Source organism: Prionailurus viverrinus, chromosome A1 (genome assembly GCF_022837055.1).
Source record: "Prionailurus viverrinus isolate Anna chromosome A1, UM_Priviv_1.0, whole genome shotgun sequence".
In the NCBI taxonomy this organism is placed as follows: Eukaryota; Metazoa; Chordata; class Mammalia; order Carnivora; family Felidae; genus Prionailurus; species Prionailurus viverrinus.
The window spans coordinates 32,632,425-32,704,513 of NC_062561.1; the positions used below are offsets into that span (position 1 = coordinate 32,632,425).

The following is a 72,089-nucleotide window of genomic DNA, read 5'->3' on the forward strand; positions in this document are numbered from 1 at the left end:
AATGTTGAAGGCACAAAGTTATGAGACCTACAAAGTTATGAGACCTTACATAATAAAATGTTTCTAAAAAGTCAAGCTTAAGTGTGGTGTAAAAATTAGAAATAGCTTAGTATTGGACTAGGGAGGCAGTCACATAATAAAAGTGGGTTTCAAGAGGATCTTTACAGATACTGGAAACATCTGATACAGTGATTTTCAGTCAGCTAAGGAACAGTAGGATTACAAAGTCAGAGAAGAGAAAAGCTTATATTAACTACCATGTAGGCTTTCTGACACAGGTGAAATAGTTTCAGGGACAAAATTTACCCCTACTTCTATAGATGATGTGATGCTCGTCTAACACCCTGAGGATTGGAGGTCCAAATAATATTGTCTTCTGGGGAAAAAAAAAGTCTAAGGAATTTATGAGCATAAACTATGTTCTAACCCTTTTCCAGTGGGTTCACTTAGATTATATATATATACATGTATATATATAATATATAAAATATATAATATTATATATTATATATAATATATATAAATATTATATATAATACATATAAATATATATAATATATATATTTTGTACAGTGAGAAGTTAGAAGCTCATTGTAAACAGCACTGAATGTGTCTAGAACTATACTTCAAAGTTTCAAAAGCTCATGTGTGCAAATTAGATGCTATAACTATTATACCAATTTTTAGAACACAAAGAAAAGGGAACAATGACTTTTCTCAAAGTCATAAGATTATAAGAAAGATAGGATGTAAAATTCAAATCTTATTATTACAATATGCATTCTCTCTAACCTCAATTTTGGCATCATGTAAGTATAACAGAACTTGGTAAAAGTGTGTTGGGTTTGAATGACTAACTTTGGCTTCAGAATTTATTGCACCCGAATGATATTTTACCTGTAATATAACAAAGGCTTTTATCGAGCAACAGCTCAGAAGTTTTTACTGGCTGACAGTTATGTCTAGGTATTCTTGTTATCGAAAATATGAAGGTAATTAAGAAAAAAAGTGTTTTTTCTGAGATTCTTATAATCTAAAAAGACCATAAACAGGTAAATGAATAAGTTCATATATACATATATTAGTGCTGTGATAAAGTATACTCGGGGTACAGTGCCAGCATGGCAAAGGTACCAGATCCACCTGGTTGTTTAAGCAAAGCTTCTACTGGGAGAGCACATCAACATGAGATTGAGAAGTTGAGATGATAAAAAGCTAAGAAGAATTATACAGTGAGTGATGGTAACTTAAATACAGAGTACAAATAGCTTGATGTTATGATAGAATGAAATTCAAGGAAGAGAATGTCAGGAAATGACTGAATAAATATAGTCATGCAGGCCCTTGAAAGCATAATAAGTTCTTAATACGCAATTTAATTTTTCCCCAGGTGATGGGTAGAAAATGAACGAGTATTGAAAGCCTTCCAAAGCACTGTCTGCTATTTCTAATTATAAAACCTTCCCAAAAATGATGGCTGAGGCATCTAGAATGCTTCTGCTCTGCATGTACAGAAGCATTGGATAGAAAAGCCACTGTTCTAAGGGACCAGTGAAGAGGAATGGATGGCTGCTCACTGCCTACTCCAGTAGGATTACAAAGTGGGCATTCCTTGGGTTCTCACCAAACAAGAAATCTGCCAGTACCTTTGATCTTGGACCTTCTAGCCTCCAGGACTGTGAGAAATAAATTTCTGTTTGTAAGTTTCCCTGTTTATGCTATTATGTTATAGCAGCTGTTAAAAAGAAACAACAAGCCCCAAATGGAGTAATTTCGCATGCTTAGCAAAAATTACTTAATACCTAAATTACCATTTCAGCCTCTCTTGGAAGTGGCATTTTGAACCAGTCTGGAATTTTCTCATCAGCGCTTGTGAGGTAACCTGCCTGGTTAAGACCCCCTTGTCCCTAAGAGAAGGTCAACCTGCCCGAAATAACCCATTCTTTTAATTTCCTTGTCCCTCTCTCATTCTGCCTATAAAACCTCCCATTTTATACAACTCCTGGAACTACTTTCTATTTTGCAGACGGGACGCTGCCCAATTCATTAATCTTTGAATAAAGTCTATCATCAGATCGTCAAATTTATTCAACCCCACTGCCTTAGGCCAACTGACTAAGACAGCAATTGGCACTGATAACAGTTTGGCGCTGCTGTAACAAATACCAAAAATTGTGGGAGCTGCTTTGGAATTGGGTAATAACAGAGTCCAGAAGAGTTTGGAGTTCGCATGCTTTAAGCCTACATTGCTGCAAAGGGCCTTTAAAGGTGATTCTGGTGAGAGCTCGGAAAGAAAAAAGGAGAGACAGTTGTAGAGAAAGCCTCAATCTTTTTAGAAAACAAAACAAAACAAAACAAAACAAAACAAAACAAAACAAAACAAAACAAAACAAAACAAAACAAAACAAAACAAAACAAAACAACGAAGTAACCATGAACGGATTGCTGACAGACCTGCAGAAGACCTGGGAGGTACCTAGAGAAACAGGCTGTACCCTTGCTGTGGGGTCCGGGTTGGCGCGGCAGGTGGCGCCCTAGGGCGGCTGCGGCGCAAAGCAGCGCGCAGGCTCAGGAGAGCACCTGAGGCTTGTGTTCTCCCAGGCGATGCCAGCTGGAGCCAGTGAGTGAGGAAATCGGATATTCAGCTGAATAGATGATCTAAGCACGCTATTAAAGGTATGGCTTGACTCCTCCTGACTGCTTAATAGTTAAACGATACAAGAGAGGAACGACTTAGATATGGAGTTGTTAAGCAAAAAGGAAGCAAAAGTTAGAGATTTGGAAAATTCTCAGCCGGATCATATTGCGAAAAAAGAGGTGTGGCCCAGTGGCTCTTTGATACGGAAGTTAGTATGGGTGTGAGCCCTGGACTTAATCACCGCAGGAAGTAAACTGCCAGTTTTCACTAAGCAGGAAGCAGATGGGAGGAAATGAAGGCTGTGGGATTTCTTGGATTTTATTGGAAGGGACCATAACTATATGGCTGCAAATGCTATACTTTAAGACAAGGAAAGAGTGGCTCTGGAGGCGATTCAGTGATCATCAGGTCTGGACCTTCAGTTTCAAATGGGTACGCCACTGCCTTGCTTTCACCTGCTCAGACAGTCACCAACCAAAGACACAGGGGCAGGACTACCCAAAGTCATGAGAGTACCCAAAAGTGTCAGTGCAGAACTTCCTCATTATTGAGCCGAAGAGGATTGGTCTCAATCCCTAAATTCTAATGTGGATTTCCCTGATAGGTTTTGGACTTGCTTGGGAGGTCCTGTACTCCTTCCTTCTTTGCGATTTCTTCCTTTTGGAATAGGTGTGGCTTTGTATGCTTGCTTAGCCTGTCATTTTGCTTTGGAAGCACATCTCCTATTTCGTTTCACAGCTGCATAGCTGGAGAGCAATCTTCCTCGGGATAAATCTTACTTTTAGTCCTCTGGTATTGCATTTGTAAAGATGTGGTAAAAGTCCCACTTTTTAAAAAATGTTTTTTGATGTTTATTTATTTTTGAGAGACAGAGAGGGAGAGAGAGACAGAGAGTGAGCAGGGGAAGGGGCACAGAGAGGAAGACATAGAAATAAAGCAGGTTCCAGACTCTGAGCTGTTAGTACAAAGCCCGACTTGGGGCTCAAACTCACAAACCGTGAGATCATGACCTAAGCAGAAGTCGGATTCTCAACCGACTGAGCCACCCAGGCGTCCCAAAGTCCCACTTTTAATCTGATATTAGTGAAGGGAAAAATAATTAATGTATTATTATTTATTTTATTTTTTAATTTAAAGTTTATTTATTGAGAGAGACAGAGACAGAGAGCGAGGGATGGGCAGAGAGAGAGAAGAGAGTGAATGCAAAGCAGGCTCGAGCTGTCAGTGCAGACCCCAATGTGGGGCTTGATCTCACAAACCATGAGATCATGACCTGAGCCAAAACTGAGAGTCAGATACTTAAACGACTGAGCCACCCAGGCACCCCTAATGTAATATCTTTTAAAAAATTGGTGAGTGGGTAGTTAGGAAAAGAAGATATCACTAGGTTAAATATTACCATGATTCATGAAGAACATGTCAAGAAAAGAAAAAGGACATTGCCTTTTTGTGACAAGGTCAATAGATTGAAGAACAAGGAACAATTAGAGAAAAAACTGTTTTTTTGGCTAGAGAAAATAGTTTTCTCATGATTAATAAATCAATATGAACCTGGAGGAAACTCCCCAGTTGTATGCCATTTGATCTGTTCTTTGTTTCTAGTTTCCTGTTCAATAGGTTTATCAATAAGTTAAATTAAATATACTTGTGACTTTTGCTAGATATATAGATTTGAGAAGGATAGCTGTGTTCAAAGGATTACAAAATAAAAAGAGGTTATCAAACAGAACTGCCTGAAAACCATAAAATAGATTTTAAAAGAAATATATGCAGGAGCGCCTAGGTGGCTCAGTCAGTTAAGCATCTGACTTTGGCCCAGATCATGATCTAGTGGGCTGGGGGTTCAAGATCCCCATTGGGCTCTGTGCTGACAGCTCAGAGCCTGGAGCCTGCTTCAGATTCTGTCTCCCTCTCTCTCTGCCCCTTCCCCACTTGTGCTCTGTCTCTCTCTCTCTGTGTCAAAAATAAACAAAGATTAAAACATCGAAAAAAATTAAAAAAATAAAAGAAATATATGCAAAAATTATCTTGAAGAAAAAAATCAATCATAGAAGAATAAGATCTTTCATTGAAGTAAAGACACTCATTACTTTAGATTCTGGGATACACTGTTTTAAAGGGAATGACAACAAATATTTAAAAGAAGAAAACCATTTTGTATTTTAATACATTTGAGAAATCCTGGGATACACAAAATTAAAGAAGTTTACTTATTAAATAAAGTCTTTTTTTTTTTAATTTTTTTTTTTCAACGTTTATTTATTTTTGGGACAGAGAGAGACAGAGCATGAACGGGGGAGGGGCAGAGAGAGAGGGACACACAAAATCGGAAACAGGCTCCAGGCTCTGAGCCATCAGCCCAGAGCCCGACGCGGGGCTCGAACTCCCCGACCGGGAGATCGTGACCTGGCTGAAGTCGGACGCTTAACCGACTGCGCCACCCAGGTGCCCCTAAATAAAGTCTTAGACTTTGCTGTGCTTATATTAATTTTGAAAGTCTATACAGGAATAATTTAGTAAAATTTTAAATTCATTTGAAGTGTGAAATCTCCTTTTTCAACAAAGTTTCTCTTGTATTCAGTATTCCTTAGAACAAAGTTTAAACATTTCTAGAGGAGGGGCACCTGGGTGGCTCAGGTTAGGTGTCTGACTTGGGCTCAGGTCATGATCTTATGGTTTGTGAATTCAAGCCCCGTGTAGGGCTCTGTGCTGACAGCCTGGAGCCTGCTTCAGATTCTGTGTCTCCCTCTCTCTCTGCTCCTCCCCCACTCATGCCCTGTCTCTCTCTGTCTCTCAAAAATAAACATTAAAAAAAAAAAAAACATTTCTAGAGGAGCAGAAAGTAATAGAAATTTATAGTCTAAGAGATCCTACTGGGGTAAGTGTATACAAATTAACTAAATCAGAGTGAGTTTCTTACTAATGTTTCTACTAATGTATAAATAATCATTACAATAAGGTAGAGACTATTCTCTTTCTTCAGGGATTTACATTCTTGTAGGTGAATAAAGATATTAAATGATCTTGATAATTTTGGATTATGGTAAATACTTTTAATGAAATACTTGGAATAAAATAGTACCAAATAACCAGATTATTGTTTTAGGGAGTACAGTTTGGTTAAGTATCCTTGAACAGACACAATTTGAGATAAGTAAAAAACTACTTAATGCATTACTTGATGGATATGTGTAGAATAAAAAAAATAGGCTTAGTAAGGAAGTAAGAATGTAGGTCACTCAAAAATTCCCATGGCCACACCATTATTTTTGTCTCAGTGAGGAAGGAGAGAATGGAGAAACTATTTTATAGACGTGGTTTATTTTAGACAATCATTTGAATACAAAATTTTTTAAAAAGTTTCATTTTCAACTCCCGTCCAATGTCTTAATACTTAATGGAGATTAATCTTGTAATTTTACATTGTAAAAATGTCTTTTCTATTTTTCAAATTTATTTATGACTTTTCACACCACTTAGGTTTTAGCAGGATTTTTTTTTTCAGTTTAACTGGAAATTGGTAGAAGCTGAACTACCAAGTGCTAAGGAAACACTACTTAAACTAGCAGTCTCTTTTACTGTTTGATTAATATTACACATTAATCATAATAATTTAACAACCAAGACTCTTACAGAATCTAGCATAGTTGTTATACATTCTAGGGAGCCACATTGGGAACATAAGGACTAGTTCTAATGGTCTTATCATGATGCATTTGTGTGTAAGAGAATAACAGCTTCTTCTAAAACACTGTTGGAAATAGAAGGAACAATTTCCTACAGCTTCTCATTGTCATATAAGCTCATTGAATTAAGGCATGATTTCTTCAACTGCATGCATACAGCAGTATCTATGAAATATTTAATCAATGTGGTTTTATGGATTCAAATTTTTCAAACAGAAAAACTCATTTATAATGCCAAAAATATTAACATTTGGATATTAACAAATACTCAAAACCGTCACAGAGTGAAAGAACACAATCCCCAGAGGCAAAATAAATTAACTCCTTTAAAAGGTTATTTTATTAAAAAATAAAATTATTCGCTGTGAACAGGTCTCAGTTTCTAATATCATTCTTCAATAAAAGGAACAAGTGTTACTTGGAGAAGTACATGATCATAGGTCTGGAGTAGAATAGGTACAAGAGGAGTCTGAAAAGAATCCTGGAAAGATTCTGAAAAGAATCTGAAAAGCATCTGGAAAGAAAAGAAGTGCTAAAATAAACACTAAACTAAAGCCTCAGTGATGGGGGGATATGTCAGAGGGAAGCAGGAACCAACAGAAAGTATTCACAAAGCTGGGTTATTTTGAGAAAATAAATGAAGAGGTACTGAATTATAATCTAACATATAAAATGATATCCGTGAGACCATGTTGATATAAATAAATGATTGAATAAATAATGAGGAAGAAGAGACAAATCTTTGCAGAGGAAGTCCAAATAACTTATGTAGCTAAACCATCCTGTACATGAAGCATAACTACCACTCTTATGTGTGGTTTGGACATAGTGTCTTCTTTGTAAGCAATACAACATAGAAAGGGGGGAAATGTTTCCAGTGGGGATATCTGACACATGTGATAACTCATATTGATTGTATGTATACTTGATATGATATGATGTGATGAAAATGGTATTTTATCTCTGTCGTCTTCCTTCCAAAAATCTATACCTCAGGCTAATTATGAGGATAAAAAAAATCCAAATTTATGGACATTCCTTGGAATACTGACCAATACCCCTCACCACTGTCAAGATCATCAATTCAGTGTCAGTCTGAGAAACTGTTATGGCCAAAAGAAGCCTATGGAGACATGCCATCTAATTGTAATGTGGTATCCCTGAGGGGATTCTGAAACATAAAAAGTATATTACATAAAGATTAAGGGAATCTGAGTGAAGTATGGACTTGAGTCAATAATAATGTGTCAGTTGAGTTCATTTATTGTGATAAATATACCAAATCAATGCAATATATTTCTAATAGGGGAAAGAGGAGGTGCAGTACATGGAAAGTCTCTGTACTATATTCATAACTTTTCCCTAAGTATAACCATTCCAAAAGTTTATTAAATTATTTAAAATAACTTAATCTGCTTTCAGGAAAGTAGCAATTAAAAATATATTTATATGATACATAACACAAAAAATTGTGAGCATTTTATCTTCAAAAGAAAGCTGCTTTTTAAAAGGGTAAAGCAAATTAGAATTTCAGAGGAAATCATTTTTTTAAATGCTAAAGTCAAGAATGTTTAGAGTTTTAAACTCAAAGAAGCAGATTTTCTCATTACGAATTCAATGCCTTCAAAAAGATTAAGCACAAAATTACAAGATGTTAAAAACTTGTAAATAGTTTTGGAAAACTTAGCCATAAAATGTATTCATTGCTTAGGGAGAAAGACAAAATTATTGGATAATTTGTCATAAGACAACAAAATGATAGCTTTTATTTATTTTATCTTTAATCTTTCAAAATTGGTGAGATAATATTGGTAAGAACAAGTTGTGTTAAACTATTTAAAATTTGATAGTTTACTTGGAATTCTTTTAAAACAAATTTTTTAACATTTATTCACTTTTGAGAGACAGAGAAAGACAGAGCGTGACTGGGGAAGGGACAGAGAGAGAGAGAGAGAGACGCAGAATCCGAAGCAGGCTTCAGGCTCTGAGCTGTCAGCACAGAGCCCGATATGGGCCTGAACCCATGAACCATGAGATCAGGACCTGAGTGGAAGTTGGATGCTTAACTGACTGAGCCAACCAGGTGCCCCTACTTGAAATTCTAATCACCACTGAATTCATATCTTTCTTCATTCTCTAAATTCCTTGGAACTAAGTCTGAATTCTGGACTTCGTATGATATAGGTGCTAAGGGTGAGGAAAGGAAAAACAAAAGGAAAAAGAAAAGAAGAAATTTAAAAACTGGGGCTGTAATTCCAAAGAATGAATTTGTAATGCTCATAATAGAATGAGCATTCTGGAAACCTCAATGCCAAGGTACAACCATAACATGGGGAAACAGGATGGATAATACATAGTGTGATGAGTCTTAAAAAAATTAAATTTGGGGCGCCTGGATGGCTTAGTCAGTTAATTACCCAACTCGATTTCGGCTCAGGTCCTGATCTCATGGTCATGAGATTGAGCCCTTTGTCTCTGCACTAGGTGTGGAGACTGCTGAAGATTTTCTCCCTTGCCCTCTGTCCCTCCCTGGTGTGTGCTCTCAATCTCTGTCTCTCTCTGTCTCTTTCTCTCTCTCAAAAGAATAAAATAAAATAAGGTCAAACAAATTATAATAACCAGTAACCTCAAACTTTCACAAAGGAATTATTCCTTCAAAAGCATTTGCTCATGTAATATTTTGCCTTCTGTCTGTCAGTGCTAAAGTAAAAGACAAAAGAATAGAATTCATGCAGTCACAAAGAAGTTAAGTAAACTTTCCAAGGTCTTATAGGTACTTGGTTAGGTGTCTTAGATAATCTATTTAAAAGCTTTTCATGTTCACATCAAATTGCCTTTCATGAATTTATTGGGTCAAAACTAGGTACCGAATGCATTAAATACTATGTACCTCCATATAAATACAAATACAAAAAAGAAAAATAAAACACTTTTTTTTATTTGCATAATAAGGTTTCTAGTGAGTGTCATCTTCCTTTACACTCATTCTAATTCCTAGTAAAATTTTACTGATCTTCTAGTTGTCTTTAATTCCCATGGGTTATACATTATTCTATTTTATATCTTTTATATTTACTTTTCAGCAAATTCACATTATCCAATATGAAAGTTACATATTTTTGCTAAGCTTGTTAACTAAAGAGCCAGGTTTAGATAGAAGCTATTCTCTGGCATATTAGAAATCTAATCAACTACTTGGTAATTGACTGACCTAATTTGATTAAAAATGATTATTAAAAAATTAATAATCTTTATTTTTCTATATTGGATTAGCTCTGCCAAAAATAATTGAGGGTTGCTGATTCTAGATAAGTGAAAAGTTATCACTTTTATTCATTCAGTCATAGTTATGACTTTGTTAAATTAACATTTGCTAAGTGGAGTACGGGGTACCAGTTGGTGAGCCTGTTTCAATAGAGACTAGAAAAACTGAAACAAAGAATGTTACTCACAGGTCCTGGATGAAGTGCATGGCATGCCTTCAGTGGCCACGTAGGGAAGTCAAGACAGAGTAAAGAAAGAGAGGCAGGACATGTGACACATGATTTTATTAGGATTCATGAGGGGGAGTTTTGGAGTTCCTGCGCTGGGGCCAGATTGGTCAATTCAAACCACAAAAAGCAAGATTTTGGTAAGCTTCACACGGGTCTTATCTATGGGGCCCATAAGGCATCGAGGTGCTGGAAGGCAGGTGAGACTACTAATCACAAGGGGACATTGGGGAAGTCATGTTAGGAACTTACATTCTCTTGTGATTCTGTGGGCTGTTATCAGGGAATGTCATTGCATGAAAGGCTAGTGATGAAAGTCCCTGCAGGCCACTTGGCTGAACAAAATAGATGCCAAGGCAGCAATACCATGCAGTAAATTAGCTAAATTTTTTACAATTATTTAGACATCAGTGACAATAAATATAAACAGTGTACCTATTTATATGTAAAGTAACCTGAGACATTTTGTATAAGTTTAAAAGAAAAAAAACACAACTATTCTCTCTTCTTAAGGCACTTGCTACCTAGTTAAAAGTTATACATGTGTAAAAATATAGTATTAGTGAGAAATACTGTTACAAAAATTCATGTAGTTATTGGCCAACTGAGTACTTACATTTTTACTATGTTTTTTAACTACGATGAGCTCACTAGTATTACAAAATACAATTTTGTAATAGAATAAAAATTTGTAGTATATTAAAATTTAAATACTATAAATTCAGCTTTATTGATATTTTTGTGATTTACATTTTAATAATTTCAGAGATTTGGACAAACTAAAGTGTGTGGTAGTATATGGCCAACTGCCAGCTATCAATATGTTTCTTGATAAATTGTATTGCACTGAAATGATCATACTCCAAATCCTGTTAACTAGGCTTTCAAGCATATCATAGTTATAATTCTTTAATTTAATTTAATTTAATTTAATTTAATTGTTTTACATCAAAATTCAAAGGAGTTTTACATATGTCTTAAGAAAAAAAAAATAGAATAGGTAGCATACTTTGGTCCCTAACATTTTTTTTGACAACACAGATTGTATCCCTTTGTTCTCTTAACGCATAATTATGATGTCATATATTTGTAGTAAAATATATATTACTTAGAGAAAGAGAGCTATTCTGTTGGGGGGGAAGGCAGAATGGAAAGTTTTGTACCACAGTTTCTATAATAGATCTTATAATTTTTCTTGATTATTCTAGACAGGGGTTATGAATTTATCAGTTTCATTACTATTTTATGAAGAAACATCAGTTATCACTATTGATCTTCATCTTATATGTTTGCTTTAATTTTTTTTTAATTTTATTATTTTCTCTCCTGCTGTTTATTCTTTAGTTTCTTTTATTTTCTTCAGCATAAAATCTTAAACTTCTTGACATATATGTGTATATCATTAATTTTCATCTCTCTTCTTTTCTAATAAGTTCATTCCAAGCTGTAATTTTCTATCTTAACACAGTCTACCTTGTATACCACTAGAAAAAATTATAAATATAGCATAAGGCTTAAAATATTTACTTTTCTCTAGAAAGAATTTACATGTGGCAGTAAACTAGGAATATTAGTAGTCTTTATTTACCTTAATCCCATGTATGGGGTTGAGATCATTCAAGGTTGTACTTGAATAATGGACAAAGTATTTCTAGTTTTTTCTACCATTAGGGTATAGTGGCTTATGGTCCCACTTTGACAGGCCTGAGATTCCAGCTCATGGCTCCATAGGGTATGGAAAGATTTGCTTAGCCTCTTTTTTTTTTTTAATTATTTTTTTTTTATTTAAGTGTAGTTGACACACAATGTTACATAGTTTCAGATGTACAAGATAAGTGATTCCACAGGTTTAGACATTATGCTATGCTCACCACAACCGTAGCCACTATCTATCACTCTACAACATTACTATAATACCATTGACTATATTCTTTATGCTGTGCCCTTTTATTCTTGTGACTTATTCCTTCCATAATCTTGACTGACTCTTTAATTTTTAATAAGCAATCCTTTTAAGGAAAAATCACTCTCAAGTTCTGGAGACTTTACACGGGGTTTCCATTTTTATTCTGAAGATTGACTCATAATTCTTTACCATGAGAATTCTGTGTCTTAACCTACTCTGTTACCATGAGAGGAATTCCCTTGTGTGTTATTTTAAAGGACTTTAACTGTAAATAAAATAATGAGAGAAAAATAGATCTTCTATGTTTTATCTAACTTTCTTTGCAAATTCTAACATGCTTCCAGTTACATCTTGAAAAAAAAAAGTGTGGTAAACTCCTTGCTGTAATGCTTTGCTATGACAGTTTTCAATGGCAATCTTTAAATCTGCTACTGATTATGTATTAGTTGCTGATTTTATTTACATGTATTCATTTAAAATATTTATTATAAAATGCTATCAAGGAAACATAACATTGCACTAGGCAAATTAAATTACTGAATTCATGTTAAATTTAAAAGACTTAAAAATATTATGCAAGATTCATATTTAATTTGCAATGTATCTCTTTATTACAAGCACAATTTTTAAATTTACAAACTCAGTTCATGGTAATATGTTTTTGAAACTAAGTTGTTCAATAAATTACCTTATTTCACAAAGTCTGAGAAGAAATAAAGTTTCAATCTGTAGTATAATTAATTTATACAGGAACTTTCTTTGTGAAGAATTTTCAGCGTGCATGAATTTACTATATGCCAAAAATTCCAAAATATTTTTGATATTCAATGTTTAAACAGAAAAAATTCTTCTTATTAAATATATTTTTCTACTTGTTGCATTCTGATCACATGCAAGTAATTTGTTAAATTTATTTCCCTTACATAGTGCATTTGTTCATGAAGCCTTAACACATTGTCTGTGTTATTCACCACAAAGAATTTAGTTTCTCAGTCTAATCAAAAGTTGGAGGGTCCTAGGATACCTGCTTTATTATGTTGCTTTTTACATCTCATTAACTTCTTTTAATTGACACTGGTACTCAATGTATACTTTTTGTGCTGCTGTTGCCAAGGAGCAAATTATTCTACCCCTCATGACTGCTCTGGCAGCTTCCCACAAAACACCCAGGCTAGTTTCTTGGTTTTTATTGATATTAATTTATTCTGAAATAGTCTTCATCTGTTGCACAAATGCTGCAGTTTTAATTAGAGAGTTGTTAAATCTCCATACTTCAGATCTCCTATAATTTAGTATATCACCAGAGACATTGACACCAGGAAATTACCAAGCAAAGTTAGATTTTCAATAGCAGATGGTTACATTCTTCAACATATCTCATATTTTTTTAATATCCAGAAGTCAGTCTTCAATAAAACATAAAAAAAATAAATCAGATTCTATATCTATTTTTCAATAGTTCATTTCTCAATTAGTATGAAATTGAATATAAAATTACTGACGCAAAACCTTATTCTGCAGCTTGCTTTGTCTTTTGTTTCGTTTGAAACCTTTCAGTATATTGTGAAGATCATTACAAAGTAGCATGTGAGGAGGTGTTTCCCCCATTTGGGGACAGGGAGCTGCACAGTATTATGTCATTTAGATATGTTAGAGTTATTCAACCAGTTCCTATAAAAAGGCTTCAAGGTGGTTTTAATGCATCAGAGAATATATTGGAACGGGTTAGGAGGGGATCTCAAATTAATTTTTGAAATCAAGGATTTTTTTGGATCTTTGACATTATTACTTCATGTCTAGGCATTTATGCTCTCAATATCATATTTAGTTCATTAATTGATTTTATTTTATGTTTTTCTTACTTTTATTTTAAAAGAACAGTACACAAGATAATACGCAAGGAATATAGCAATCTGAAGAATGTGTGCAATTATATCTATTTTTTCAGATTGTGAAATATATCAACTATGTAGAAACCTCAAAAGAGATGTAACAGACCAATGTATATGCTCTCTTTCTCAATTATATCTGAACAGTTATGGTCAGTTATGAACAGCCTACCAACCCCTCTTTCCCTTTTCCAATACAAGCAACTATTTTTCTGAAGGGCATGTTTCTCCTGATTAACATTTTTGTGCTCTTTTTATTTTGAAAATATCTGTCCATAGTACATACTACTGTTACTGTGTTTTAAATTTATAAAATTTCTATCATACTCTATGGTGTTTCATAGCCTTTTTACAAATGTCAATCACTATTCAATGCTATTACTATGAAATGCAACTGATATTGACATACATAAATATATTTCACTGATTCAAAAAGTAAGAACAATTTTTCCCATGCTTTTCTTTTACCAGTACAAACCTCACTGTTGTGAATATCTTATGTACATGTGAGAGAGTTTCTTCAGTGTGGATAATTAGAGGTAAAATTAATAGATGTTGTAGGATGAGTATGGTCAACCTTCCAGATATTGCCAAATTGCTCCCTAATTACACACAACAGTTGACATTCTCAACAGTAGTCACCAACAATTAATGTCATAACTCATTAATTTTTGCCAGTCTCAATGGCATAAAACTTAAAATTAATTTTAAAAAATTATTGAAGCATAGTTGACATATAATTTTATATTAGTTTCAGGTGTACAACAAAATTCATTTTTTAAAAATTTGCATTTCCCCAGTAATTGTGATTTTATGCTTGATTTCATATATACATTAGCAATTTGGAAGTCTACTTTTGTAAATTGCTTGTTCCAATTCAGTGTCCATATTTCAGTTTGAATGTGTGTGGTGTTCCTTGACTGGAACTGAAACTTTATAATCTGCACCATAATTGAATTTGAACTTTTACAAACATGTTGACTCAGTCTGAGATTTATCTTGACTTTGTCATAATATCGCTGTATAGAATGTATTCAGATGTGTATTTTGTTGAACTGTGTGATATTCATATGTAATTCAAGAATTATTTATTTTGAATTAAAGAAGTATGTATTCTCTATTTCTATTAAAATTATTTTCTTTTTTTGTATTTACAGTTTAATAAATTCAGGATTTTTTTATGCTTATCTGTCATATGGTCCATATATATGTGTGTGTGTATGTGTGTGTGTGTGTGTGTGTGTGTGTGTATATATATATATACATATATATATATATATATATATACACTGTGTGTGTGATTTTGTGTGTGTGTGTGTGTGTGTGTGTGTGTGTGTGTGTGATTTATAAATGCTGATAGATTGATCAAGCCCAATACTCAGGCCAAGTGTACATATATTTTCATTAGGAAAACTATTTTTCCTGGAACCATTTATTAAAAAGTTAACCTTTCTCCACTGTTATATATCTTATATTCTTATATCAGGCTCATACAAGTTTATTTCCTGTCTCTGTGTTTTATTTCTTTGGTCTATTTTCTATTACTAGGCCCATAGAACACAACAAATTAGTGCATAATTATAGTATCTGAATTACACATTTACTGCTTTTATTCTTCAAAAAAATATTGGATTCTTTGGTAAATCTACTCAGGTGGATTTGAAGAATATCTTGTCAAGTAACCAATTGGGTTTATAAAGAATTGCATTGTTATTCTAAATAAATGTGAATGAAGCTGCCATCTTTAAAATGTTTCCTCTTAAAACTATAGAATAGTCTGTACTTGTTCATTCAATGTGCATTGTTGCATGCTATTGTGAATAGGATCACATAAAATTTGATTATTTTTTATGTATAAAACTGATATGAAATTGTGTTCATTTATATAGTATTTAGAAGCCCTACTAAAATCTCTTATAAATTCTGATTCTGAAATCTAGGTTGATTTTGATAGTCAATGTACATGATAATAAATTTGCAAGTAATATCAATTTTCTTTACTCCATGTTACTCTGTTTAAAATTTTTACTTTTCCCTAAATATACTGCTATTTAAGAAATACAGTGCAATTGAAAGAGAGAATAATGACAAATATTTTTGGGTTCTGTTTTAAAAAGAAAATTTTCAGGGGCGCCTTGGTGGCTCAGTCAGTTGGGTGTCCGACTTTGGCTCAGGTCATGATCTCACGGTTTGTGAGTTCAAGCCCCACGTCAGGCTCTGTGCTGACAGCTCAGAGCCTGGAGCCTGCTTTGGATTCTGTGTCTCTCTCTCTCTCTCTCTTCCCCTCCCCTGCTAAAGCTCTGTCTCTCTCCTTCTGTCAAAAATTAATAAACATTAAAAAAAACAGAAAAATTTCAGAACTTACCATTAATATTAGCACATTTTATAGGGTTTTTAGGAAATTCACTTAATATTCTTCTTTTTTTAATACAATTTATTGTCAAGTTGGCTAACATACAGTGTATACAATGTGCTCTTGGTTTTGGGGATAGATTCCCATGATTCACTGCTTACATACAACACCCAGTGCTCATTCTAACAAGTGCCCTCTTTTATGCCCATCACCCATTTTCCCCTCTCTCTTGCCCCCCATCAACCCTCAGTTCTCAGTAGTTGAGAGTTTCTTACAATTTGCCTCCCTCCCTCTCTGTTTGCAATTAATTTTCCCCCTTCCCTTCCCTCATGGTCTTCTGTTATGTTTCTCAAGTTCCACATATGAGTGAAAACATATGGTATCTGTCTTTCTCTGACTGACTTATTTCATTTAGCATAATACCCTCCATTTCCATTGACATTGCTGCAAATGGCAGGATTTCCTTCTTTTCATTGCCAAGTAGTATTCCATTGTATATATAAACCACATCTTCTTTATCCATTCATCAGTTGATGGACATTTAGGCTCTTTCCATAATTTGGCTATTGTTGAAAGCACTGATATAAACATTGGGATACAGGTGCCCCTATGAATCAGTACTCCTGTATCCTTTGGATAAATTCCCAGTAGTGCTGTTGCTGAGTCATAGGCTAATTCTATTTTTAATTTTTTGAGGAACCTCCACACTGTTTTCCAAAGCAGCTTCACCAATTTGCATTCCCACCAAGTGCAAGAGGGTTCTCATTTCTCCACATCCTAACCAGCATCTGTTGTTTCCTGAGTTGTTAATTTTAGCCACTCTGACTGGGGTGAGGTGGCATCTCAGTGTGGTTTTGATTTGTATTTCCCTGATGATGAGTGATGTTGAGCACCTTTTTCATGTGTCTGTTGGCCATCTGGATGTCTTAATATTCTTAATTGAATGAAAAGTATAATAAATTGGTATAGAATATTATGAAATGCTTTTCATACATTGAAGTATTTCATGACCTCTCTTTTCTTAATCTATTACATTAATAATTATGTTAATAATTATTCTGAAGTTAATAATTTTTGCATTTCCTAAATAAGCCCAAATTGTTCATATTGTTTTCTCACACTAAGAACCTTAATATTTTAATTTTTATTTGTTCTATGAATATTGTGTTATCAAAATGGGATTTTGAACATTTTTCTGATTTCTTAACATTTTTAAAAATATTATCAAAAATAAACTTGTTTTTTCTTGAACCAAGAGCATTTACCTCTTTAAAAATGTTTACTTAGGCGTACACCTATGTTCATCAGCTGAGTTGCCCAGAACTGTTCTTATATTTCACTGGTTTTTTTTCCCAGATTATATTATTTTTATTCCTGGAGGATATCCCATACTTACAGTAGTTCTTTCAGCAGCCATATAATATTGGTTATTACATGTTTATGTTGGTTTTCTTAGTTTAGTGGTTACACTCTCAGGGCAACTGGGTGGCTCAGTTGGTTGAGCATCTGACATCAGCTCAGGTTATGATCTCACGGTTGATGGGTTCGAGCCCACATTGGGCCTCTGCTGAAGGCTCAGAGCCTGAAGCCTGCTTCACATTCTGTGTTTCCCCCTTCCCTGCCCCTCTCCTGCTCATGCTCTGTCTCTCTCTCTCTCTCTCAAAAACAAATAAACATTTTCTGTGGAGAAGTCTGATATCAATTGCAGTTTAACACTTAAAGATACTCTGCCTTTTCACTGTGGTTATTTTTGAGATCTTTTGACCTTCAGTGCAGATTCTTTACAGAATGTTGTTATTTTTATTTATTCCATCCTGAACTTGTTGAATTTTATTCATTTTAGCAACATCTTCTGACATTTCTAGAGAGTTCTTGGCCAATTTCTGCTTAGTTGTAACATCTTTCTCGTTATCTCAAGACTTTATTCGTGACTTATTTTAGATGTGCAATCTATCTTCTCTTTCACATTTCATGTTTGTTTTCTTTTTCTGTATGGAATTCTGTGTACATTCTTTAGATCTTTCTTACAATATATGGGTGTCCTTTTAAATATCTTATTCATCTACTCTACATTTTTATGTCTACAAGTTACATTTGAAATGCTTTTCTATAGTGATTTTGCCTTTTACTATGCATCCTGGGCCTGTGATTTAAAATGAAGTATATAGATTAATAGGGCTGCAAAATCTTATGATTTTGATTTCCTTATACATTCAATGTTCTTTAGTATTTCATTAATATTTTTACTTATTTTATAAGATTCAGTATGCATTGAAGACTACTCATTTTTTTATCCAGCATTTCTAAGTAGGTTACTCATGAGAAAAATTTTTTCATATTTCCAGAATCTTAACTGCTTATTGTCATTTATGTAATGTGACTAAATTGATTTAAATTTGAATCAATGGGAATTAAATATGTTCAACTTAAACCTGGAAATACACACAATCATCTTTCAACATCTCAGTTAAATAGATACACGAGTAGATTTGAAACATGTACAGAAGCCTTATATATAAATAACTTAAAATGGATAATTTAAAAAATGATCAGTGAGGTAAGAAGGGATTACACAATTTGATTAAAGATAGACTCAACCTTGTAGCTATTGTTTATTAATTTCCAGTTTTGTCTTCTCTTCATATTTATACTTAACACTATATCTGAAATTATATGTTTGTGTTTTCCTATCATAACAGATGATGTATTATTGATGTTATGAAATATATATAATCACTAATGGAGTAAAAAATATGCTTCTGGGCTTCATTAGTACATTAGAAATGTTTTTTTTTTATTTTAAGGGGATTAGTGCTTAGTAAAATGTTATTAATACAAAATGTTGTCTTCAGGAATGAAACCACTTTTTGGAGTAGAAGAACAGATTGGAAGCTATTGTGAACACCTAAGGTTAGTATACAGTAGCTAATAATAAATTTAAGAAAGTGGGTTTTAGATTTACTTTGAGAAAATTTAAAACAAAGGTATTCAGGAGAAAATTAGAAAAGGTCAAATAATGAAATGGTAATTTGTGGATTATAGGAGAAGAAAATAATGCAAATGAAATTTGAAAACCTCTAAATCAAACCTAATACTCAAGCCATTTACAATACATCATGGGACCCTATTACAGATAAAAGGAATAATTGAATAGAGAAATGATTAATTTTTGTCTTGTAAATGTACTCTTGCTTTCCACAACTTGTATAAATGTAAGATTTAAACATTCTTACATACAAATAAGCTATAAGCTATCTTCCAACTGGTAGCATTTGAGCTTCCTTTGGGATTTCTCCCACATACTCATACAATCTTTAATGTGCAATATTCCTTTACCTTCATTGACTTATTCTTCTGTTCTTCCAAGGTATCTTTCTTAATTTTTGGCATATTTAAGGTAAACCTGGTATTATATACATTTGAAAATGGAGTTCCATAATACAGTTCTACTACTTTTGTGAATGTATCTGTCATACCAATAATAGAATGCTTAAAATTGCATTATGGAATACAAAGTTTCATCTATATCAGTGAGCTTATTTTTCTTCTTTTAGTTCTATTTTTTACTAAGAAATAATGAATAATTTGTTTGATTTTATAGAAAAATACTCATTTTTTGATTTCCTGTTTTTGTTGGCCAGAAATTGGAGTATTTACAAAATATCTTATTCCAATAAATATGTGAATATCATTTTCATGGTTACTGGAAGAATTAGCACTAAAAATAGAATTTCTGGGAATAATGTCAAAATTTTGATTAATCACTGTAAGCTGATACAATGATATCATTACTTAGAACATCACTCTTCCAAATAGGACAATTTTTAAAGATAATAAATTAGTAAAGGTTCAGCATGCATACATTTATTATATCTATCAAAATGTGATCAACAAAATGAGCAAGATTAAACATTGGTATTTCTTAAAAGATTCTAATTAGAAATATGTAGTTGGTATTTATTTCCCCCTATTTCTGATATTTTTTTATTTTTTAATCAAATACATGCACTATTAAGGTTCCCATTATATTTTTCTATGGATGGTCAATTCAGTATATGTCTGACATTTCACCACGTAAGTGTAACACCATATGTTCTCATTTAACATATTTTCCTAGATGTTTAACTGTGAACAATGAATGTTTTCTTCCAAAGCTTGAAAGAGTAGTAAGTTTCAGTGACATCTCTTTCTGGAAATTATAGAAGAGGGCATTTTAAATTAAAAAAAAATTAGAAGTAAAGGTGAACATTGGGAATTAAGACGATATTTTTCATAAAATCATTTTATTACAGATATATGCTGAACAATTTACATAAAGAGCAAATGAATCACTATGTGTCATGTTTCTAATGCTTTCCCTTTCCATGCATCTTATATACATAGGCTTGATGTACCTTTTAGTTTTTGTTTAATCACATCTCTGGTCTTCAGTGAGAAGTCTGGATTCAACCTTAATCCAAAGAGTTTGTATTCCTGGGAGCTTTACATAGATTTTCTGTCAGGAGGAAGTGAACCACTGGCCACACAAGGCAAGTCTAAATTAGTACGTATCCTCAAGGCAAACCTCCTGTTCTCTGACTTGCCTGCAGCCAGTGTAATTCTAGTGTCTCACTTAGTAGAACAAAATGACTACATTTCATTTGCAGGTGTCTGAACCACTTCAGGAGGGAGATGACTTCCTTGAATGCTTACAACAGAGGGAAGTTCAGATCAAGATAACTATTTGTTTTAAAGCAAAAACAAACTAGTAAACAAAATCAGCCTAATAATTTTGGCATAGTAAATGATTTTTCTCATTCAGGAATCTTACAAGGCTGATTTTCAGAAAATCCTTTAAAAAAACAGAGGACTGACCAATATATGTAATGAGAATTATCCAAAAATACTCATAATATAACCTAGCCAAAAATGAAAAATTAAAACAAAGAGTGTAATTAAGGTCTTAGGGATTCGTTTGTTTTTTTTAATTTTTTTTAATGTTTATTTATTTTTGAGACAGAGAGAGACAGACCATGAATGGGGGATGGTCAGAGAGAGAGGGAGACACAGAATCTGAAACAGGCTCCAGGCTCTGAGCTGTCATCACAGAGCCCGGCACGGGGCTCGAACTCACGGACCGTGAGATCATGACCTGAGCCAAAGTTGGTCACTTAACCGACTGAGCCACCCAGGCGCCCCTTTAGGGATTTGTTTTGATGCATGACCTCCAAACAAATTTGGTTAAAATACCAAACAAATTTGTTTGCTTCTAAATTTCTGTGTTTATGTCTTATGCATACATTAAACCTATGTGGGAGATATGAATTATAAAAATAAATTATCAGATGACTTCATCATTTTATTACTAAAGTCCAGGAAAAGGAAAATATTAAGTGCAATTTAGGGTTAAAAGCCAGTGATAATTTTCCTTTGTTTTATAAAATTACAAAGTTTTAAAGATTTATTTATCTCTTCTTACATAATCTATTCCATTATTTTTAGATTTGAATAGCAAGTATAATTTTTTTTACTTGAATAACAAGTATAAAATGTTTTTACTGGTCAATTTGGAATAATGAATCGTTTAGGTGTCTATGTTGAGTAAGATATCAAAAAGTTTTGCAGGTGGATCAAGAAAGGTGCAAAATTTGAAAAATACTTCAGCAACACTAGAAAGAAATCAAGGTCCACAGCCTCAGCATTGATGATGAGACTAGGCTCTTTCATTCTCCCTCCAATTTCAGCCCCACCATTCAAACAGATATTGCCTTTATAAAAGCAGTAATAATCTGGGAAGTTTTCCAGATTCATTTATAAGAAAGCAAAGAGCTCAATTCGAGCTACATTTTGTAGGGCTCTTCATTCTTTCATTATGACCTGAATCTCTTACAAAGGACTCTCTCTACTCTTTGTGTGGGGAGCAAAGGAGCCTTTATTGTGTGCATCCCTTTTTCACTTTAAATGCATTATTCTGTATTGGGTATGCAGGAAACAATCCAAACCCTTCACTGAAGATTTACTCTGTGGAAATGCAAGATAGTAACTCAATTTGAGAACAATGTGTTTTGCTTTCTTTCAGATGGAACTGGTCAATGTGTACTTGCTAGTTTCCAAACTTAGAAGGTTTCCCTGACATTTCTAAAATTTACATTGTGAAATATACAACAGACAGAGTAGGAAATTGTAGAATGTTTATATGTTCATTTGGGATCACAAATGTCACCACAGCTCAATTTAATTACACTTCTAGGAGATAATTTTGGTTACTACCACAGCTACTACATTTTCATAACCATGTTTGTGTTCCAAGGTTTTTTTTTTCTTTCTTTAATTGTTTTCTTTACTCTTTCACTGTAACTGTGTTGTGATTGTCAACTTAGATATTTAGCTTAACATTTGTGCCTTGAAAGTAACCTACCCTAACGTATCCTCTCACTATAGTTTTCCAATTATTTAATATTTTATCATTCCTTATATGTAAGACCAGAGGAAGGAGAACTATAGTAACTGCTAGGTATGTTTCTCAGTGACTCTTGTTATGCCCATAAATCCTTAATAAATACTGGTCCAAATAGATAACAGCAAAAGACTGTTATTTGCAAGCAAACATCATTATTTTACCTTTCATTCATTGTCTTTCAAAAAAATTTTTTTTGTTTATTTATTTTTGAGACAGAGAGAGACAGAGCATGAACGGGGGAGGGGCAGAGAGAGAGGGAGACACAGAATCGGAAGCGGGCTCCGGGCTCTGAGCCATCAGCACAGAGCCAGATGTGGGGCTTGAACTCACGGACCGTGAGATCGTGACCTGAGCTGAAGTCGGACGCCAACCGACTGAGCCACCCAGGCGCCCCCCATTCATTGTCTTTCAAATCAGTTGTTTCATCCGGTTGTATTAAGTACTGTGCTAATTGTTCTCATTATCTCATTGAATTGTCACAAAAACTAATTCTACAGATGAATATAAAAATATAAATATATCTTTAAAACATTTGAAACCACATTTGAATTCGATACTGTACAACACACATTTCCAAAATTACTATGTGTATCACTTAAAAGCGAGTAATTTTATGTAGTATCTATTTACTCAATGGGCAATGTCACAAGGATTCCATCCTCGGTTTCCTGTTTATTGGACTGAAGATTTATTCAAATAAGTTGGATCCACACAATATTCTTTAATAACATATATTAATTATTTGAATAAAAATCTAATATATATAATAATCTAATTCAGTTCTAATGATTAGCAATCTTTTGGCAATTCTGCATATGCCATGTTGATGCTCCAGAATGCTTTTTATGATAGTTTTGAGACAGGGAAACGGAAGGGCTCCATAAAAACCTTCTTTTTGCTCCTTTTCTTGCTTCTATTCTTGCTATGACCTGCACCCAACCCCACTTTACAAATGCCTCAGACTGAAGGAGTACCTGGGTGGCTTAGTTAAGTGTCCAGCTTTGGCTCAGATCATGATCTCGCGGTTTGTGAGTTCGAGCCCTGGGCCAGGCTCTTTGCTGACAGCTCAGAGCCTGGAGCCTGCTTCCGATTCTGTGCCTCCCTCTCTCTCTCTCTACCCCTCCTCCACTCTCGTTCTGTCTCTCTCCTTCTCAAAAATAAATAAACATAAAAAAATGCCTCAGAATGCAGATAGTCTATGTTCTCTTTGTAAGGGTCAAGGATCTAATGATTTCTATAGAATAGATAACATCTAAGGAAGGATCAGGTGAGAATGATCAGTTGAAGCCATCATATGCATATCGTTGACCACCAGAGCTAGACATCTCCATGCCAAGACCCCCTGGTTTCAAGAAAGAACACCTGGGCCCTCATCCTTGTTCTAACCAGTTCCTGGATGCCTGAGAGGACATGCACACCAGACCATGATCCTCAATAAAAGCCTTTAGACCTCAAGCTAAGACTCGTGTTCCTTTCCTTTCTGAGTCACCCAGATGCCCCATCTATATCTGCTCTCTCTATATCTTCTATAAACTCTGCTCTCACTTCCTGCTACCTCATGTTTGACTTCCATTGTAGGCAAAGCCAAGGACCCTCTTGGCTGGTCCTGCCAGTCCACCTCTGGGTCCTTGGATCCAGCCTGTCTGCATCCATTTCAGGTGATAAGCCAGCTTCCAATAAAAAAAAATATATAAGGTAAAAATGCATCCTTATGGAGAAGTGTTCCCTTTATTATTTTTTAATGCTTCTCTCTATACATGTTAATTTTTTTTTATTCAGAAGTCTGCTCTGTCTGAAATTAATATAGCTACTTCAGCATCTTTTGATTAGTATTAGTGTAGTATATCTATTACAATAATACCAAAAAGTATGTAGGTATATGTTTAACGAAATGTGGGCAGGATTTGTATGGGGACATTTTTTTAAACCGATAAAGATATCTAACAGCATCTAAATACATGAAGCATCATTCCATGTTCATAGAAACACTCAATATTTTAAAGATGGTAATTATTGCTCAATTTATTTATAGACCAAAAGTAATCCAAATGAAAATTCTCTCTGTGGTTCCCTCTGCCCTTGTCCCCTGCTTACACTGTGCCAAAAAAAAAAACAACCCAAAAAACACAAAAAACAGTGATTACCAGTGATTATCAGAGGGTTGGGGAATAAAAGGAGAGTTGACTAAAAGAGGCACAGGGATTATTATGGCTATGAAAATATACTGTGTACATATACTGTGTACATATACAAATATACTGTGCATGTATACATGCTGTTATGTATATGACAAACCCATACAACTTTATATCACAAAATGTAAACTTTAATGTGTGCAAATTAGAAAAAAATGATTTAAAGGACTGGAGATCACAGGAAGAAAGGCAAACTGTGAAAAAAGAACCTAACTGTATTACAATTGTATGAAGCAACTTTAGCGAAGGGGTTGGGAGAATAACTCGTGGACCTAAGTAACTTGGAAATGAGTGGGAGCTGTAAGACCACATGCCACAGGAGCTGCGTACAGCACAGTTCTACAGTTGAAAAAATTGTTACCCACGGAGACACAAGTTAACCATTCTGATACTGATACATATTTATATATATCAATTGGAATTGAACAATTAAGTACATGAATGACAGATAGTGGAAAACTTGTTTTTCACTAATGGTATCTGAGTTTACAGAGTAACAAGAGGAGGGAGTTAGAATGATCTATAATGGCAATAGATTAGAATTGAAGACATCAGAAAGAACTCATATTTAGCTCTATATGTATATTTTCGCATATAAATACTTATAGCTATGTCTATATACATGTGTTAGTGCACACACACACACACACACACATTTCCTTGCTCTCTCAAATGAGAGAGGCTAAAAAAAAATGATATCCCAGGAAAAACAACACAACTAGCCCTGGGATCTTGGTTTCAACTGCTGTTCTCCAATAAAAAGAGCCAGTGCTGCTTAGAGAAATTGCTGCTTCTGGGTCTAGGACAGGATATGTACAATATAAACCTGGTGCATCTTTAAATGCTACAAAAGAGGATAAATAAAAACAAAAACAAAACTCCAAACCCACACACATTGATTGATGAGATTGTCAAAAGAGCACAGGAGCCAACTGAAAGAGTTCTCAGTGGCCAAAACTGTAAAAGTTTGGGCAATAAAGTAAATAAAATAGTATTGTAATGTTATCCAAATTTAAAATAAATATTTGTTAGTACACACTGATATAAATAAATGATAGGCTAAATTAATGAACCTGAGATGAGAGCCAAATCTCCCATGCAGAATTGCAAGTAATTGATGTAGATACTTTGCTCTTCAGGAATAGAATCATAATTTCTCGGTCCTTAAGTGCAAACTATACACAGCAACTCCATTTCAAAGAGCTCTGAATAGAAATTGGGTGGGGGGGGGGTGTTGAAGACAATTACTTTCTAGCAGAGAAAACTGACAAACACTATCAGCTAGGTGATGAAGGTTGACATCAATGTTGATAAATCATATCGATAGTGTAGACATTTGATATCATGTGATGAGATTGACACCTTATGTCTTCGTCCCCAAAATTGATAACCCCAATCTAATGCAATCCTGAAAACAATTAGGAAAGCATAATTGGAAGGACATTCTACAAAATACTTGTCCAATACTCCTCACAACTGTAAATGTCATCAAAGAAAGGAAAGTCTGACAGACCATCATAGTCAAGAGGAGCCTAAGGAGACATGATGAATAAATGTAATGTGGTGTCCTGAAAGCAATCCTGGAACACAGAAAGGACTTTAGGCAAAAACTATAGTATGTGGCCTTTAGTTAATAATAATACACTAATATTAGCTTGTTAATTATGACACATGTACCGTAGTCATGTAACTTATGAATAATATAGATAACTGGGTGTGGATATTTGGGACCTCTTTGTACTGTCTTGTCAATTTTTCTATAAATCTAAAACTGTTCTGTTACAAAGTCTACATAATAAAAACTCATGTAAAATTATTTTGATAGTTTGAAAGGATAAAATGCATCTATCTAACTCGTTTTTTTTTCCACCTAAGTCCTATGAAAACTAAAAAGAACATTATCAATAGGTAAACTCCCTTACCATCCTTTTTCTTTTTTGCAAAAGCAATTGCAGAAATTGAAATTGCAAGTTCAAAATTGAACTTTCCTTTATATTTTTGCACAGAGATATAATTTAGTACTGACCTAAACTCTTCATTATTAAATTGTCCTATTTAACTAGTTTATCAGCCTGGGAAAGCTCTCCAAAAGTTGTGACACCCAAAACGTTTAGCATCTAAAAAGCTGTTTTGGATGCTAAGTTTATATAATAGTATTATTTTAAGCTCTTCATTCTTGCATATACTAAGTCCATTTCTAGTCACCAGGCAATGGGAAAAGTCAAATCACTAAAGTGGCTGATATTCAAGGGTGAAGAAGGAAACTATCTGGCCTTTAAACTTCCACAACAGCCAGCAAAACTTGAGTTACTTGGTAATATAATAAAATGATGACAATATTTGCCCACTTCACTGTTTCAGGTGAGAATGTTCTGAGATATAAATTATACAAGAACAAAGAATGAATGCTGCTTAAGTAAATATTTTAATTGCTTATGCATTATTTTTTTGCAGTAAATTGAGTGGGGATCATTTTTTTTCTTTAAACGGAGGCCTATTATTGAAACACAAAATAAAACATTTAAAATTTGTTTTGTGAGGCTCCTGTACTGAATGGAAAGGCAAAGAAACTATGCATAATCAGATGTGGAATGCCTGGAGAAAAAATTAAAACATCTAAATCTTTGAAGATCTCAGATGTTGATTAACCACTCAAAGCAAATGTAATTGTTTAGACCCCTGCTCTTCACTAATAATTAAAATACACAGACACACACACACACACACACACACACAACAAATATATGCTCACCATAAATAGAAAGTAAATTAATTTGCAAGTAACTGAGAACAAGTGAATTTGAAAATGCAGGGTCTGATTAGTTTCATAATAATGCTGTGATAAATGTATTTATGTAGCACTGTTTAATTCATCCAGTCCATCTTCTGGTAAGAGGGTAAAATAATATATGGGCACATTATTTTTGGTATTTTGAAGCCTCTGGTGAATGCATGGAAAGATCACCAATTTTATCATGCTAAACCATAGGTGCTTTATTAAGAATTACAGTAATCACAGCTCCTACTTAAGTTTGTAGTATCTTAACTGTAAATAAATGGAAATACTCTAACTATTATTGGTCGAAAAGAGATTCTGTCATTGTGGATATAATTAAACTTCAAAAATAAACAGGATGGTTGAGAAATGTGTTAGCCTAAACCATCTTATCTTAAACAGAAGACCCATTATTTCATAAAATATCTTCATTCAACTAAGTAGTAGAATACTATGACATATAAGTAAATAGCAAAGAGCTTCTTAGAAGCTAAAATACTATTCCCAAATTGGCAATTTCTTTTATGAATTACCCTAAATAGAAATGTGTCAAGAAACAGTGCTATAAATTTTATGATGGGTTTGCTGGCTAACAATAATTAGCATTAATTATGCATTTTAGTTTTTTTCAGTTTTTCAATCTAATGAAAAACTTCACATAACATTTTCATGAGCACATTTGCATGAGCAGAATTAGTGTCCTTATTTCTGGAATGTATGTTTTGGAAGTTCACTTTTTTTATTAAAATTTTTTTTAATGTTTATTTTTGAAGGAGAGAGAGAAACAGAGTGCAAGCTGGGGAGGGGCAGAGAGAAAGGGAGACACAGAATCTGAAGCAGGCTCCAGGCTCTGAGCTGTCAGCACAGAGCCCTACGCGGAGCTTGAAGTCACAAATGGGGAGATCATGACCTGAGCCGAAGTTGGATGCTTAACTGACTAAGCCACCCAGGTGCCTCTGTATGTTCTGGAAGTTCACTTTTTTTTTTTTTTTTATAAGTCTTTTTTTTTTTTTTTAATTTTTTTTTCAACATTTATTTATTTTTGGGACAGAGAGAGACAGAGCATGAACGGGGGAGGGGCAGAGAGAGAGGGAGACACAGAATCGGAAGCAGGCTCCAGGCTCCGGGCCATCAGCCCAGAGCCTGACGCGGGGCTCGAACTCACGGACCGCGAGATCGTGACCTGGCTGAAGTCGGACGCTTAACCGACTGCGCCACCCAGGCGCCCCTGGAAGTTCACTTTTGACAAGAAACTAATTTGATTATCCTCATTCATTTTCTTATACTTATTTAGTTCATGAGACTTGGAAAACATGGTGGAATTTCACACAAATATATGCTAAATATGAAATATTTTGAAAATTTGATACAATAAATGCATTAGGATAGTATGTATAAATAATAGATAACAAAGATGAAAAATCCTTATTTGACAGGCAAGTTTGAGATGTTGCATTACTGAGAGGAAAAAGAGAGAGAGAGGAAGAGCTAAAAGAGGAAAAAACAGTGAGATAAAGATAGAAAGAAACTTTGTGTGGAGGAGGGAGCCACTCTGAATTTCCCAGATAAAAACCTACATTTCTGCGAAGTCTTTAAAACTCTATCAAAATATTTATTACAGATAGGAGATGCCATTTGTGAGAAACAAACGTGATTATCATTATCGTTATCATTGATTTAATCCAACCTAACTGTTTCAAGCAATTTTGGATTTTACACTTCCATGAAAAGATATTAAAATAAAAATGAAGTTAATTAAATACATCAGAATTAAAGTATAACAAATGATTCTTCAAAAAACATGATGAAAAAATAAAGGTTATTCCCTTAACAGTTTTAAAAGTTTTAAAACTTGGGATCTTAATAAACACAAGTGATTAATGAAAGACCTAAGGTACTGATAAACCAGAGAGGAGAGTTGGTCATTTATAAAACTACTTCTAGGCACTTAGTTCAACATCTAAATTACCAAAATTGTTAATCTGGCTAAAGATGGAATTACAGGGAAGAGATTCAGTAACTTGACAAAAACCCAACATTCAAAATAAACAACTATATATATATATATATATATATATATACACATATATATGTGTATATATAAATATGTGTATATATATGTGTGTATATATGTGTGTGTGTATATATATATACACACATATACATATATTCATATAAATATTTATAAACTCTTACAAACATTTGTAAAGCTCAATTAAACTCATATAAACACTTGTAAAGTTCAATTAAACTCTGTGATTCTTTGTATCACTAGGAATTCTTAGGCACGAATGGAGTGCTCTTATAGGTTGGAATAAAACTTCTCATGAAAATACAGTTATTATGTAACAGAAGTCTAGATGTGGGTAAATCTAAAATAATCAGAAAGTTAAAATAGTAAATTTTATCATCCATGAGAATTTCTGGTTATTATTGGATTTTCTGTGAACATAAATACTTGTTTGCTCATCCAAATTTAGTATATAGTTCTTAGTATAACTGAAGAGCTTTGGCATATATTCCAAAGAAGATCTTTGTAAACTTCATTTTGAATATTGTTTTAGAGGTTTTTTTTGTTTTGTTTTGTTTGTTTGTTTTTATAGACAGTGCAAGAAGGGGTGGGACACAGAGAGAGGGGGACAGAGGATCTGAAGCAGGCTCTGCACTGACAGCTGTGAGCCTGACATGGGGCTTGAACTCACAAGTTGTGAGATCATGACCTGAGCTGAAGTTGGATGCTCAACCGATTGAGCCATCCAGGTACCCCTTTTTTGAATATTGTTTTAAAGATTTCCTGCTTGTTCACTTCTTTTTTCTGTTATGTTTAAAATGTCGCTATCTCCTCTAAAGCTGGAATGTTGTATTACAAGATTACAGAAACCAGGGCCATCCTATAGATGCCAGAACTGTGGCAAGGGCTACCCTGCTGAAGGAGTGGTTTGGTGGAAGATGGAATAATGGAGAAGTAGGAACTAAGGCCAAGTGATCCATTAGGTTCAGTAGGCACAGTGTCTTGGGCTCATGATCTTTTAGGGACCCATGAAAATAGAATGTATATTACCTTACATATATTTAATACAGGTATTATTTTATGTTTTGTCATTATTATATTACATATAGCATAATGCATGTATTGATTTATCTAAATAAGTTCAGGTAGATTTAGGAATCTAATATTCTTTGATTCATGCAAATGCAAGCCCACATAAATGTTTCAATCCAAGACGTTTTGTTTTGTTTTGTTTTGTTTTGTTTTGTTTTTGGTTTTGTTTCTGTTTTTGGAGAGAGAGAGAGAGGGAGAGGAAGAGGGAGAGAGAGAGAACAAGGGAGAGGAGCAGAGAGGGCGAGAGAGAGAATCTCAAAGTGACTCCACACTTAGCACAGAACTGGATGCCGGGCTTGATCTCACAACCTGGAGATCATGATCTGAGCCAAAATCAAGAGTTGGAAGCTTAACTGATTGCACCACGCATTTAGCAAATTACTACTGTCTATATGCTGGTGAGCCTAGAGAAACTTGGAATTATAAAATGTATATATGTGTGGGCTTTCTTACTGCTATATTAATATATTTCAAAGTAATATGTAAAGAAATGTTATTTTGTTGGAAATCTTTCACAGCAAAAAATATTGTGTGATTTATAATTAAATAAACAGAACAGTTTTATGAAAATTTTTCCCACTGAATAGCAGACTTATTTTAACACATTTTATACGTTTCTAGTTTACTAAAATAACATGAAACTACACTTAAACAGACAATCTAAACAGGAGAAATATTAGTTTATGTTTTGGTGCATTACAAAAATGCAGATACGCTGCTTCAAGGGAGCATAATGGTCAGCTCTACCTTAATATGTAAATACTAATGAAGTACCCATTTGCTTCTAAGACAAAGTTGCTAGGGATAAACATATACACATTCACTTGCATACTCCATATGGTGCACTGTAGCCTTAGTTAATATGTGGTACTATATATGCAAAAGTTAAAGTAAGTTCATGCTTTTTTGGTCACTGGAAGAGGTTTTACTTATTTTTATCTCAGATAATTATGATTTCTCAAAGTTGAACAGTTACTGGTGGGAAAATGCCTTATATGCATGAAGGTCTTGGTCCTTGGATTCCCACAAGAAGATTTATGTGGCGATCCAAGCTGGAATAAAGACAGCCAGAAGGAAAGTAGCAAGCCCGAAAAGGTTTATTAAAGTGAAAGAACACTCAAGGTAGGAGAGGTTCCTGGAGGTGGAACCGGCCCTAGGTTCTTTTAGGATTGGATATTTGCTCCCTCTCTCTGGGCTGGGAGGAGCTGTGATGTACAGTGGGGTGGTCTGTTATCGAGGCTCCTTCCAATCCTTTGGGGGACTCCTCCAGCAGGTAGGGAAGGGAAGTTTTTGACTCTCCAAGATTTGTACCAGAACCATCATAGCAGCCTTTCTTCATGGTGGGGTGGGAATTATAATTGCAAGTTGATGCATTATAATGAGTCTAGGGGTTATCCTGGGGCAGAGGTGGAAAGGAGATCACAGGCTCCACACCTGTGGCTCCTGGTCTGTCAGCTCCAAGGTCTTGGAAGCCACAACGTCAGGATGTTGTGCCTCCTGGCTCCTAATGCATAACCTATTTATCACCTGTCCTTGCTCACAGCTCATGTCTCTATCATTCCCCTTCAAGGACCTGGGACAGTGCCTCTGGGCCTTCCTTCCACTGCCCAAGTCTAGCTTCTTCCTAAGGGATCCAAGCTTCAGTCCACCATTGAAATTCCAATGTTAATAGCTCTTTCCATCTTCTGAAAGCTGTTATGTGATATTTTTCTTACAAAGTATTGCAGTATTTCTTATTGGAATAAATAAAACATACTTTTGACTTAAAAAATCAAAATGTTCTAAAATGTAGCCAATTATCTGTGTACTTTTCCCATTTCAGTATCTAATTCGGTTGTTCTAAAAGGGTGGTTTATAGAAACGTGATGATCCATAAGAACCTTGCAGGAGGTTCATGGTGTCAAATATATTTATACTAATAGTATAAACTTTTTCAATGTGCTGGGAACCACAGGTAAAATTACAGGCAACTTAGCACAAATAAAAGCAGTGGACATTAGCTATACCTAGTCATACTTATTGTATTCTGTATCACTATGTACTTGCCTTAATACAAATGTGTCACTTAAGACGTCCTTGAAGAATAAGTAAAAAATTTTAATTTTATCAAGTATTGACCCTTCATATTCATATTTTTAATGTCCTGTAGTGTAAAATGAGATGTAGTGTCAAATGTAGTGCACTTCTATTGCACTTTTAAATGGGATTGTTTTGTTAGGAAAGGTATTTGTAGCTTAATTACAAATTGAGCTAAGCAATTTTTTCGCAAGAATACGATTTTTATCTAAAAATTTGAACTGTCTTAAATTTTTTTTGGTGAGGGAGGGAAATTAATGTCTGCCAATGTGAGCTTTCCAGGTTCTCATGGAAATTCTATGGTGGGATTGGAGATGATATTAAAAAGTAGAATTTTTAAATATTATATAATGAAATGTGTCAAAATTTGAAAGATTTGTATCACTCATTGAATCAATAATTTCCAAATGAACAATGCATGTGTGAAAAAGATATCATAAGTAAGACAGCCATTCAAAGTATAATTCAATTGATGTTAAGAATTTTGCACATTATGGCGCGCCTGGGTGGCGCAGTCGGTTAAGCGTCCGACTTCAGCCAGGTCACGATCTCACGGTCCGTGAGTTCGAGCCCCGCGTCAGGCTCTGGGCTGATGGCTGGGAGCCTGGAGCCTGTTTCCGATTCTGTGTCTCCCTCTCTCTCTGCCCCTCCCCCATTCATGCTCTGTCTCTCTCTGTCCCAAAAATAAATAAAAAACGTTGAAAAAAAAATTAAAAAAAAGAATTTTGCACATATTTCATGAGGGATATTGATTTTTAGTTTTCTTTTTAATTTACTTAGCAGGGTTTTTGTTATATGCAGATATATTGGCCTTATAGAATTAATTGGGAAGTATGCCATTCTCTTCAATTTTCTAAAATACATTTATGTAGAATTAGTATTATTTTTCCTTAATTGTTTCAAGGAATTATACTGATTTTTTTAGAAAAATGGATTTGATTCTACTGATGTTCTCTATTTTTTGTTTTGTTTTAATAATTCCTGCTTTTATACTTACTGTTATTTTCTTCTCCTCACTTTGGTTTTAATTTTGTCTTCTTTTTCTGGTTTTTATGATAGATATCAGGCAATTGAGAACTTTCTTCTTTTTTACTATTGTAGTTAGTGCTATAAATTTCCCTCCATGTACTGTACTAGCTTTATCCCAAGATTTAAACATGTTATGTTTTCATTTTCATTTTCATAATTTTTTCTGATTTCTTTTTTAATTTATTTTTTAACTTATGGATTGTTTAAAAGTGTGTTTTCATTTGTGATATTTTAGGGTCTGTTTCTGTTGACTGATTTCTCTCCTCATTAGCATATTTCTTTCTTGTTTTGCATATCTTCTGAGTTTTGATAGGGTATCAGACATTATAATTTATAACTTGGTAGGTGCTGGTTATTTTTATATACCTTTAAGTATTTTTGATAAGTATGTTTAAATATTTGTTAGAATATTTATAGAATATTTATAGAAACTTTTTGTTCTTTTCAGGATTTGCTTTTTTTTGTTAGACTGCATCAGAATACCTTTTATTCTAGAGCCAGTTTTCCCTCATTACTGAGGCAATAGTATACTGAATACTTTAACCAATGTCCCATGCATTAGAAGGTTTTTCCACTGGCTGATAGGCACACAAACTATTCTGGGCCTCATGTGTGCTTCTCGGATTTTTCTGCGTGCCTATTTTTGATGAGTCATTTGCTGGCTCAGTAATTATCCTCACAGGAATTTTCTGATCAATATTCAGTAAAGTGTCAAGGGAACCGTGCAAATTTCTGGGACTCTTTCCCTGTGTAGCTTTTTCTTCTTTGGTACCCTGCTTTATGAATTCTAGCTACTGTGGTTTCCACCAATTCTTAAGTTTGTCTCCTTAACTGAGCAGGACTGGTAGGCTCTATTTTGATTTCCCCTTCCCTTTGGGGACCTGGAAAGTGTGCACAGACTAAGCTTGTACAAACATGGGGTTTCCTTATGTGTTTCAGTCACTCAGTGATTACTGTTTTCTATTACCTCTTCAAATGCTTGAAACTTGCTTCATATTGAACACTTGTTTTTATTTATTTATTTTTTTAATTTTTTTTTTAACGTTTATTTATTTTTGGGACAGAGAGAGACAGAGCATGAATGGGGGAGGGGCAGAGAGAGAGGGAGACACAGAATCGGAAGCAGGCTCCAGGCTCTGAGCCATCAGCACAGAGCCTGACGCGGGGCTCGAACTCACGGACCGCGAGATAGTGACCTGGCTGAAGTCGGACGCTTAACCGACTGCGCCACCCAGGCGCCCCTGAACACTTGTTTTTAAAGAAACAGACTACAAAGAGTTTATTGACATGATATATTGCACTTTGCAACTAATCTTCAAAAAATAAAAAGGGGAACACCTGAGTGGCTTAGTTGTTTAAGTATCAGACTCACGATCTCTGCTCAGGTCATGATCGCAGGGTTCATGGGATCGAGGCTCGCTTTGGACTCCGTGCTGACAGCACAGAGTCTGCTTGGGATTCTCTCTCTCCCTCTCTCTCAGCCCTTCCCCAGCTTACATGCTCTCTCTCTCTCAAAATAAATAAATAAATAAATAAATAAATAAATAAATAAATAAACAAACAAACACATAAATAAATAAATAAGCTGCTTGCCTAATTTTTATTTATTAACAGGGAAAAATACCACCCCATTGCAGTGGGTGTATTAACAAAGAATATCCATAATTGGCTGAAAAGCCTATTGGAATACTGTTGTCCTTTCTGTAAAGGGCCACTTTTCCTCCCAAACTTCAGCCAAAACTTGATATTTCAACAGACTGAATACAGAGGCAGAAAGAAGAGTTTAGATCTCTTCTATCAAGCCAGACATAAAAAAAAAAAAAAAAAGGAAAAATATAAAACAATTCTATTCATCACTATTCTGGGGGAAATTATATTTTTAAGATTTCAGATTTGTCAGTATAATGGGCTTATTTTTTAGTGAGTTCATTAAAAATATTTTAAAATATATTTTAATTCTAATATGGTAGATAGTAATACCTATAAACCAAATAGAATGCCTTTAAGTTTCACAGTACTTAAATAAGTTAAATATTACTATCATTAAGATATTGAGAATTGCTGATCTACTTCTTTTTTAAAAAATTGTTTATAATGTTTATTATTTATTTGTGAGAGGGAAAGAAACAGAGCACAAGGGGGGAGGGTGAAAGAGAGAGGGAGACACAGAATCTGAAGCAGGCTCCAGGCTCCGTGCTGTCAGCACAGAGCCTGACACAGGGCTTAAACTCACAAGCCATGAGACCATGACCTGAGCCGAAGTTGGATGTCCAACCGGCTGAGCTACCCAGGCACCCCTGCTGATTTATTTAATTTCCTTATACTTATTATAATTTTTACTCATTTGAAGCAAGCAGATGACAATTTTATGTATGCTACTTTTGTTGTTAATGTAAATGTATTAAATAGGTTAAATTAGGGGCGCCTGGGTGGCGCAGTCGGTTGAGCGTCCGACTTCAGCCAGGTCAGGATCTCGCGGTCCCTGAGTTCGAGCCCCGCGTCAGGCTCTGTGCTGATGGCTCAGAGCCTGGAGCCTGCTTCCGATTCTGTGTCTCCCTCTCTCTCTGCCCCTCCCCCGTTCATGCTCTGTCTCTCTCTGTCCCAAAAATAAATAAAATGTTGAAAAAAAAATAGGTTAAATTAATTTTTTTTGTGTAAAAACTGTGTGGACCCCAATATTTGAAGATATTTGCCCCCATTTTTAAAGTCAGTGATTCAACACAAAGGCTGAAAATTATGTGAGACAGAAATGTTTATGTAATTTCTCCTTTGAGCTGCTCTAGTGGCTTCTTGTCATTTAGGATGAATGCATGAGATAAAGGGTGCGGTGAGAGGGTTGTATAAAGGATAATATCCATTCATACCTACCCTGAAAAACTCAAGATTCTGCATGGATTTGAGCTGTTACTTACAGAGATCTCTACATGACATCCAACTATGCCACTGTCTGTTTCTGAGATTTATGTTAAAGCATCATATAGGGAAATCCACTCACAGAAAAATGCTTAGGGGCCTGCCCAAATCCCTATACCTCTTAAAAGATCTGGCAGTAGAATATGGAACCAGGATTCTATTTGCATTCCCAGGAGCATTGCAATTTATCACTCTGCTAGCTGTACTTCTTCAGCAAAGAAATATATAAATTTCACCTTGGAGGAATTAGCTGAGCTGCTTTTTGTGCATTTGTAATATGTGCATGTATTCTGACTCTACTATTTTATTGGTGTGAATCTTGAATCAGTTCTTTACTTTATTTCTTACATCTTCCACTCAAAAAAGACCTTTAAAAGTCACCTAAGAAAAGACTGTGAGTCCCTTGAGACTAGTAAATCTCTACTCCTTATTTGATTTGTTACAATGTTAAAAATCTTTTCCTGACAAGCCTAAAGCTCTATATAGGAAATTTTTGTCCTTTTTTAAAGGTCTTCCTTCAGGATGAGGATTTAGGTTGTATTTAATTTAAACTCTAGCAGAATTTGACACCATCTAAGATTAAAAGAAAAATTAATTAGCTTCACATTAACTTCTATAATGTAATTGCATATGATAAAATCATTTGTATTTTTGTATCTTTGGTAAAAACTATCCTAATTTATTACCTTCCCAAAAAATAATTGCAGTCATTAATTATTCTTTTCCTTTCTATTACAATCTCAAAAAGTTACACCAAGCTGCCATGTCATAAACGTTTGTTAAATGAATTTAAAAATATTTCTTGCAATGGAAATATAAATATTTTACTGTAAAATTTAAATCAACTTAGGCATAATAATATTTAATCCTCTAAATATAAGTTAACATGTCTATGGTAGATAATATAGAAGAAAGTATTAAATAATTGATTACTTAATATATTTTATCTTTATTTTTTAGGTATGACATACACATTTATCTTTGTGTGTATATATGTTTGTGGGTGGGGGTGGGGAGCTGGTAGGTAAATATTTGTTCACCTCAACTCCCCTAATCATAAGCTTCCTGAGAAAATGACAAGGATTAAGTATTAAAACAGTTGCATCCTTTATGTCACTAACTAAAGTATACTGTAAATAATAGATACATTTTTTGATTGATTGTAAAGTGATAAACTTAATACACGTTAACTTTTTTTAAATTCTCTAATTATAAGATTGAAGATTTCATATACAGGGAGACCAGAACAACTGCTCACTTCTGAAGTTTCAAAATGTTTATACATTTAGAATGTTTTGATTAGATTGATATTATTTTATATTTCCTAGAGAAGGACAACAACATATAACAAAAAACATTTAAAAGTAATAAACTACTTGTCTCTTAAGAAAAAATCTATTATTTTCTCAATCAAAAATTTACCTGAACATCATAATGTTTTGAATAGTATCTCTGCCAAAATGGTAATCTAGATGACATAAAAATTATCCAAGACCAGTGACTTAAAAAATACAATAAACATCTGTTTCAATGCACAGAAGTGAAATAATAAATTTCCAGTTAGCATTCACAAGAAAAGAAGTGAAAACTAAAGCAGTGAACATAGGTACAAATTGCATCTCTTATGATTTCCCTTAAAAAAAGATGAGTGAGACAATGTACAAAAGTCAATGACTACAGATTTCTCAGAACTGATGAAAAACAAAAATCCTTACATACCAAAGTACAATGCACCTAAGCCAGGTAAATAAAATGTAACTCACATGCGAACACAAAATGATATGCATATAAGAAAAAAACAAAGACCCAAAAGAGTCTTAAATTACATATTAATGACCCAGTTTCCAACGAAGAAAATTAGACTAGCAGATTATTTCATATGAGCAAAAATAGAAATCACAAAAATATGAAATATCTATCATCAAATATTGAGAAAAAATTATTTGTCCACCTGAAGTTACCATTATATTTATAATTAAATCCAGACCTATTTTAAAGCTATGATGTCATTAAACTATCTACCCCATGGCTATAGTTTTAGCCTTGTGGAACAACCTATTTGAGGATAAAACCAATCATAAAAGGAAGCAGAAATGAAAAATGGAACAAAATCTTGAGGGGATTCAAGTTCCTGATTCCAGCCATTTCTAAGGCTAACCTTATCCCAGTTCTTCCTGCAGTTGATGTTTATGAACCAATACATTTCTTATTTGCCTCTTAGTTAGATTTATATTTATGTCACTTGCAACCAAAACGACTATGAATATAATAAGTGAAAATAAGGTCTCTGAGACTAGCTAAAATCACTCTTGATATTCTTTAATGAATTTCACATAGTCTATGACTTATAGACATATTATTTTGTCTGTCTATTCTGAATAGCAATGATACAAATGTAATTCTATTACGAAGCACATAATTTTTAATTAGTTCAAAAGATAGCCTCATGATTTCTGTCATTTATAATAATAATAGCACTCTAATTATTCTCTTTCCACTAACCTCTTTTCCTTTCCATCCATCCTTCACACTGCAACTAGGAATACCTACAAAAACTTCAGTCCAATCGCACAATCTCTCAAATGGCTTTCCTCTATGAAAATAACTATAAGAAAAGAAAAAAAAGAAAGCAAGTCAAATTACCTATCACATTTAAAATATCAAAAATATGTAATTAGCTAGCATATTTGACATTATTTGCCATTTATATTGGACATGATCTTTGGATCATGTTATTTTCGTGGTTAACATGGTATTCTTCTACTCCTTCATCTATTAAAATTCTGTGCACCCTTCATGTTCTAACTCAAATACTTTTTCTTTTTTGTAATTTTTTTAACATTTATTTATTTCGAGAGAGAGAGAGAGAGTGCACAAGCAGGGGAGGGGCAGAAAGAGAGGGAGAGAGGGAGAGAATCCCAAGCAGGCATCAGCTCTCTGCTGATAGTGCAGAGCCTGTTGTGGGGCTCGAACTCACTAATTGTGAGATCATGACCTGAGCCAAATTCAAGAGTTGGACTCTTAACCAACTGAGTCACCCAGGCGCCCCATAATGCTTTTTCTTCTGTGATGTTTTTTCAAAGCTGATACTAAAATCTGTCTCATTTCCTTGGCCCTATATCTATTTGATTTTATGTTATTGGACTCATGCCAACATTACCAATCTTTTTGTTAATCATTTACATTCCCACATTTCTATATAGATCATGAGCTTTTTAAGGGCTAGAACATTGTCAACTACATTTTTACAAGTACCAAATATTTATAAATGTTTTTGGATGGGATTAATATTCAGTTATTTTACTGCTTTATGCCAGTACTGTATCCAATTCAAGTTGTCTTTTATAATATGCATTATAATTCCAGCTTGACTTCCCTTTAGCTCTGATTTTAGGAAACATTTTACTTATTACACCATGCAAACTAAAATGAAACCTATAGAAAAATTTGGAAGTTCACGAGACAATCTTTTTTTCAACGTTTATTTATTTTTGGGACAGAGAGAGACAGAGCATGGACGGGGGAGGGGCAGAGAGAGAGGGAGACACAGAATCGGAAACAAGCTCCAGGCTCGAGCCATCAGCCCAGAGCCTGACGCGGGGCTCGAACTCCCGGACCACGAGATCATGACCTGGCTGAAGTCGGACGCTTAACCGACTGCGCCACCCAGGTGCCCACAAGACAATTTTTAAAATTTCACTTAATAACATAATATAAGCATAACAGTTTACAGTTCAAAATGCCATCCCTTTAGAAGAATATATGAGATATAAGAATACTCAGGCTTCAAAAAAACCCTACTTTGCTTGCAGAGGAGCAAAAGAAAGGTAGATAGCCATTAGAATAAATTAAAATGCTATGCATGAACAAAATAAAGCATTTTAGCTTTAAAAATTAAAATTCAGGCTTACAGTTAAACGGGGAAATTTTAGAAGTACTTTTAATGTGTGACTCTACGTGAAAGAGTACACTCAGTTTTGTATCATCCATTTTACTGAATCAGAAGCTTCAGGTTAGGTTAGAAAGAAACAGTCTGGGGGCTCCTGGGCGCCCAGTTCAGCGACTGACTCTTGATTTTAGCTCAGGTCATGATCTCACTGTTTGTGGGTTTGAGCCCGGAGTCAGGCTCTGTGCTGACAGCTCGGAGCCTGCTTCTGATTCTCTGTCTCCTTCTCTCCCTTCCCCTCCCCCCTCCTTGTGGTCTTTCTCTCTCAAAATAAATAAATAAACATTGACACTCACACACACACACACACACACACACACACACGCACACACACACACACAATCTATTAGGCACTGTTTAGCCAACAAAGCAAAAAAGAGTGAGTTCTGGGGGGAAGGGGCATTCCCCCATACTGAATGCTCAATCTAAATCACAGGGTAGTCTTGAAATTGCGGTAGCTGCTGTATGAAACACTAAAGAAAAACAGACATGTAAAAACTCACCATTGGAAACTAATATGTCAACTACACCACAATAAAATTAATTCACTAATTAATAAAATAAAATACAGTTGGGACTATCAGAGAGGCGCATGTGTGTATATGTGTTTGGGTATGTTTGTGACTAAATTTTTCACAATATTAGGAATAAAATTTTTAAGTGGATAAAATTGAGTATACAGAATATTGCTAGATGACATTTTCCTAAATATTTTTTAGTTAAACACATAGAAAGCAGCTCCATTATTTTATTTATAATAGCTTTTGGTCCTCTTTTATAGGACACTGGGGACTGTGTTTTGCTCATATAACTTCATTAAAGACTACAGATTAGACTATTCTACATACATTAAACTAAAACTTTAGAGTTAAGTACACTCACTTTTGTAATACATGGTACCTACGTAAATAATCAATAATCCACATCATGTTTATTAGTGTTTTAGTAGGATGCTTCAAACTGTCAGAAATTATACATAAATCTTTGTCCTTTAACTCTCAGAGGTCGTATTTTATTGAGTATTATGGAAATTTGCTGGGCAAAAATGGGTAACATTATGAATTGAATACCATAGAGTCACCTGCCAATTGCCAATTTATATTTCAAAGGATTATTTTAATATGATTTTTCAAAACTTGGGTGTAATGTATTTTTACCTGCTGCTAGAAATTTTAAAATGGAATGACTCCTATATATACAATCTAATGATCTTATATAATCTACCTATTAAATAGTGATTATCTAATTTAATTTTCAAACCTAATGTAAAATATCATCTAATCTTCACTAAAGATACATTTTGTGTTTAAATAGAAGAATGCAAATTTAATCCCAGGGATAACTTCAAGGAAGTAGGAACACAATTCCATCCTGTCATGTCTTCAGCCAATTGCTTTTACTGAGTTCTTTCTATCTCCCAGTGTGCTACCTCTCCCTACACGTCTTCTATCCACCATTTATTCATTCATTCAGGATATTTATAAATTACATAGTATGTGCTAGGATGAGTGCACATGACACAGAAGCAAAAAGGCTGGAGATGATGCTACATTCTTGTGCAGAGCATAAAAAAGTGTATAAGTATAGAAGATATGGAAATACCTAAATAAATATATTCAGACCTTGATAAAATCTGTGATGATAGTAAAATTGGATATTTGTATCTAGAGTGACTTATATTGGCTTTTCAGACAATCAGGATAATGAATTTGTATTTTAATCTGAGTGCAGAGGAAACCATTGGAGGTTTTAAAGCAGAGGAATACATGATGTAATTTATGTTGTTAGAAGACCACTCTGATTACTAAGTGCAGGGTACATTTTAGGGTCAACATAAATAGGCAGATCATGTAGGTGGCTGTTGCAGTAGGACCAGCATGGTAGCAGTAAAGGTGGATCAAATTGTAGGAATCTGCCTGAAGTATCCTTCTCGCCAGAAACTTTTCTCCTGCCTGATGATTGGCATTCAGAAAAATCCCCTAAAAGAAAGAGAGGGGATTTGGTGGCATCAGGTACCCTAAACGAGAAGAGATACTGTTAGATAGGATTTCTGTTTGTAAGAAAGCTTTACTTTTCCTCAGAATTCACTATTTAGGGAAAATAGTAATATGATTTTTATTTATTTATTTATTTATTTATTTATTTATTTATTTATTTGCAGGGAGAGACAGAGAATCCCAAGCAGGCTCCACACTGTCAGCAAGGAGCCTGATGTGGAGCTCAGACTCATGAACTGGAGATAATGACCTTAGCTGAAGTCAAGAGTCAGAAGCTTAACTGACTGAGCCACTCAGGTGCCCCTAATATTATTTCTTTATGGATGGGAATAATGAATTTGAATTGGAGGAATGATGAAAATATATAACGTTATTTCCATAGACCATTTTGAGAGGAAAGGCTTTAACTTAATTAATAAAGATTATGGCATAAGATGAAGCCTTTCAACTCTCCTATAAGTTTCCATTATGTGGATCAGATAATTACAGAGGGATGTAAAAATTATGCAATTCAAAATGATCAGCCCTTGAATTCAAGTCAAAAATTTTAATTTGCGTACTTGAATATATTAGGCAATAAAACATATCCACTAAATTTAAAACTATTCTAGTTGTATACAAAGTCTGTTCACTGACCACAATCATACTAAATTAGAAATTAATAATAGAGATATATCTTTAAAAATTCCTGAAATGTTTGGAAACTAAATAATATGTTGTCTGGTTTGCAGAGACCTCTATTTGAGGTCATAGACTGCCTGCCTTCTGAGGTTTGAGGGTACTACCTTATATGGCTGAGACATCCTTCATGAGTTCTAACCTGAGCTGAAATACAACACGTTGCATTCCAAGCTGCTCCTTAAAGAGAGTAGCCATTGGCAACTCTCTTTTTCTTCAATCACCTAGACTTAGAGAAAGAGAACTCTCTCATTATGTTTTGCGCAAAAGGACATTCTACAGAACTTCTGTGGTGCCTTGGTTAGCTCCATTCTGGTTTTCCTTTTCCACTTAATAGTACCCATCTCTGTTCTGTTTTGGCTTAATTCATTATATTATTAATATCCACAAAGCAGTATCTGCTCATTTTTGGTACTTAATCACTAAGAATCTGAAATCTGAATCCCCTTTACTGAATACAGTTTCATACTTATCTAAGTGCTGTTATACAATTCACCTACTCTGGTAACATATGGTAACATACTCTGATAAACTTGAAATTATAAACTATTGATGACTTTTAGAAGAGGGACTCAGAGACTTCATAACAGTACACTTTACTTCTCTGCACCTGACTTCTTTCAACTTTTTTTTTTGCATCTCTTTGTGGTAAGACATCTACATTTTAAATCTTCAATTCCAATTCAGTTTCTGGTACTTCTTGAAGATATCCTTAGCAATTATATTCAGTATAGGCTCTACTGCAGAAATGCCTTAACATATGAGACTTCCCTATTTCAGAGTCAGTTTCAGCTAAGACAAGATTTAGACCTCTAACACACCCATTCATATATATATATATATATATATATATATATGCATATATATATGCATATATATATATATATATGCATATATATATTGGTTTACATAATACCTCATAGACCATTCCGTTGGCTGTTACATTAAGAAGAAAATCCTGGAACATGCATATTCCTAAAGGTTTATAGACTATCAATGATGCTTGATTTCTCCCTAAAATGTAAAACTTGAAAATGCAATCTGAATCTCAAAATGATTTTCAGTAGTTACCTTTGAGTATGAGGTGATGTTAAGAAATTAGTCTTATATTGATATCCTGTATTGTTTCTTTGAAAAACAGGCACAGTAAAGATACATATAGGATTATTGCCTTAATTGTCTAGGTAATTATTGGGTTCAAGATACAGACTGTGCTGCACATAAACTCATAACCACTTCGACTCTACACCAAATGCAATTCGAATGGTATTTTGGGTGATTCTCATTTTTGATGAGAAAAATATCTAGACTCCCTTATTATACTTTTCTGTGAAGCCTGGTGCTTCTTCTAGGATCACTTCATATTCAAAGGAGACAAAAGATTGGGGACAAAGCATAATATCTTTCATTCCAATGTAGGAATAAGAGACATGAATATGGAGCAATTTACATAATCTGTCTCTCTAGTGTCCCTTTCTCCATGCCTCTTGCCATATGACTGTGGTTTTTCCTAAGGAGGAGACATTTTCCTGCCCATTGAATCTTCACTTAGGCATTTTATTTCCTTTGACCAGTAAAATAATGAAGAGATGGAAGTGATGGTGTTCAAGTTTCATCCTTATACCTCAAGAATTAGTGCATGTTTTGTGTTTCTTCTCTTGTGTGTTTGTTATCCTATCAAAAAGATATGTCCAAACTAACTTTCACTGATTCAGGAGAAGGTTGAGAAATACTTGGAAAACAATCATGGAAGTCTGGATCTGCTAACTACCACTTATACTAAGATTGCTTATTTGCTTAAGTGAGAAGCAAATATTTATTTCTGTGTGTCACTGAGATTCTTTATCTGTTTTTTAACCAGCAATTTTGTGGTAATAGTTAATTGAATGGATTGAACCAACTACTCAAAACCAGTCAAAGAATATAGCCTCTTTAATTGAATTTTCTCATACAACACTCACAAAAAGCATTTATGTGTATGTATCAGATTTTACTGAAAGTTTGAGGGCAATATACTGGATATGTACATGGATTCCTTAATTCTGAAAATATTATGTCGTCCTTCAGCCATCTTGCCACTGGGAAGTTCTCTTTATTCATTTCCCTAGATTTTTACTTCCTAACATGGCTCTATCAAACAAGGATTAATCTGACTTTACATTCTCTAACCCTCTGTGGCTTCCAGCTTTTCTCTTTATTTCATCATATAGATGAATTAATTCTCCCCTCCTACTCCTCAGCTCTGGGTTTACTTTTGCATATAGAAAGGATCTTTAATGGGATTTGCTGAGCAGAATCACTTAATCAGTGTCTCATCACTTCATATCTAAAAGAACTGGCAAAGTTTAGAAATGCAAATCTTTCCTCTATCCTTCCTAGGTTCTTGTGGATGAAAGTGAGAAAAAGCCACATTTGTTTTCCCACTGATATAAAACTATGTATCGTCCTTATAAGGTAGAAACATCTATAATCATATTTTATCATAACTATGAATTGTTCATTGTACAGCTTTAATTTGTATAATACTGATGTTTATGTGAATATTGTACATATACACACTCACACAACTGATCCATATTTAACAACTTACTATTCAGAAGTTGCAATCAGCACAGATCTACCTAAATGAATTAAGTAATTGGCATTATATTATTTGAGAGATTAGGAAAATTATACATGTAATTATTATAAACTAAAATTATTGTAAAAGAAAGTTTTCTGCTAAAAATCATGTTTTATTGTTAATTAATGTTAACAAAAAAATGCCAAAAGTGATATGTGAAGGTAGAGAAACATTAGAAGAGTATATACATCTGGGGCTCAGAAAACAACTATGATTATATTACTAATTTGGTCTTGATTAGTAGATGGTGTAATTGGTTAAATTTGATTTTTTAAAAAATCATTTAGTAGCAACATGAAAACCAATTTAGAAAGGATATAGGAAGACTCATTAGACGTCTTAAATATTTATCCAAAAAAAAAATAAGGATGGTTGTTGCAAAGAAAATTGAAAAACATAGTAATTAGGAAGCAAAATTTATGGGACTTGGATATAGATTGGGTGTTACTTGTGAGGAAGAGAGACTAGAATAAGAGAGCTCTGTAGTTCACGCTTAAGTTTGAACTAATGAACAGATTGTGATTTCTGCCTTTCCAATAGATTCAAACTATATTCAGTGCTTTTTGATCCAACTGCAGCTGGTAAGAAATATCAGTTACTACAACCCAACCTGTGTTTTTTTGTAACCTGTATTTTTAACGAAGTATCTCTAGTTTTTCAAGAAGAACCCAGAGGCATTATTTTTCTTTCTCTGTCAGAGATGCTCTTAATAATGACTTCTGAAACTATAAATTCATGTGTGGACGTGGGCAATATGGTTAGCATGTTAGATCACTTATTCTTGAGAGGGTAAATACCATAGTGCCTCTCATCAAAATGGGCGCTATTATACTTGACATCAGTGGGACTCTCTAGAGATGCTAAATAGCATGTCCTGAAGCATCAAAAAATATAAGATGGGTAGAACCAGGGGCCGGGTGACTCATACATTTTATCTATGATGTGCTGACTCCCATTAGCTACCAGGGTTACTTTTTAGGAATTTTTCATTAAACTCGAGCTGAGAGAAAAAAATATTTTATCTATCTCTGCTGAATTGTTAGATTTACGCCTCAAGAGTTTTCAGTGGTCAAAACCAAAATCTGACTGAGATTGAAACCAACGTTCAGGAAAAATCAGTAAAAGAGAAAGGAGAGAGTGATTTCTGATGTCATTCCTGTGCATGGTTGGACTCAAATCTTGATATAATACATGATTTGGGGGTCAGTGAATTCCCTTTAACTCCCCAAACTAATTTCAGTTGGGTTTCTGAGCTCAAAACCAATAGTCATATTGAATGCTATATTGTACAAATGATTGACAATTTTTAAAAGAGGGCTCATTTATATAAAAGGCATAATATACTTCATTATTTGCTGGGCATACCTTGAATTTCCTAATCAAATTGCAATCATAATTTTGAATTTTTACTAAAATGGTTAACTAGTAGATTTTACTACTATCCAGTCTATGCTGATGCTTAAAGAGGAATACCTTCTACTTACAGAATTAAAGATTTTGCAGTATGTCTCAAATATATAAACCTTTGCCAAATCAATATATGCTAATACCTCAAGTATTTAAAAATGCTTTAAGGTTCTTCTATGGTATCATTACCCTATGTTCCATATGTCTAAAAGCACTTGGATATCGAATTTTAAGTGTCACTACTCGTGTTTGGTATTTATGTAGCTATATTTTAGGAAACTTGATAAAAATTAGGATAAAATGTAGGATTTATAGCTACTCTACAGAGCAAAATTCCAGTCAATATAATCATTTCTCATTGTAAGCCTGGGAATAAAGACAAGACTTGCAGTGAACAATGGGTTTAGAATCAAGCTACTGAGTCAATAGAAAAAAATTCGAAGTATTTTATTTGTGTGATCTAAAAGAACTGTTGGAATTATAAAGTAATATACAGATAACGATTACTCCATTATGATCTCAGTCTAAACATAATGCTCTTTTAGAGTGAAGCTTAAGCTCTGGCTACATCAAAGCAACAATTGAGGATCAAAAGAGTCTGAAATACTTAAAAGGACATTTTTACATTTTAAAGATTACACTCTCCAAATAATTATAAATAAATATATTTATTGTGATAATTATAAACAAGTATATCTATTACATAAATAAATATATTAGTGTTTCGTTTTGTGACTACAAATGCCAATAGTAATCTTTCAGTGATATTTCCATCACTTTTGTAAAATGAACTTAAACACACACACACACACACACACACACACACACACACACACACAGAGGGAGGGACGGAAAGAGGGGGACAGAAAGAGAGAATATTATGCATTAAGCATGAAAAAATATTTGTGTAGTGTTTTTGAATATTTTTAAAAACATTTTACACTATCGTGCTCATAAATAAAAAAAAAAAAGAAAATCTTCTAAGTTACAAAAGTATTTATCAGTTTGAATTTTCCTTTAAGAAACATTAATTTTTTTTAACTTCAAATCCCCCAATTCAGGACGACTAAAAGATTACTAGAATGCTTGAAGGAATCCAACTGAGTCAAGCCTCATGACTGTATTTATAGCTCTGTACCATAATTAAATCTCTACCATTATATAGTGAGATCGTTAACAGAAGCATCCTATCTTATTGAGATAACACTGTAATTCCTATCATTCTGTTTAAAATTATTAGATAACGATCTTATCACTTGGCAGATGGTTGTAATGTCTTTACCATACTTTTAGTACTGACCAAGAGTAGAATAAACATCCGCACTTGTTTCCAACAGTCTGAAGTTTAGTTGGCAGGGAATGGAACTGAGCTGATACTCCACCCCTACTCTATTTGGCACTTTGTTCTTTTAAAATGTAAATTAATTAACAACACTAAAAATCGAGCTATGTGGCATAACGACACGCATTTCTGTTTCTCTCCAAAAGTCAGAATATTTGGGGAGGAGGGGGAAAAGGACTCCCATTTCCAGAGAGAAACGATGCCCTTGAGCAGAGTGGCAGTTACCTGTCTCACAACGCTTCACAGTGTCCTATTTTCATTTTTTTTTCTTTCCTTATACCTTTTCCGTTGTTAATTTGTATGATGGAATGTCTTCTACAGCTCTTTGAGTATGTGATCTCTATCCCATAATAACTCATACAAGCCATACTAAACACCTTCTTAAATACAATAATAAAAATGTGATATATTATGGAAAAGTAACAGACTAGCTCTTTGAGCCACAACAGTAAAGTTGACACCTACATGTTATGAGTCTCAAATTAGGCAAACAAATTTGGAGGACAGACTGTTTTCATGGGGAACAGAAGATTATCATGCAATAAACAATATTCATAAACTTAAATGATCAAAAGTGGAAAATTGATGGAGTCAGCCATGGCTACTTCTGTGAATAGAAAGAATTGTAGTTTTCCTTTCTAATACAAGGTATTATACATATGAAACCTTGGTTCTTAGCTATGAAATGCTATTGAAACTCTCATTGGTGGAATTCAAAGAATACTTGAATTTCAGTCAGAATATGTGTATTATACAATGAAGTTGCAGTACAATTTTGTATAAGTTTTACTTATCATTTTAGAGTCTTATTTGGCAACTACAAGAAAGCATATAATCCTATTACTGTACTGTTACACCATATGATAGTTGATTTTGAAAGGCCTTTGTAATTGATAAAATGTGTGGAAAATAATTTCTTTTTTTATTACCTTCAATTACTCTTGCACTCAAGGATATTGGTGTATATATGAAATGGAAACATTATATAAGAAAACAACAATAGGGATGCTTGGATGCCTCAGTCAGTAGAGTATGCAACTCTTTAGTAAAAGAAGAAAGATTTATATGATCTGAAGAGAAACCAGAGTATAGAGCATGCAACTCTTGATCTCGAGGTCATGAGTTCGAGCTCCATATTGAGTATAGAGCTTAAAAAAAAGAAGAAGAAATAAAACAACAATAACTTGAGAGCTTCTGTCAATTAGTAGAATAAACACTTTACAAAAGCACTACCAATTTATGTTTTACATTTTTGTAATTCTTATTAGATCATGTTAATGAGAATCAATCTTAAGATATAAAATCTCTATCCACATATTTTATTATGTTTCCATTTAATAATTGTTTCCTGACTATCCTATTAGTAATCCAATATTTTTCATACCAAAATTTAAAATAATTTTGCATAATGTGTAGATTTTTAAAAATCTAAGGTGCCAAAGTGTGGAACCTTAAAAAGGTCAACCACGTAGATATTCTTATGAGTATGTACTCTCATCAGATTGCTGATGGTCTACAATCATTGGATTGCTTCTGAGTATAAATTAGTCCAGTTCTTCTGAAAAGTGATATATCATAATTGAATTCCTTATAGATATCCACACATTTGAAAAAAAATTCCATTTTTAGGAAACTATAGATTTTTGGCCATAGCTAAACAAATTATGCATATCATTTTGTAATCAAAAACAATTGGAAAAGTAATAATAAACAATTGCTGAGAAATGAAATATATATATATATATATATATATATATATATATATATACGCACACACACATACACATCTAGGGTAAAAATAAAAGAGATTGGCTTATATTGAAAGATGGATAAATTAAATCTGGAAGATTTGGGGAGAGTGCCTTATTGTTGGACCCATGAAATCCTATTCATGAATCAAAATCACACACACACACAAATCAGCTCTTGGGGCTCCTGGGTGGCTCAGTCGGTTGAGCATCCAACCCTTGATTTCAGCTCAGGTCATGATCTCATTGTTTGTGAGTTCACGCCCCGCATCAGGCTCTGCGCTGACAGTGTGGAGCCTGCTTGGGATTTTCTGTCTGTCTGTCTGTCTGTCTCTCTCCCCGCTTTCTCCCACCTGCACTCTCTCTTTCTCTCAAATAAGGCAAATGAACTTAAAAAAAAATTGTTCTTAACCTATCTGTCGCCAGATATAGTCTTCATCCTTCCACTGATTGGCTCCATATTTATAGATGAAAGACTCAGAACTCAGAGAAACATTTTTCTTACTGATTACTAGTTTATGATAAGAGAATGGAACTCAGATGGAAAATGTAAATAGGGCTAGGCATGGGGAAAGAGTGCACAGCTTCCATCCCCTCTCTGAGCAGGCCACTGGTAAATATCAGGAAAAAGACTAAAACAAAATCACTCAAGGAAATATAGTGGCCACATAATTTTTCTGCTATAGTACCAAACATGAAAGCAGAAAAAAATTTCGACCTGTTTTCTTAATATAAAACCAGTAATCCTGAATTCCTTTCCTTTGTCAGCACTTTGGCTTTATTAGCCATACAAATATTGCTTTATTTCAGAGTTTACTAATAAATATGGACTGGAGACTAAGGCTGTACATCTCTAATTAGCAGTCATCCCAGAAAACATTTCTTTACTCAGGAAATTTTATTTACTCAGATGTTTTATGCAGTGTGGTGATTAAAATCTTTTATGATAAAACTGAAGACAATGAAAATGACTTACGTCACAGGACTAGAAAATAAACATAAGGGCAGATTTATGAAGGGACCTTGTCAGAGTTACATTTGTATTTCATCTTATAAAAATTCTCTTCTTTTTTTGTGATAAATTACCTCAATGTTATTGTGAGGAAATTTTATAGATACTCAAACTCTAAAAGTTTAATGGTATCTCCTATGCATTGTAGCCATCATTCTTCCATCAGTTCTAATAATTGTCATATAAAACTCCTTTCAATTTTCTGTATGTGAGTCATTTACATGTTTCTAAATTTCTTTATTTGCCCAAATATTGCTTCATTCATCTGTCTTTCTCTTTTTTTTAGATAGAGGGTTATTAATAAACTCACGGACTCTCGCTAAATATGTTTTTAAATTAGTGTTAGAAGGGTGTGTTTTCTATATCAAATAGTGGCAAAATCATCCCAGATTAAATGACTGCATACCCTGTTGGCACACATATTTTATTCAGCTCCTCTTCACACACAGAAAAGTCACTGAGTATTTCTGGCAGAAATTATCAAACTAAGAAGGAAGACAAATGAAGAATCGTAGAACTGGACTCAGTTTTGAGACCTACTGCTATTTCCTTGATAGTCATTTATCTTTGAGGTTTCTTTCCTTCTCTGTAATCTGAGTATTTTAACTTCAGAGTCAAATTGTAAACTCTAATTCTAGCAACCAATTTATGAAAAAGCTTGGAGATAGTTGAAGGCAAGGTAGAAGTTTGCGAATAACTAAAAATATCACAGAAGATAATGACAAAATATCTCCTGGAGGTTTAATAGGAAGCATTGAAGAGGTTATAATATTGTTTAATTGAATTATGTAGTTTTCATTTCTAACCTTAAGTTCATCATTTCTTTAGAAATTTGGCTGTAAAACCTGTATGATTATGAGCATGCTTTAAAGGTTCTGGCACTATCAAAAGTTCTAAGAAAAAAAGAAAGGCATTGCATTTTTTTTTTCAGAAAGAAGACACATGTGTATTTACTAAAAAAATGAGACTAAAAGATTTTTCTTTAATTTTTTGTTTGTTAACATTTATTTATTGTTAAGAGACAGAGAGAGGCAGAGTACAAACAAGGGAGGTGCAGACAGGGAGACACAGGATCTGAAGCAGGCTCCAGGCTCTGAGCTGTCAGCACAGAACCTGTAGCAACCTGAACCCACCAACCATGAGATCATGACCCGAGCTGAAATGAAGAATCCGGTGCTTAACCCACTGAGCCACCCAGGTGCCCCAACACTTTTCTTTTTCCAGTTTCAGAACTCTGACAAGGCTCAGTGGGTATACATTTGGAAGATGCCCCAAACTTGTCTCTGACTGCCCCTCCATGAGGAGACCGGCTCTCAGCTACCTGCTCCTTCTGGTGCGCAGGCCTAAGGCCAGAGAGGTGTTGGCTTCCCAATCTCGGGCTGTGGAGTCATCACGTCGGTGCAGGGAAGGCTAAAGAGAGGACTGAAGGGAGGCAGATCAGGGCCTGGTAGCCCAGGCTGGGGCATCGCTTGGTTCTGTGTGCTCCCTCGCCTCTGCGCCAGGTTTTTCCTATCAGAGAGCAGCTCTGGGTCTCCCTGGTGGTACTAGCAGCACCTGGGGGCTTCCCGGTGGAGCCCCGGGTGGGTAGGGGATGTAAACCTTTGACCTTTTTGCGACTCTGTGTGTGGGTGTGTGTGCGTGTGTGCACGCGCACAGTGATGCCTATGCCTTAAAGGAGGATAGCGGCTGGGATAACAGGGGTCTCTGGACTTCCTGAGTCCAAAAAGGCTCTGGTGGGCTTCTCCCAGGATGATGCCTCCTCCTTTGGGACTGGGGCCCTGCCACTTGCTCGGATGGCGGAAATCGCTGCAGCTGGGGCGAGAGGCCCAGGCCCCAGATGGTGGTCATGGTGACTGTGCAGTTGGAGTGCCTTTGCTGTCACCAGCCTGTCCAATTCGTCTGCCTTCTCTAGAACTCTTTCACTTCTAGCGTCTTCCAGCGAGGTAAGAAAACTGGGAATACTCAGTGCTTTTTTTTTTTCTTAATGATGATCATGTCATTCTGTGTCAGTATAGTCATTCACACTCCATTTCATTTATACTAGCAAAGGTAATATAATTTTTGCCAACATCTAGTTATTCAAGTCTGTTGGAAGAAAAGATGATCAAAGATATAAAAACCCAGGCTCAGGAAAGGAGTGAATCATGTGCATTGAGTATCTTACTTGATTGAATTCACTATGTGTTTGTACTAGACAAATCATTATTTTTCCTTGGCGTCCTAAACTAAATTATATCATTATATCATTAAAAGTTAAAGGAATCCTAGGTAGCGATTTTTCCCCCTGAGTTTTGAAAACTATATGCTTTCTGACCATGCTTAAGAAAAAAAACCGAGACACTAATGGTATAAAAGAATATACAGGTACTCCTTACAGGACTTATTCATTGTCTTGTTCATTGTATCTTGATGACAGATTTTGGTATATTTTTAATCAAGTGCATTTCCTTGAAATTGACAATTATGAAGTTTGATCTCAGAGATAAACAATAAGGGCTTATGTAGAAAAGTTAAAGACATTGGATGTAACACCTTACATCTTATATCAACTACCTCTTTTATTTTACCTCAAAATAGGCAATTTCTATTAGCCAAATGATTATAGTATTTTTTCTATTGAATGGTTAAAATATAAAATAATTGAAAGTCATTAAATTCTCTTTAATTCTATTGGCTATGTCATTTTGGATTAAATGAATGTGTATGAAAAAGTCTATTTTGTTAGCAAATGCTAACGAACTTTTGAACTGAGTCTTGAAAAAAATAATATCTTAAAAAATTATTATTTAAGTTTTTCAAAGCTTCTAATATAGAAGAGAAACACTAGTAATCTCAAGAGAGTAATTGAATCAATTTTTACTTTTTAAACAATTTCAATTACATAAACATGATTTTATGTAAAGTAGATATGAAGAAGAATAAACAGATGTACTTAAATTATTTTTAAAGTGAAAACATTACAAACACTCTTCCATGTATCTCTAAGATTAGGATAAGAGACTATATCCTTGGAAACAGTAGATTTAAACTTACCTACCTCTTACTCATGAGGGCATTTGAATTACTAGAATAATATACCAGTGTGTTTACTCATTTTTTTTAAAGTTTATTTATTTATTTTGAGAGAAAGAGAGCGAGCAGGGGGAGGGGCAGAGAGAGGGAAAGAGAGAGTGAGTGAGAGACAGAGAGAGAGAGAGAGGGAGAGAGAATCCTAAGCAGGTTCTGTGCTGTCAGCTTGAAGACCACCATGGGGCTTGAACTCACAAACCTTGAGATCTTAACCTGAGCTGGAATCAAGAATCGGATGCTTAACCCACCGAGCCACCCAGGCGCCCCTTGACTCATTTGTATTCCCAAATGACCGGTACGGTCAACTGGAAAATTAATGCAAAACGTGTGGGTGTAGATAGGGGCCATATTAGCAAAATATTTCGGGAGAATCTGCACCACAAAATAGATGTGCCAAACCCAACTCAAGAAACTGGGATCAGTAAAGACGACTGTGAATGTCTTTAGAGATTATATGTGGAAGCTTCATTTTGCAGCGCTTTAGTGCCATGAGTGCCAGCATGGTGGGAAGCTTGGGGAATGAGATGCTGTTGCCTTTCATTTGATAAAACACTGCTCCCTCATCTTCCTGACCCTTTGCTTAGCTCTGTGTACTTATTTCCTAACATACATCATTCCCAAGATTCTTCCAACATTCTCATTCTGATTTGAATCCTTTTCAAAAGGTATCTCTTAAAAACTTCAATCTGTATTCTGTGACTCCGATACAAGGTATAGATCCTGCTTCATTTCCAGTACTATGCCTTCCCTGAAATGTCTGATTTCTCATGACCCGTTTTCCCAAACAGCTATTCTTTCTGTTTTATAATTGTTCTGTCTTCCTAATACAATTAAAATATAGAATAAGTCATATCAGAAGCTGTAAAATAATGGCCAATAGGTACATGAAAAGATACTCAACATCATTCATCACCAGGGAAATGCAAATCAAAACCACAATGAGATATCGCCTCACACCCGTTACCCTGGCTGTTCTCAAAAAGTCAATAGATAACAAGGGTTGGGAAGATGTGGGACAAAGCAGTTGTACTTTTTTACTGATAAAAAGTCCCTTAATTTACTGTTACCTGAAGAACAAATGATTTTGCAGAAATAAAAGGTAATGTTAATGAAATTAAAATGGCTTAACTAAAATCAGATATGCAAAGCAGATATTATTTACATACATTTTAATGCATTATTATTGCAAAATTAGAATTTTCATTTAATTTCAAGAAAGTGTTTGCAATTTTCTAAAACCTATATCCACAGTGCTTGAAATCTCTCTCTTCTCCTTAATAAAATTGGGATTTATTTTGAAAGCTGTATTAGCTTATGTGACTGTGACCCAGGTCATCTTGAAAACACATGGGCTCTTCAGAGGCTATTAATATGGTCTATTACTAAAAGGATATTGAATATTTTTCATGTAAACTTCTAACATTTAAAAACATTTTAATTAATACTTCAAAATAATACAAAACCAAAAATAGACCCAGAAACAGGTATATTTGAGCCTTCTTACTAGATCTCTAAATTGTTCAATGTTATCCACCCTATTATTTCTACAACAAAGACCAAATTCCTGGTAGAGGATCAATCCATCTCATGAACTACTGATTCTTCGCAAAGTATCTCTGAAGACGGTTTATACAGTAGTTCCAAATTCTACTCTATTTGCTACTACTATTACTAGTTGCCAACAGAAAACCACTTAAACTAATCAGTGACTGCAACATAAATTTCTTTCCATGGAAAAAGTTGTACTGATTTTAGCAAGGCATGCTATTCACACTTTATGTTCAGTGGAGCTTTTTCTTTCACCTTTGAGTAAGTCACTAAATACTTTTCTAACCAAAAAGAACAATGTATTACAACGTGAGGCAAATGCAGACCACCAAGTGTTAAGAGAACCCCACAGCTCCAAACAAGTAGAAAAGTGTAACTTCCAGTTAAAAAGAATTGGTGGAAGGATGGTTGATGTAAGAAAACGGTGTCTGGAGCTGTCTTTCCACTTGGGCCTTGAAGATAAATACAAAAATTTAATTCATAATGAATTCAGAACACACTATGAATTATAAATTATATATATAGTGTATGTTTACATAAGTCTAAACTTACATATAGGAAGCTCAGTTCAAATAGATTTGAACATCAACGTTTAAATTCTAATCACAAAGAAATTGTGGCAAGTTCTTTTTGTACTGTGTCTGGGTTTCTATTTCTCCATATGTAGCAAATCATTTTCTCTTCAACCCCCATCACTATGGCCTTGAGATATTTTTTTTCCTTAAGATTCTCATTTTCTGTCTCTATTTAGGTAAATCATAAGCATAGTGCTTAATAACATGAGTTATGATCCTATGTTATTGTTAAATTTGCCTTGTCCAATAGGATATAGAAAATGCTGTTAACTTGTAAAGCTGGGGTGGTTGTACTAGGAATGTGTTGTTTGAAGAATTAAGTTGTGTCTATACTATGAGAACTATCATTTCTGGATCTCTGGCTTCTCCCAACAGTTGTGTTTTGTGCCTGGTCCATTTGTGGAATATATTACATTTCTTCTTTCGAGAGAAAAACATCTTGATTGGAGTATGAGCTGATTCAATTTAGATAGAAAAATGTAAGACACAGAATACATCACCCCTTTTGAATGTTTATTTATTTTTGAGAGACAGAGCATGAGCTGATGAGAGGCAGAGAGAGAGGGAGACAGAATCCGAAGCAGGCTCCAGGCTCTGAGCTGTCAGCACAGAGCCCAACATGGGGCTCGAACCCAGGAGCTGTGAGATCATGACCTGAGCCGAAGTCAGAAGCTCAACCGACTGAGCCACCCAGGCGCCCCTTAATTTGCATTTTCTTGATGGCATATGATGTGGAGCATCTTTTCATGTGCTTATTTGCCACATGCTTATCTTTGGTGAGATGTCTTTTAAGGTCTTTGGCTCATTTTTTAATTTGGTTCTTTGTTATTGTTGAGATTAATAGTTCTTTGTATGTTTCACATAACAGTTTTTGTCAGATGTGTCTTTTATTAATATTTTCTCAGAGTCTGTTGCTTGTCTTCTCATTCTCTTGGCACTGTCTTTCACAGAGCAGAAATTTTAACTTTAATGAACTTTGGTTTATTGATGATTTCTTTTATGAATCGATTGTGCCTTTGGTGTAGTGTCTAAAAAATCATCGCCATGCTTAAGATCATCTAGGTTTTTACCTGTGTTATCATCTAGGAGTTTTGTAGCTTTGCATTTTACATTTAGCTCTGTGATCCATTTTGAGTTAATTTTTGTTAAGGGTAGAAAGTCTTTGTCTAGACACATTTTTTTTTAACATGTGGATGTTCAATTGTTCCAGAAACATTTGTTGAAATGACTTTTCTCCATCGTTTTGCCTTTGCTCCTTTGTCAGAGATGAGTTGACATATTTCTGGGGATCTATTTCTGGGCTTTCCATTCTGATGCATTGATCTATTTGCCCATGCTGTATTGATTGCTGTGGCTTTATAGTAAGACCTATACTTGGGTATTGTCAATCCTCCTACTTTGTGCCTCTCTTTCAATATCATGTTGGCTATTCTGGGTCTTTTGCCTCTCTGTATTAATTTTATTTTTTTAATTAAAAAAATTTTATTTTTTTTTTAATTTTTTTTCGAGAGAGAGAAAGAGAGAGAGCATGAACAAGGGAGGGGCAGAGTGAGAGGGGCAGAGAATCCGAAGCAGGCTCCAGGCTCTGAGCTGTCAGCACAGAGCCCGACGTGGGGCTCTGACTCACAGCTATGAGATCATGACCTGAGCCGAAGTCAGATGCTCAGCCAGCTGAGACACCCAGGTGCCCCAGATTTTAGAGTAAGTTTGTTGATATACACAAAATAATTTTCTGGGATTTTGATTGGGATTTCATTGAATCTATACCTCAAGTTTGGGAAGAACTTAATATTGACAGCATCTGAGTAAATATATACACACATATACGTACAGGCTGGGATTGGGTGTTTCTCTTCTCCCAAGTGGAAGGCTAGAGTGGGCTGGAGTTGGGTATGTATGTTTCCTTGGGCTATTTAAGCTCTGATAAGACCCCATCAGGTTGGGCTCTGGTTAACTGGTTTCCTCTGAGGGAAGGTCTTGTTAAGAACAGAGCCCTTCTCCATATTTCAAAAGGGTTCCTCTTCTCCACCCTCTGCTGGAAAAATGAGAGGATTTCTCTTCGATATTTACTGTGGCATCCTGGTCAGATTCCTGGAAGTGAATCTCACAATGTTGTGGAGACCCTCCTAAGACTGGCTTCCGCTGAAATTTTTAAATCTCAAGAGTTATCCACACTGAACTTCTAGCTATTGATCAATTGCTGTTTGGGATTTTCTGCTCCAGTCAGGTTTTCCCTGTGGTTTCAGCTCATGAGTCTCTGCACCAGTAAGCTTGTAACTATCTACATTTGCCTGTCTGTCTCCAATCTTGGGGGCAGCAGCTTGCCCTGTTTTCTTCTCTTTAGTTATAGATCCGAGAAAATTTGTTGACTTTTTCAGTCTGTTCAGCTTTTTACTTACTATTAGGGCATAAAGGTAACTTCCAATCTCCTTATATGCAAACATAGAAACCAGAAGTCTCCAGTGGTTTTAAATTCTTATTTTACTTTTTCACCATAGCATCAGCCTCCACTGGTGTATTAGATATATATTTGTTTTGGGGCACCTGGGTGGCTCAGTCAGTTAAGCACCCGACTCTTGGTTTTTGCTCAGGTCATGATCTCACAGTTCGTGAGTTCAAGCCCTGTCTCGGGCTCCATGCTAACAGTGCAAAGCCTGTTTGGTATTCTCTGTCTCTCCTCTCTCTCTGCCTCTCCCCCAACCACACTGTCTCTGTCAGTCTCAAATTAAATAAACTTAAAAAAAAAGATATGTATTTGTTTTTTTAAATTATTGTTCCTCTGCCATGTAAGTATGAAAGTTCAGTGAGAGCAGACAGTTTGGATTTTATATTCACTACTGTTTCATCTATATCTGGAAGAGTGACTAGGAATTCAATATATTTGACGAAGGAAGGAAGGAAGGAAGGAAGGAAGGAAGGAAAAAAGGAAAGATGGAAGGAAAATACGTGACCTATATTTGTGGGAAAAAATAAACAATGAGGTGCCATAAAGAAATGTTGCAGTAAACATATATTATAGTAAAATATACAAATTTGTTTGCATAATATATGGGAAGTTGGAATTTTGAAAAAAGATCAATTTATCTGCAATTCTAGACTCTATATTGTTGCCTTTTATATTTCATAGACATGTAGTCATCTGAAATCAGAAACAGAAACCTATTCAAACCAGACTAACATTGGTTGAATAGTGGACAAATTTCTGTTAGAAAGACACAGATGTTTCATATGAACCTAAACCAATGGCAGAAAGAACAATGCTGAAACGGAGAACTGGAAAGTCAAAAACCAAGAAAGTAAAAGAATATTTGCAGAAAATAATACAATTGCTTTGTTTTATATATTGATATAATATATATAACATATATATATTATATATATATATTTTTTTTTTTCCTTACACAATTTGGAGTTTAGCTTGTTTCAACATAATTTGCTTTTATAAGTATGGTTTCCATCTGTCAGGGGCAGTATCACATAGGTTTATTTTCCTACTTCTCTCTGTGAACAAATTTGTTGTAACTCAACATGCGGATAGAATAAGATTGTCCCAGAGAATGGCTCTGACTGATTTTGCCCTGGCTATAGTCATGCACAAGGTCACCTAGCAAGACAGGGCAGAGAATTATGAGGGGTTATGGGCAAAAGTTGTACTTCTTTGTTTTATTAAATTACAGTGAATTGTAAAGACTGGTTAATTACACTCTTCTCTATGTATTATAAATTCTCTGTCTAGGGGAAAACAGTCTCTCGAATATGGTTACATTATTGTGTCTTATCTACCTACAAAAGATTTTCAAGTTTAATAATAATGATAAATATTAAATTAAAAATAATAATTAAAAACTATTATGTCCTCAAAAAAATCTTCAAACATCTATTTTCATTTATTGCCAGATTAAGGAAAGGGATTTTTACATATCGAATCCAATTCTCACACCAAAATAATAAAATCACTGTCTTACATTTTTTTCTCTTTGAAACAATCTTACCAGGCCTTTTTTTTTTTTTTTTTTTTTTTTTTGTTTTTTTTTGGTGGCCAAAGCAGAAATAGAGGATATAAAGCAATTAACAATATGCAAATAAAAAATGTCTTGAATTTAATTGTCTATGCTATTTGTTATGTTTTCTTAAAAATGTGAATAAAACTCTTTTAAGACTTTCCATCTTTGTATGTGTAAAATGAAGATAAAACATTAATTCTGACTACCTGAAGTTGGGAAACCCTGATGTGTCAAATGTAATGAACGGTTACTACTATTCACCTTGGTAATAATCAAATATAACTGCTATGTTATTTTTGTCTTTTTATTTTCATAAATAAATATAGGAGGGTTAAAGCTTTATAACACTTAATTTTTTTTTTTTTAATTTAAAAAAATTTACATCCAAATTAGTTAGCATATAGTGCAACAAAGATTTCAGGAGTAGATTCCTTAATGCCCCTTACCCACTTAGCCCATTCCCCCTCCCACAATCCCTCCCGTAACCCTCAGTTTGTTCTCCATATTTATGAGTCTCTTCTGTTTTGTCCCCCTCCCTGTTTTATAACATTTTTTTGAGGAAAATGACAGCACATCAAAACTATTGTAGTTTCACCTCACTGCATCTACCAGTAAGCATATGTTCAATAGCACATTATCTTTGATATGGTTTAGTTACAAAAGCAATTTCTTTCATGAGTAAAAATGTGACAAGAACAATCAGATTAATTTGGTAACTTTTAAGCACTAACTATGAGCTAGCTTTCTTGTTCTTTAACATGTTCAAGGTACCTATTTGCTTTTAATTTTTGGAAGCATCCAAGTAACTATTAAAGCCTTCATACCAGTCTCCTTCCACATGGATAGTTCTAGTGATATTATTGCCAAGAAGGGGAATTCAAATTCCATTATCTCCCATTATCTTACTAGGCATTTTACTTCTGCTAGCTTTAATTAAGTTAAAATCTGTTTCACTTGCATTACTGATTAAAACTAATTGAGTTTGTTGTTTAATCCTATCTAGAAAGTCTTCTATTGCTTAAACAGGTTTACTTCCAAATAGAATTGTTTTGGAAGGGAAGTCTACAATTCCAGGACTAGATTTTATTTCATCAACTTTATTAATATATTCTCTGCATGTCTCTCATTTGGGAAAACTTCTCACATTCAATTCTTAGAATGAGTATATATATATATGTGTATATATATATATGTATATATATATATATATACACATATATATTTAGGCAGTAAGGATTGTTTGACCACTGTCAATCTTTGTGGTTGGATGAAAAAATTGACAATGTGAAAAAGCATGTATTTGATTATTTCAATTCAGAGAATGAAGATTGATCTGATTTATAGTTAACTTATTATTTAAAAATGTAACGTTGTGACTTAAAACCAGTTATTAACAAATGTTTGAGAATCTTGAATTGTAAACTATTACTGATATTAAATATTCTATTAAATGTTCTATTATTATTCTAATAATTTCCATTACTATTTGTCATAACTACACTTTGTATGAGCCAAGAAAGAAATCAAATATTCTTTTCCTTATTCTGAATTATAAAAAATAAGACCTCAAATCAACAAATGCTGTTCCAAATTTATGATTGATGCTGTTCTACAAATTTTACAGCTCATGTAGCACAACCATTGTACTGTAGCCAAATCTCACAGGAGCTCTTTTAATCTTCTGCATCCACTGAGAAGATGGCAAGAATATAATCCTCAAAGCAGAGTAGAGCTAGGATAAAACACAAGTCCCAAACTCACTGGTCCACAGTTCGCAGTAGGCTGAAATCAACAGTCACTCTTGGCCTTCTTTTTCTTTCAGCTCTGTCCAAGGGCCATTATACTGTGGCAGAAATATAACTTGAAGATAGTCAAAGGGGAATAAGAAGATCGAATTCAGATCTTTGCAAGCTAACACTGATTTAATTTTCCTTTCACAGCTGTGGTGGTATGAATTTTTTTGTTTGAGCTATTTTGGCAGTTTGACATTGAATACTCAAGTTTTCACACTCAACTTTCATACCCCAAAATGATCATGGCTTATTGTCATTTGAGATATTACTCAGAGATGAGTGTGACTCTTGTGCAAGCTTACTAATTAAGTATATGTATCTAATTATAAAGTTTATATAATTCAGTGCATTTAGTGAATTGTATCTATTTCTGCATTCATTTTGATCTTTTCAATGTGAACAAAACTGAGTTTCTTTGGTTTAAATATATTCTCCCAAAGAAAGTTCGTTAATAATATTGGTCATAAAGATGAAGAATATGTGATAGAGTAAGTAAATAATAGCACCTCATTTTTTTACAAGTGTGGCATGGTTTGATTATGCATACCCCGAGCTCTATATGAGAACAAGTAAACTGGCTCATAAAAATGTTTTAGACAGGTTGTATAGGAATATACTCAAGTGTGGGTGTTTGAAAAGGTATCATATATTACTTATCATTAAGATATTAATACTTAATATCATTTAATTACTAAGTTTATTGCAGACTTGATATCTCAAAATTAAACAGTCTAAATGCTAAATAATAGAAGAATGGTTAAGTAAAATATATCATTAAAATAAAATACTATGTAGCCTTTAGAAGTAAGGTTTATGGAGATTATTACAACATATACTAGTTGAAATGATTTCAGTGGCAATTCCAAAAACCAGACTCAAATTGCCTTAAGCAATAATGAATTTATGGACCCATGAAATAGAAGAGTTTAGAACTAGTGCAGGACTTCAGGCATGGCTTGATCCAGAAGCCCATAATATCATCTGATCTTTGTCCACATTACTCTGCATTTTTTTTAAGCTTATCTTTATGTGTGGCTAATTCCTTAGACTGGTATCCATTATGATAGCCAAATAGCTTCAGGATTTCAAAGTTTCAAATAATTGAACTAACCCTTGGGCCAAGAGATGTAATGTGCTAATTGTTTTAGTCTAGGTGAGGTTGGCAAATTTTTTTCTACTTCGGGCATTCTTCCAGGTACTGCCTCCACTCTCCTCCCAAAAAGTGACCTCTCTCCTTACTTCTAAAGCCATAGATTAGTTTCAACTACTTTTGAATTTCTATAAAGAAGCATTCTTTGGTGTCTGGCTTATTTCACTCCAAATTATGTTATTTTTGTTTGTTTATTTTTAATTTCAGTATAGTTAACATACAGAGCTACATTAGTTTCAGGTACACAGTACAATAATTCAACAATTCTACACATTATTCATTGCTCATCACAGTAAGTATACTCTTAATCCACATCACCTATTTCACATATCCCTTCACTCACTTCCCCTCTGTTGACCATCTGTTTATTCTCTACAGTTAAGAATCTATTATTTGGTTTGTCTCTTTTTCCTTTGTTCATTTGTTTTATTTCTTTTCTTTTTATTTTAAATTTTTTTTAAGTTTATTTATTTTGAGAGAGAGGGATCACAAGGTGGAGAGGAACAGAGAGAGAGGGTGAGAGAGAGAATCCCAAGCAGGCTCTGCACTGTCAGCGCAGAGCCCAATGTGGGGTTCGAACTCATGAACTGTGAGATCATGAACTGAGCCGAAATCAAGCATCTCAACCAAATGAGCCATGCAGGTGCTCTCATTTGTTTTATTTCTTGTATTCCATGTATGAGTGAAGTCAAATTGTATTTGTCTTTATGTGACTGACTTATTTCACTTAGTATTATACTCTCTAGCTCCATCCAGGTTGTTAAAAAAGGCAAAATTTCACTCTTTTTATGACTGAGTGATATTCCATTGTATATGCATATGTTGTATGTCTAGGTCTATGTCTGTTTATCTACCTATCTTTCTATCTATCTTCCTATCCATCTATGCCACTTATTTATCCATTTACCTAATTGATGGAAACTTGGGTTGTGTCTATAATTTAGCTATTGTAAATAATGCTGCAATAAACATAGGGGTACATATGTCTTTTTGAATTGTGTTTTGTATTCTTTGGGTAAATACCCAGTAGTGGAATTCCTGGATTATAGGGTAATTCTATTTTAATTTATTGAGAAACCTCCATACTTTTTTCCACAGTGGCTGCACCACCACCAGTGCATAAGTGTTCCTTTTTCTCCACATCCTTGCCAACGGTTATTGTTTCTTGTGTTTTGGATTTTAGCCATTCTGACAGGTGTGAGGTGATATCTCATTGTAGTTTTGTTTTACATTTCTCTGATGATGAGTGATGTTGACAGTCTTTCCATGTGTCTGTTGGCCATCTGTATGTCTTCTTCTTTGGAGAAATGTCTGTTCATGTCTTCTGCCCAGTATTAATTGGATTATTTGCTTTTTTTGGTGTTGAGTTGTGAAAGTTCTTTATATACTTTGGATACTAACCCTTTATTGGACATGTCATTTGCAAATATTTTATCCCATTCAGGAGGCTGTCTTTTAGTTTTGTTGATTGTTTCCTTCACTGGGCAGGAGGTTTTTATTTTGATGCAGTCCCAATAGTTTATTTTTACTTTTGTTTCCCTTGCCTCAGGAGACGTATTTAGAAAAATGTTGCTATGGCCCATGTCAAAGAAATTACTGCCTATGCTCTCTTCTAGGATTCTTAGGTTTCAGGTCTCACATTTAGGTCCTTAATCCATTTTGAGTTTATTTTTGTGTATGGTGTGAGAGTGTGGTCCAGTTTCATTCTTTCATTCTAAATGTATCATATTTTTATCTCTTCAGAATATAAATTCTTCAAAACTTGGACAATGAAAAGCAGTAGACTAAATGTGTGGGTGAGTTGGTGCATTGCTGTCACTGCTCATGTTCAGTGATGTTTGATATAAGTGGAATATTTTTAGTATACATTACCATCAATTATGGGAAATAACCATGCTATTTCAAAACTGATAATAGTGATATTTAAGGGAAAATGTAATGTTAAAATTTTGAAATGTCATCTAAGGAGAAATGAAATAGTAACAGTAACTTCCTAGTTATTATTATTTTTTTAAACGAGAGAAATTCAGTGCACGGAAAGGAGAAAATAATTTTGGTGGGAAGTATTATTTGCAATTCCACGATGTTAAGAAAAGCGATGATAGAGGAGGTGAAGAATATGTCTATGTATAGCGTTTTCATTAAATGGCAAAAGCTTGAACTTGAAAGCTGTCAATGGATAAGGATTTTTTTCAGAGTTTAATTTTTTTGAAAAGGTGACTTTTTTCATATAATTATTTAAAGGGTACATTCATGTGCGATGATTGATAATAATAAAAATTAAAAGATCAAATATGTAATATGTCATTTATACACATGCAATTATATGATCCACTATGACCATTTTAAATGTTTTTTGCTCACCTTTCTGAATATTTTAAAGTATATACTTGTAGACTTTGAAGAACATATTAAACTATAGAAAGTTAAAATTGGAGTATTAAAAGATAATTTTTGGCAAGTCAACAATTAAATAAATCTCTGCAAACAGTTGTTCCAGTGTTACTTCCTGTGTTAGACCTATGTTCTATGATTTGCCATTTTGCATTCCAAACTGTAGTCTGATTTGAAATGTTTAATTTATCCTTAAGTAATTATAAGCATTGTAGATATAAGTACATCTCTAAAATCAGTTTAAGAAATAGCATTAAGAAGTACATATTGCAAAATATAGTCTCTGTCTGTGGAACCTTATTTTCTGCATTTCTCATGGATCTCTTTCTCAGCATAGATAGTGCTGTAGTGTTCACATTACATTTCTCAGAGCCATCACAGCTAGCTAATTCCCTATGTATCAGTGAATGACGATAATCCTGTGTTGAATTTCAATATCTCCAGTTCTAAGTAATTCAGTGGAGAGTAAAGATCTATTCTAGATGTACTTTCCTTCAAGCAATGCCACACACTACAGTCATTCAAAAACCTCAGAGACCAATGGCTCAGCAGTACACAGCTCAAACTGGCAATATGCCTGTAGCAGCATTAACTTTTGATTTTTTCTGGTGCTTGTTTTCTATTTTTAATAGTGCACACAAGTGTCAGAATTCTGGCTGTCATATAACAGTAATACTCAAATGCAGTGAGATCCATGACTTACTGCAACCTGTCTGCTTTTCCCCAGCCCTTTCTTAAACACATAACTTATCTGTAACAATTATGATTGACAGATCGTCCCTTAATACTTTTTATACATTTTGAAGGGATGGTGGAACTAAAAAAGGAAAAACACCTTTCAAAGAATGTGCAGTGGATAAGGTGCTACATGGCTTTCAGCCTGTGGATTTTGTCTAGTTGTGCTTCCTGACCAAAGTCCGGTTCAAATACTCTGGAAGATTTTTCTGTGCATCCAGAAGCAAATAAAAATACTGAGAGCCCTGATAACAGATGCTTGATAATCTCAGTAATGAAAGGACAAGGAGATATAAAAATCCCTGAAAAAACTATTTACTTTTTTGAAAGCATATGAAACTAGAGATCAGCCAATAATTCATGCTAGCATTGAGAGAAATAGTTCAGGGAATGGTAAGCAGAGAGTTTTATCTGTAGATATATTTGAATGTACATAGTTACATGAGAAATGGAATATAGCTACACATCACCCACATGAACTCAGCTTTAAAAAGAAACTGAGCAATCTAAATAATTTTCTGAATACCCATTTACTCAAACATAAACAATTGTATCATACTATTATCCCACGATCTTTTTCTTGAAGGTTATTTACTTTTAATTTAAAGATAATTCTAATTAGTTTAGTGATTTGGTTTCCAGTCACATAAACATGACACAGCAAGAGAAAGGAAGAAATTCTGGGAAAAGTAGCCTATATAATGAGGAAGTGATCACTGACAACAAAAGGAGGGGAACACAAAAACACAAAAAGCAACATTGTAAGACAATTTTGCACCAAGCTAAATGGCCCTGTATCTTACAGAAGACCCCAAGGCTATAACTGTAGGAATTTCAGCACAGTTACATAATTGCTTCTCAGAGTAACAACCTTGAATATTCAAAAATATTTCAATACTTTTCCTGAAAAATTTAGAAGAATATACAGCTCTCTCTATATATGCATATATGTGTAAAATTTATAAAATGGAAATAGGTTTTTGTTCATATCTTCTAAATTTAAACTCAAGTATTGAACTGCATAGCTGGATAATGAATATTAAATAGAAAATTACCCAAAGGAAAGGGAGAGGGGGGGTTATCAGTCCAAAATTTTCTTATAATTCATTTACAAAAAATGACATAGTTGGGAAAATATTTTTATTTAATAATCTATAAATAACTCCCACATTTTTGTAATTAGAATATTGGAATGATTCATAAAAGGGTGTTTGTAAGTGCCTCAGTGATTGAAGCAAACATATACTAAATTTATGCAACACCTACGCCTTGCCCGTTTGAGCATCAGGAGATTGCTGAGTGGATGTTTTGGTAATGTAAGCCTCTGAGGAGAAAACATCCCGACCTGAGGGTATTTTCAGTGAATCTGTGTTCTGTTTTGATGTTGAAGCAGAAGAGAGGTAGAATGGACACTGATAGAGTTATCAACTGTAAAGCAAGACCCTGGAAATAGGTGATTGCTTGGGAAATTTCAGTGTTGTCATAGAAATCTCTGTAGCAGAAATATACCTCAAGATTGCCTCATACAACTAGGACGCCTAAGGATGGCTTCAGGCATTGTTCAACTAAAGGGAACAAACAATATGATCAGGACTTTCTTGCCATCTCTTGGTCCTGCTCTTCTCTACACACTGATTTCATGCTTTTATGCTGTAAATGTCTCCTTGTGGTTATGTAAGATAGTCACTGGAAGTAGCTTCAAGTAAAGTCACTTTACATTTGTAATAATGGGTCCTCAAAGGCAATAGATAAGTTTTCTTAACTGGTTCTTGCAGAGAAGGCTTGGAAAGGATTTTGATTAGTCTGGCTCAGGTTATCTGTCTCTTTTTGAACAAATCTCTGTGATCTGAGGAATATGAAACCAACAGACAGTCTGAGTTAAATGCTCACTCCTTGAATGTGTTTGGGAACAGAGCACCATGACTGAAAGCTCCACCAGGTCCACAACTGGGAGAAGAGCAATTTTCCTAAAGAAGAAATGCAAGAAGATATGAGCTTTGTACAGTTCATGGCCTCTTGGAACATTGGTCCTCAAAGGAACAATAAATAAGTGCTTTAAATGGAAGAGAGGATATTTGGCACTTTATAGAAGAAAGCAAACCCATATCCTATGAAAGATACTGAGAGATGGGCTGTTCAAGTCTGAAATGTACAAGACAAAATTAAAAAGAAATAACAGTGATTTTGTGTAGCCTTTGAAGCTCTAATAAACAAATTCTACGAGAGTGACGGATACCATTACTACTAACTAATATTTATTGAACAGCTATGTTATTCCCAGCATATTATACAGCTTATCTCATTCAACATTAGGCAGGAACTCAATGATATATATTTTATTATTACCCCATATAACAAACGGGGAGACTAAAGCTAGTTATATTAGCTTGCTAGTTATATTAATTTATAACTAGTGAAAGAGAGTCCAGATTCACAGTCAGATTTTATTCCAGACATTATGTTTTTAAGTAAATAGCCCATTCCATTTTTAGTTCCTCAAAGCAGGAATTGTGCTTTTTAAGATCTGTGTGTTCCGTGCCTATGATTTCATCTGGCACACTGTATGTGAATATGTGCTTGTCTAATAACTACAGAAAGGTTGATGTAGCTCCCAACTTGGAAGCCTCAAACTTTCCCTTTTGAACTATTCCCAGCATGAAGCTTCCCAAGAAGTAAAGCAGTATTCCCATCTTACTTATTAACAGAGAAAGAAAGCAGTGTCCATTACCTTGGCCATAAGGATGAAAGAAAGATCTCTGAGGAGTTTATTCTGGCAGTTAAGGAGGAGATAGATAATAAACAATGAACCTAGATAGAAATAAATTACTTATAATATTAAGAAAGTGAGTGCTATGGGAAAAAATAGACAAGGTGAGGGGGATCAGGCATGCAGGGGGTTATAGTAGGGCAAGAAGGTAGTGATGTTAAATAGGATGTACCACATGAACATTTAGTGTTGGTCAGTAATTGCCATGAAGGGGTCAATTCTTATAAAAAGAAGTGTATTTTCTTAACTTTGCTTTTAAAAGGTCCTTTCAAGGGGCGCCTGGGTGGTTCATTCGGTTAAGCATCTGACTTTGGCTCAGGTCATGATCTCGCAGTTGGTGGGTTCGAGCCCCGCTTCAGGCTCTGTGCTGACAGCTCAGAGCCTGGACCCTGCTTCGGATTCTGTGTTTCCCTCTCTCTGCCCCTCCCCTGCTCATGCTCTGTCTCTCTCTCTCTCTCTCTCTCTCTCTGAAAAATAAATAAACATTAAAAAAATTTTTTTAAGTCCTTGCAATGGTCTCATTTGACTTTACATTTGGATTTTTAACTCATTATTTCAATGCAAGTATAATCATGTCTTTTGAAAATCTGAATTGGAAAATAATTATTACGAATTTAGATAGTAGTACATTTATAAAAATAAGTGTCCCACCTAACATTTACATCATAGTGACTGAGACTGGAACTGTTTAAATAAACTCATGTAAATGTTAGCACATTGGATAGAAAGAAGGAAAATGTGAGTTCTACTCCTGTTTTTATTGCTGAGTTTCTACTGACATAATAGAAAAAGCATTAAATTTGTCTTCATCCATTAAAAAAATATATATTTTTTCTTCATCCTACAGGACTATATGATTAAATCAGTAAGGTATTAATATTTTTTTCTTGGGGAAATATAAAAATATCACATCATTTATTTATTAAAGAAAACATATTTGGTTTAGGAAAGCACTAGAAGATTTAAAGAAAAAGTCTATATTAGAGGACTGTGGGGTTACTTTCTCAAAGGATGATAACTGTGAAAACTCCTTAGTTGTTTACAGTTTGGAAGCTATTAAAAACAAATTTATAATGAATACATTATGATTTTATCAATACAGATACAATAAAAATGTTTGTGGTGCTTGAAAATGTAGCCCTTTTAAATATGTAAAATTGATCTGGCAAACTTACTTACCTTATTTAGTTAAACCATGAGAAACCTGTTTAACGAAAGATACTTCAGCCAGATGCTCTACAGTTTCTGAATTAGTGAAATCAAAATGAATACTTTTTGGTGATTTATTATCACGGTCACCATTTTAAACTTACCTTTTTTTGTTTTGTTTTTTGGTTTTTGGGGTTTTTTTTTTCAGTTAAGAATTGACTTCATAGTTGGATGTGTGCTCATTTGTAGACTCTTACCATGTAAGAAAACCCATTGGATTATAGTGCATGTAATTCAGTGTCCCTACACAGTCCAACAATGCTTTCATTATTATGGGCTCCTGATAGCATATGTAATGAATATGTGCATGAATAAATTTCATATGTTATAGTCCCAATGTTTCTTGGGGCGCCTGGGTGGCTCAGTTGGTTAAGCATCCGACTTCTTGGGCGCCTGGGTAGTTCAGTCAGTTAAGCGTCTTGATTTTGGCTCAGGTCATGATCTCAGAGTTCTATGCTGACAGCATGCAGCCTGCTCCAGACTCTCTCTCTCCCTCTCTCTCTGCCTCTCCCCTGCTCTCTCTCTCTCTCAAAATAAGTAAACATTAAAAAAAAAAGCATCAAACTTCTGCTCAGGTCATATTATGGGAGTTCAAGACCCGCATAGGGCTCTCTGCTGTCAGCCCAGAGCCTGCATCCGATCCTCTGTCCCCATTTCTGTCCCTCCCGCTTTCTCTGTCTCTCCCACCCTCAACCCCCTCTCTCTCATAAGGGTGTCCTGAAAATTAAGTGGACAATGTAGCTAAAATTCTTTGTAAATTTCAAAGTATATTATGACTACATGAAACTATTATTTTCCCAACCAGGAAGCAGAAGTTTTTGTTAGTTTGTTTCTTCCAAACCTAGTTCCTGGCATCTAGGTGGGATTGAGTAAAATTTTGTTGAATGTTGAATAAAAGTCTTCTTAATGGAAAAAATTCTAAATGAACCTCTCCCGTAAATGTTTAACACACATACACTCACACAGTTTTTAACATGTCTTGTATGACAGTTTGCTAAATATAGAATCGATACGGCAAACCAGCAGTTAACCTTAAAGATTAAAGGGAAAAAAAAATGAAAAAAAAAATAAAAGGTTACTGCAGAGCACTTGATCCATTCTGTCAAAATGCCAGATGTCTCTTACTCTTTGCTCCTGGATATTATTAAAGCTGGCTTCAAGGCTTCTCGGTCTATCTTTCCCTCATTTTCTTTCTTTCTCCTTGTCCCACTCAAAATGCTGGCCGCATTGCTCAATTACTGAACAAATGTAACTTCCTGTCCTCCTCTGCTCAGCCACTTTTATAGCAGCACTAACAGATGCTATCATTAAGACCCTCGACGGGAAATCATCGACTAAGTATATTCTTTGCCCTTCTCGCTTTTTAATTTTCTTTAAAAAGCTAAGCCATCTGCTTTAACCCTCTTAAAATTATAAGTTTCTTTATAACATCAGTCTTGCATTTATCTTAATAATAAATAGATAATTTAAGCCCTAAGTTCAGAAGTTTAATTTGTATAGAGCTATGTGTTGGTACTGGTATAAATGAAATTTGAGCATCATAGGTTGGATCTCATTTTCTGGTAATAATTTCATATTTTAATAGTATACATGTAAAC

The 72,089-nt window shown here is 34.3% G+C and overlaps 1 long non-coding RNA gene across 1 annotated transcript; it reads left to right on the forward strand.

The window, feature by feature from the left end:
* Positions 1 to 2,590: 2,590 nt before the first annotated feature.
* Positions 2,591 to 42,638, forward strand: LOC125174619 (uncharacterized). The gene is made up of 3 exons (XR_007155476.1): positions 2,591 to 2,676; positions 18,816 to 18,873; positions 42,602 to 42,638. It is a non-coding gene; the product is annotated as an uncharacterized LOC125174619 (long non-coding RNA).
* Positions 42,639 to 72,089: the final 29,451 nt, after the last annotated feature.